Source organism: Myxocyprinus asiaticus, chromosome 38, assembly GCF_019703515.2.
Source record: "Myxocyprinus asiaticus isolate MX2 ecotype Aquarium Trade chromosome 38, UBuf_Myxa_2, whole genome shotgun sequence".
NCBI classification, from domain to species: Eukaryota; Metazoa; Chordata; class Actinopteri; order Cypriniformes; family Catostomidae; genus Myxocyprinus; species Myxocyprinus asiaticus.
This window is the reverse complement of record NC_059381.1, coordinates 32,096,827-32,167,805: the sequence shown is the minus strand read 5'-3', so window position 1 is coordinate 32,167,805 and position 70,979 is coordinate 32,096,827. Positions and strand designations below refer to the sequence as shown.

The 70,979-nt window shown below is 37.7% G+C and overlaps 3 protein-coding genes and 1 pseudogene across 3 annotated transcripts; 2 read left to right on the top strand and 2 right to left on the bottom strand.

Annotated features, from left to right (window-relative positions):
- The first annotated feature begins 1,428 nt into the window (after positions 1-1,428).
- LOC127429360 (POU domain, class 4, transcription factor 3-like) lies at positions 1,429-3,465 on the top strand. Its single transcript, XM_051678345.1, has 2 exons — positions 1,429-1,524; positions 1,791-3,465. Exons 1-2 carry the CDS (start codon positions 1,429-1,431, stop codon positions 2,694-2,696), a joined length of 1,002 nt encoding a protein of 333 aa, XP_051534305.1. The 3' UTR covers positions 2,697-3,465.
- An 8,106-nt stretch (positions 3,466-11,571) lies between these two features.
- il13 (interleukin 13) lies at positions 11,572-13,645 on the bottom strand. The gene is made up of 4 exons (XM_051678371.1): positions 13,393-13,645; positions 13,261-13,308; positions 12,351-12,482; positions 11,572-12,262 (listed from the first exon to the last, which is right to left on the bottom strand). The coding sequence occupies exons 1-4, from the start codon at positions 13,522-13,524 to the stop codon at positions 12,158-12,160; spliced, it is 417 nt and encodes a 138-aa protein (XP_051534331.1). The 5' UTR covers positions 13,525-13,645; the 3' UTR covers positions 11,572-12,157.
- A 948-nt stretch (positions 13,646-14,593) lies between these two features.
- On the bottom strand, positions 14,594-41,658 carry LOC127428784 (DNA repair protein RAD50-like; annotated as a pseudogene).
- A 9,720-nt stretch (positions 41,659-51,378) lies between these two features.
- On the top strand, positions 51,379-64,073 carry LOC127428783 (uncharacterized). The gene is made up of 5 exons (XM_051677377.1): positions 51,379-51,655; positions 61,813-61,904; positions 62,080-62,127; positions 62,224-62,364; positions 63,882-64,073. Exons 1-5 carry the CDS (start codon positions 51,379-51,381, stop codon positions 63,969-63,971), a joined length of 648 nt encoding a protein of 215 aa, XP_051533337.1. The 3' UTR covers positions 63,972-64,073.
- The last annotated feature ends 6,906 nt before the right edge of the window (positions 64,074-70,979 follow it).

The following is a 70,979-nucleotide window of genomic DNA, read 5'->3' as shown; positions in this document are numbered from 1 at the left end:
ATCTTGTTCGAATACATGGCATCACGGACTCTTATGAAATACCAACAGATAAAAAAATCAAAACCTGACTGCCTCTGCCAGAAGGCTTACAATGGGCCCTGGTTGGATCTTCCAGCAGGACAATGATCCAACACAAACATCAAAATCAACACAAAAATGGTTCACTGACCACAAAATCAAGGTTCTGTCATGGCCATCCCAGTCCCCTGACCTGAACCCCATAGAACATTTGTGGGGTGAACTGAAGAGGAGAGTCCACCAACATGGACCTCTAAATTTGAAGGATCTGTTGAGATTTTGTATGGAGGAATGGTCTCAGATCCCTTGCCAGGTGTTCTCCAACCTCATCATGCATTATAGGAGAAGACTCAGAGCTGTTATCTTGGCAAAGGGAGGTTGCACAAAGTATGGTGCTAATAATTATGGCCAATGCATTTTGGAGAAAATATTTATTTAATAATTAGATATTTCCCTTTTTCAGTTGTTTTACTTTAATTGTACTACAATTAAAGGTTAGATTTTTGTGATTTTTTTTAATGAAAGATCAAAAGGATAAACAATGCAGATTTTTTTCACAGCCTTCTTTGCTCATATTTACCAAGGGTGACAGTATGTTTGCCCACCAATGACACATATTTATAATGACATCAAAATACATTCATTATTTTAATAATTAGCGATTATTAATCCTTGGAATTTATGCATTTTAAAAAAAAAATGATATTTTATCTGCTCTTTATATGCAGAATAATACTGGATATAATACTGTTATTGTAAAATGTCCCAGACCTTTTTTGTAGTAATTGTGAGATTATAATAATTAATTATGAATACTGAATATTGTTGTTGTATTGTTTGTTTACTGGAAGCTTCTGTCATCAAGAAACATTTCTTGTATATGGAAGAATACTTGGCAATAAAGCTCATTCTGATTCTAATTCTGATTAAATTCATTTGTCAAATCAGAAGCCCTTTTTTTTCAAAATATGAACACACAAAAAATAAAAATAATAGTAAATAAAATAAAAGAAGAAATGAAGAAATAAACAAAATAAGATCGAATAAATCTATATGATTAATTAATTTTATTAAAACTAATAATAAACTATGAAAAATAAAAGAAGATTTTTATTTTTATTTTATTTATTTATTTATTTTTTTAAATACTCAACTATTTAAATACTTGCTTCCATTTTTCATTTGCAACATGGACACATGTATTTGCTAGGGTATGTGACGCGTGCGCGCAAGCCCTCCTGCGTTCATTGACTCGCTGCTTGAAAGTTGAAGGTGTGTGTGGGGGGGGGGGGGGGGGGGGGGCAGACCCGGCGGTGCTGCCAATGGAAACAGCACACACGAGGAGCGTCGATCCAGAGCACCACGTCGCATCCATGTCAGGTCCACTCTCCCGCAAGGTGCGCAAAGAAGATGATGGCCATGAACGGCAAACAGCACTTCTCCATGCACCACGCGCTGCACGCGAGCTCCGAGGGCATGCGTCGAGTGTGCCTACCTGCCCCGCAGGTATGTCTCACGGTAACTACTCGTACTGTCTCCGTTCTGTCACTTTGAGGTGTTTTGAGTTGCTCCAACATCACTCCCTCCCCCACCTCCTCTCCTCTCCTTTCCTCCTCTGTCTCTCTCTCCCGCACATGCCTATCCAAGCAAAAGCTCCTGCTTTCATATTAATTTTTATGACCTGTACTTTGAGGAGGGTGCTTGGGAATGTTCTGTAATCCGGAGTTAACACAATTCCCCACTGACTTCCATATGCGCGCTCTTGCCTGCAGCTCCAGGGCAATATATTCAGCGGCTTTGATGAGAGTCTGCTGGCCCGCGCTGAAGCTCTGGTGGCGGCTGACATTGTGTCCCACGGCAAGAGTCACCCTTTCAAGACGGACGTCACCTACCATACCATGAGCAGCGTCCCCTGCTCGTCCTCTTCCTCCACAGTGCCCATATCGCACCCTTCGACCAACCTGCCCTCGCACCATCACCATCACCATCACCTCAGCCACCAGACTCTGGAGGGGGACCTGCTCGACCACATCTCCTCGAGTTTATCCGTCAGTGGGATGGGGGCCCCGCCGGACCAGTCAGTGATGACCACGCAAGCCCACCAGCACCACCTGCAAATGGGTCACCTGCACCAAGCCATGGCCATGGGCCACCCGCACGCCCTGTCGGTCCACAACGGGATGGCGTGCGTCAGTGATGTGGAGTCCGATCCCAGAGAGCTGGAAGCGTTCGCGGAGAGATTCAAACAGCGAAGGATAAAGCTCGGAGTGACCCAGGCGGATGTTGGTTCTGCCCTCGCCAACTTGAAGATTCCAGGGGTAGGGTCGCTCAGCCAAAGCACCATATGCAGGTTCGAGTCGTTAACGCTTTCCCACAACAACATGATCGCCCTCAAACCCGTCCTCCAAGCCTGGCTGGAGGAGGCTGAAGCGGCTTACCGGGAGAAAAATGGCAAACCAGACCCCTTTAACGGCAACGAGAGGAAACGAAAGCGCACGTCGATCGCGGCTCCGGAGAAGCGATCGCTGGAGGCGTATTTCGCCATCCAGCCGCGACCATCGTCCGAGAAAATCGCAGCGATCGCGGAGAAGTTGGATCTAAAGAAGAACGTGGTTCGGGTTTGGTTCTGCAATCAACGGCAAAAACAGAAAAGGATGAAATATTCAGCAGTGCACTAAGTTTTTGCAAATTAGACATTTCAGGAACATCACAGGGATCTACATATATTTCTTTTAAGCATTTTAAGCCCATACAGACTCTAAGTACCTACTTTTCATATTGCCTTCACTTGGTGTACCCAACAATTTAACACAACTTAAAAATAACGTTGATTAATCTTTGGTCACACTTTACGTTACAGTGTAGGTTATTGTGTAATTACGACCAATGAACAACAGGCAGACTATTTCACGGAGCCGATTGCGAGTGATTACACAGTGATATGAATGAATTATAGAAACATGTAATGCACGTGATATGGTCATTGTAATGTAAAGTGCTACCTATTCTTTTAGTCAGTAATTAAGTGGATATTAATTTTGCACTTAGTTACAAAGAAATACTGTTCAATCCTTTAAAAGCTCTCTTTTTTAGTTGTTATTTCATTTCATTTTCGTAGAAAAAAAAAATATATATATTTTCCAGGAGATTAACTGAACAGCTAAAACTTTGTTTCAGTATTATCACACGGGAAATTCTATTTTGAAGTGTGTACGTGTGTTTTGGGTATTTAAAGATTACATTTAAAGACTTATTTATATTTATTAACTAGCCTATTCAATTTACGCACAAGGTCTACCTTATGTTAGTATCACTTATTTGTAATATTCGTTTGAATGTCTTGGCATATACGTGACTATGGTGGAAATCACAGATTGTCACAAATCGTCACGATTTATTTATTTATTTATTTATTTATTTTGTGGTAATTATCATCGGTTCATCAAAGTGATCCTAATATGCAAAACTGATGGTGTAATGACGAATGCTGCTATTTGATTTGCATTAATGTAGCCACTGCACTCTCTCACGTTTAAACTTCACTTTACGAAATGTGTGACTTTGAATGTCATTTAATAAACTGTAGATTTTTTTTTGTTTTTGTTTTGTTTTTTCCAAAGCCTTCTTGGGTTCATTTCATCCATATAGTTCACCATGTTTCAAAACATAACTGCGCAAAATATCAGAGAAATCTGATGTCATACTGTAAACTCAAGAGGACGCCCGAAATCTCTCATATTTAGTTTTTAATGAAAAAGTCAAATGTGGGACATTTTTCATGAACCCCAAAGACTGCACTTGGACTGCATAGTTTCTTCATCTTACATAAATTATATCCAACAAATCTAGACGCGTCAAAATCATTCTCATACATCTTTTATTAGAAGAACGTGCTGTTTTATTAATAAGCCTCTTGATCTCAGTTGGGGTTAAAATGTCATGAAATAGGGCCTATGATAATTATATTAAGGCTTAATATAAAAAGAACAGAAATAACGAAAATAACTAAATCGAATTTAAGTCTTTTCCTGTTCTAATTCTCGATGTTAAGTTCTTTACGCAGATAGCACTAAATAATAAATGTCTGTCACGGATTTGAAATTATTAAGTAATGACGATGCAATATTAATTGTATATTGGTATAAAACATCCCGAGAGCTGATGGGAGAGTTGTTAGTCAGGAACTCTACAGGCTCAAGGGATGGAGGAAGACTCCGTGTGTTCAGGTAAGATGATGATCAGAGTCGTTTTCTTGCCTCAGTTCACTCATGTCTGAATACTTTTTGGTAAAGTGCGATGTTGCTAGTAGGTTTAAAAAAAAAAAAAATATATATATATATATTGTTATCTTAAAAACGAAATATTAATTTTATTTTTTTACTTTAGAAAGGTGGATTTTTATTATTACTATTAGTGCTGCACTATAAATACAACAATTAAAAGGAATATATGTAACGATTTCATTGTAAATTTGTTGCGCGTAATGTTTCACGTTAAAACGAAATACGCTCAAATTGTGAATTTTAAAGCCGAACAGCAGAAAGGGCATATCTAGTATAAAAAAAATAAAAATAAAAAAAATAAAATAAAAATAAAAATATATATTATATATATATATAATAATAATAATAATAATAATAATATATATATATATATATATATAAAATAATAATAATAATAATAATATATATATAATAATAATAATAATATATATATATATAATAATAATAATAATAATAATAATAATAATATATATATATATATGACAAGCTTGAACATCTGTTTTATTTTATATCCTTTGAAATACTAATTTCCACATAGTTTGAAAATAAAACGATTTTTGTAAATATAACGATTTTCCTACTAATTTAAGGAATGACTGTTCATGGATATTACATAGCCGATATAAAAGTGAGCTATATGTAGGTTATTCTGACATATTTCTTTCATTTAATGCACTTAATTGAATTGAGTAATTCAATGTATTTACATTTTGTATTTTTTATAATTTCAGTAGGCTAGTATACTATAGTCTACTAATTTGAAGCGGCGTTTTTTACCCCCACTTTTAAAATCGTATTTGTTTCTCAGTCATGGAACTTTTTAGCAGGTGTTAAACGTTTAGTTTAAGTATAACTTAAGCCTCTATTTAGCATTCACATTTTTTTTTTGTTTTTTTTTGTTTAGAATTTAAATCCTTTCCTAATTGCAAAAAAAAAAAAAAAAAAGGATCAGTCCCAACTGAGTTAGACAAGGCGTGAGAGATAGAGGTGGGGGACATTCATTGTCGGAAACGGTTCGTGAATAATTAAGAGCAGTAATTCAACTTTTTATATCATAACCCCCAAACAATGGTGCAAACTAAGTCCAGCACAGAGCAGAGGCATGTGGCCAGTGGTGGCGACTGAATTATTGATGATCGATTGAAAGGTAGAGGCCTATAGGCCAAAACTTATGTGTCATATATGGCCATGTTCAAACACTGTGACTGCCTGTTGTTGGTTCAATTTACATTTTGAATTTTCAAAATGTAATGTAAATGATCAGACTGATAACAACAGGTTTTCAACTGCACTATAAAAATAACTTCCAGTTATTACCAAAGGGGGTTTTACAGGCTGATGCCATATAGGACAAAGTTCCACAAATAACTTTTTGATTAGTTCTTCAGAAAACTATCTTGTGGTAAAACCCAGAAACAAATACGCTAAAAATAAGAAGGTCCTTAATTTAATTTATTTATTCATTTTTCTTTTTTTTGGCATTAATATTTCAATGTAGAACCAAATTGACCAAAAGAATAGCTTTTTGCTGAAACTGTTCTTTTTGTTTGGGTTTAAGGTTCTTTATACTAGTGGCGTTTTGGACTTTTATTGGTACTGGGGCACAGGCCCACCATGAAGTGCGATTCAGAACCAATTTTCCTGTTCTAACATAAAAACTTTTAAAGCACCAAATCCAGCTTAAAGGAATATTCTGGGTTCAGCATGTTAAGCTCAATCGGCAGCATTTGTGGCATTATGTTTACTACCACAAAAAAATTTTTTGTCTGGTGCCTGTTTTTATAAAAAAAAAAAAAAAAAAGAAGAAAAAAGAAAAAAAGAAGAAGCAAAAATCTGGGTTACAGTGAGGCACTTATAATGGAAGTGAATGGGGGCCAATCTGTAAACGTTAAAATACTCACTGTTTCAAAAGTATAGCCACAAGACATAAACAATAGGCGTGTTGTCATGATTTTAGTGTAATAAATCGTTTGGTAACCTGTGGAAAGTTATTTCCAATTATATGTTGCCATGAAAACGTAACACCATAAACCCAAAGGAGTTTTGACATTATAAAGAATTAATGTTACTTAAACACTAATTCCATGCATCCCGCCTTGAGAATCGCTGCAAATTTGTCGTTACGTTCGTCTCTTTATCTGCTGAAATCAGAAATTAGCCACCGATGACAGCATCAGATCTTTCATTTCTGAGTGAAAAAGTCTTTTAAATCATATTTTGGGCAGCCTTTGAACAACAGTTCCCTTTTAGCTCTGAAATTAACGTCACCTTTTTTCCCTCATAACAAAGACGAGCAGTTAAAATTTGCCATCTTATCTAAATATTCTTTCGTCCTTTTTTATGTTCCCCCTTCTGTTAAAATAGACTAAAATAATATTAGATAAACTTAAAATAAAAATCAGGAAAATCAAAGACAAAAGGGGGGCACGGCGCCCCCGGGCCCCATAGCACCGACAGTGGTCCCATTCACTTCCATAGTACTTGCCTTACTGTTACCTAGGTTTTTGCTTTTTTGAATGTAAAGGAGGGACAAATCGAAATTATTTTTGTGGTAATCAGCATTGTGCCACAAATGCTGTCGACTGAGCTTAACTTGTATTGAACCCCGAATATTTCTTTAAGAACCCTATACAAGCAACTTGAAAAGAAGACGTTTTTTTGCTGAACTTGTCTATTTGAAGCTGCTTGAGATATGCGTGTCTGGAAGGAAGGAAGAGAGTGAATTCATGTTTTTATTTCAGAGCAAAGAAGATCTGACAGATTGAGGGTGGAGGCCATACAGCCACCGACTGTCTCTGGGAGGACTCGGCGCACCCCCCTCTCCCTCTGCGGGACAAGCGCTTGTTCTTGCGCCGACACTCCAGCTCGGCGAATGAGACTGGCAGAGTTAAGACACCGGCGCTTCAATTATTCATATAGTGCCAGCAGCAACACATGAGAATGTAGCCAATGTGAAGTCAGAGAGCAAGCCCAGTGTGCTTTATTAGTCCTTTCCTATCATCATCACACGCCAAACTACCTTAGGCACTTAGGCATTTGCCCGCGGTGTCTCAAAGCGATAACTCACGGGGTTATCCGAGGGAATACTGTTACCGGGAAACTTGAGAACGTCCTTCAAAGGTGAAATTTGGGCGTGTATTCACCGGACTCATTTGCATTTGTATCTCTTTGTAGATGTTTGAATGTCACATTCCTACAGTTTATTAAGATAACAATATTAAAATGGTTTAATGAATTTGGAGAATATGCTAGGTTGAATATGAATATGTAGATTGGTTAAAACTGTATGTTGCAGTTGCTGTTATGAATGTTGCCTATGATGCTTAAATAAAATGCAGCATATTTCAACTTGCTTGGAGAAGAAATTATAAAGAGAGTGAGCGATTGCGGATTTGGGTTGTGTTCGGGCTTAAAACTTGACGTACCGGCTATACTTGACACCAGAAAATTGTCATAGAGTTGACCCTGTGGCTGATAGGCACGGGTATCTGATCATTCGCGCCCCTTTAAAAGTGTGCAGAATTGTGGGATGTGTGCACACTTGGCTCTTGAATTGCGTCTGCATAATGCATGCAGTGTGGTTATATCACTCTACATGTTCTCATAAGCTCCCACTATGGGGCAATGGTCTTTATTTCAGTGCTACTGGCACAGGTGAAAAGCAAGAGAGCATACAGTCTATTATAAAGTCTATTTTAAAATACATTTCTGAATGCACAGAATATTTATGTAGTGAGATTAATGCCAGTTTAGAAAACTGTAAGGACTATTATAAGAGAAATGCAGAATTTGGCAGCAGACTACTCTAAAAAGCCTGAAGAATTGAGAGTAATCATTTGAAGAAAATGTGCTCCATCACAAGTTCAAAGCACAAAAAACACATGAAGCACCTGCCTGAGCTCCTGCCCACTCAAACTCATAGCATACTTCATAACCTAATTTTTGATGATAAGTGGAATCTTGCAGCAGAAATCTCTGATCAGAGAAATAAGATTACATATTTTGAGAAATGGCAGAAAATGTTACGCAAGCAGAAAGCATGCACATGGCGCTTCTGAGAAGCCCTGATCCAAAATTCAGCTGTTAATAAAATGACCATAAATACATTGGAGGTGCACGAATAGCCACTGTTACAGCACTAAATGAAAATTCAGTCATAATTTACTTCTTTACAAACCCATATGCGTTTCTTTTATATTCCATGTATTCTGAAGACATACGACAGGTTTTGGTGAGAAACAACGTGCAACTGAAGTAATTTTGCAGTGAAACTTTTTAGAACTAAATGAACAACGCTTCTTGCGTGAACATGAGTGCCACTGTAAAACAAGCTTCTCTTATAGATATTATGAATGTGTAACAGATGTCAAGATTTTCAATGCAAAATGACTTAAATGGGGGTTGTTTCCAACCGAAACCTATGCCTTCAGAAGACTTGGAATATGACACACGATTCGCATGGATACTTTTGGATACTTTTTTAAGCTTTAACCTCCTGAGACTCGAGCGTGATTGCTATGTGCATTTTCCATTTCCCTTTTTGATCTGTAACTAGTAGCGCCTAATAAACATGCAAATAATAATAATAATAATAATAATTTTCTAGTGGTTTTCAAATAATTTTCAGAAAAATTGATGTCCACTAAGGGTGTAAAAAAATATAGTATTGTATCGTACGATACGACGCTCACTATACAATACCATATGTATCGTACGATACATAAACACATAATAGTGTAATTAAAACCAAGCAGCACAATATTGAGAGCTGCGGAACAGTCTCCTCCCCGGAGAGGCGGCGCTGAGCGCTCACATGAAAACAGAGAAACACACTTACAGTACATAGGCGAGAAGATCGATGGCAAACGACAAATAGATTGTACTGTAGCAGTACAGCCTGTCGAATTTGCCAAACAATGGTGTCATGTCCTGATGTTACAGTATATCAAACATGTTGTTTTATTTACGCCGACATCACCGTGCCAATCGGTGGATTTGTGAGGCAGAAACAGCAGCAGTAAGTTTAACAGCCGCCTCTCCCAGTCGACTGAGCTTGACATGCACAGCAATGCGCTCATAAGTTATGAGTGATAACTATCAAATAACAGCTTATTCAAAGAACCAACAATGTAAGAAACCTGCGATTACATGAGACTTATAATGATCTGCTTTTGACTTCAAAATGTAAACAGCTTTGAGAACAACACTTGCGCACATGTTATAAGCCGTTAATAACACAGGTAAAGTTTACAAGCAAAGTGAAACAAACAAAATATTTATGTGTGCCGATCCATTTTTGCTTAAGCTGCTAAATAATATTGGATTATGTACATATATCGTAAAACCAGAGGTCAGGTTCCTCTCAAGGTTTTTTTTTTTTTTTTTTTTTTTTACCACTAAATAACATTGAAAGGAGTTTTTTCCTCGCTACAGTCACTTCAGCTTGTTCACAGGGGGATTTCAGACAAGACATGATTTTCTATAAAGATGCTTTGAAATTATGTGTATTGTGAAACGTGCTAAACGAATATAAATTACTAGTGTACACAAACTTATTTTCTCAAGAAAAACATGAAAATTGTGAGTTCATATTAGTTTTTCTTAACAATCAAGCAAAATAAATGCAGAGCTGTTAAGTTTCTTGGAGCTCTGGATTTTGTTGCCAGTGACAGACACCTTTGTGGCATTTATGATTTAAAAGACATTTCTGTCGAATCCTTGAATAAGTTTGAGCGAAACATTGTGGGTGCTCATATCATAGCGTGAGGCTATGCGTCCTATCGTGAAATTTGTGTATCATTACATGCCTAATGTCAACATATGTGGACAGCGGGACTAAGCTGTGAAATTGTAAATGATACCAACCTATAGAAAATCAAATTGTTTATTATGTTTCCAGGAGTATTGGTTATTGATGTTTCTGAGACGTTACATACATTACATCAGAAATTAGCATAAATAATTCTGATTCAAAGTAATGGCCAACATCATCCAATCACTGCCAACTATGTTAAAATAAAATTATACAAATGATAAATTCTGAATTTATGTACTGATTACCATTGTCCAATGTCTGCTAAACACGTTGAGTGGTCCAAACATCAACTGCAGTCTGAAACTGAACTTTTGATAGGAAGTTTGGATTGAAAGCACTTGAGAGCTGCATAGAGAGTTGTAGGATGCTCCCTTGCTCCCTACTTAGTAAATGACTTAACCTTCAGTGTGCTGTCTGTCTGCACTGGTCTCAGAACAGTTCGAAATGCAGCTTGTTTTCATACTAACTTCATATAAAGCATTTGAAAACAAAAATTTTCAGCTTTTGGATGAACCCATTGATTCTCAATGTGATAATGCACAGTGAATATAGGATTTCTAAGGAAAATATGCGCTAAAGTACACATTAGTGTACATTGTGTTTAGCAGCGTACCGTTTCGCAATAAAGCGCTCAAATGTTTAAAATGGCATGTTGGATGAAACTAGACATTCTAAACTTTTGACTCAAAAAGGTTTCAATGTAAAAACTTAATTACGTTTCTTACCAGATGTAGTTGTGTTGGAGTTTCTCCCAAAGACAAATTCCACTGTGATTGGCACCATGTTGTTTTGTCACATCACTTTGTGCGTCGAAAGTTTAACCCTTTACTGAAAGCACAGAGACTTTTGAACTGAGATCAGTCAGTTTAAATGAATTTAAATTAGGCATTGCGTATAGCGAAGCCAAAATACAACATCACAGCACATCACGTGTATGCGGGGTCGCACGAGGTTAAAGTGAGGCACTATCACCCTGCCATTGTATTGAATAGACGGTCCGCGATATTCATTAAAACATCTCCTTTTTGTGTTCCGCATAGGAAAGTCTTATGGGTTTGGAACGATACGAGGGTGTGTAAATGATGACATCATTTTCATTTTTGGGTGAACTGTCTCTTTAAATACTATACAGATTTGATCAAACAGTATGAAAGCCTCTGTGGTCCAGTTCACTTGATGTATGCCCACTGGATCACAGACAACACCCTCTAGAAAAATTACACTAATTCCTTATTAACAGTGAAAATATTATAAAATATTCACCAAGCATGAATTATATATATGGCATGAATAAATGAATGATCATTAGCTTCATGCATGATTGTTAATCAGTGAGTCAACAACCCAAAATAGGCATCTTTTGTCTTGTATGGGTTGTATGAAGAGCAGAGAGTAAATGGGTTTTGGGGAGGGGGTGAATTAATACATGGAAAGCTACAAAATAATATAATCGCTTTTATTAATACAACTGTAATGATAACAATTATTAATTTTGTACAGTTGTGTACATTTTTATCTACATACATTACGAAAGCACATTCCAACTATATACATTTCATATTTTGTTCAAGCTGATATTGGATGCAATAAACATTTTGAATATAGTATATATTGTGATGTCACCTGATCCATCTCTGTCAGATATACTTATATATGCATATTGATATTCTGTGTATGTCAACATGATGAACTGTAAAGGTCGCTAAAGGTTATTTAACTCGTCCTTTGTTTATCTAAAAAAAAAAAAAAACCCAAAAAAACTGCAATACACTAAAATTGCACAACCTTTTCAAACCACTCTCAGAAACACACAAAATCTGTAGAATAAAGGAAACATCAGACAATATTTGAGAGTGTAAAAATATATTTCAGCTAATTTTTTTCAGTTACAAAATTCTAAAAGACAACCTTTCAGAAACACAGTCAATGTAAATAAAATATGACTTCAATAGAAATATAAAACATAAATATGATCTTTCATAAATTAACTGCTTGGTCTGGCGATAAGGTAACTTCACTGAAAAAACATCAAGCAAATTTTTTACATTTCGCGATATCTTTTTTGAACACAACCTTTAAGAACATTCATGAAATCACGCAAGAGGATTTCCTCATGTTTTTTTATGTGGACAGGTTTGCAGGTTTTCTGAAAGAAAGGAAACATGACATGGTTGGATCAGAAAACAACACCATTAAACACTACATTCCATACCTCATGAGAATACATTACATACCTCATGATAGCGGTTAAATTTATCCAAATTCCTCATTAGTTTTTTGTTTGTACGGAAATGTTCAAAAATGACCCCAGACAGTCCAGACACCTCCTCTTTTAGTACTTGCTCAAACTGGCAGAAAAAGTCATCCTGCAAAGATATCGAAAGAAAAGGTAAGACTAGGCGTCTAATCTTTTGAGTCAGACAGAGAGGTGAATGTACTGAAATCACAGCAGGAACAATATTTCTGTAAACAACAATAGTGCTTCAGCCTCATAAATGTTACTAAATTGGGTAGACCAGGGCTAGCTGTCACATGGGGAAATTGTCACAAGTGCTATATCTCAATATCTAGTTTTTTAGTCAAAAGGCAAATGACACATATTCTTCTATTCTTGTCATGGTATGTTTGTATCAAATACCTAGTTCAAACCCTCTTAAATTAGAATAACTTTTTGTGAATTCTGTCCTCCAAACTAGAAGTATTTTTCATAAATGTTGAGTGGCAGCATGTGTTTTCTATGTTGCAATAATTACAATTTCTGTGAGGCCGTAGCAATGATTTAATTTTCATTATGTTGCGTTTTGGATGTTTGCTCTTTGTTTAATTGTTTAGTGCTTCATATTTAAGGTAGGTTCCCACTGTGACAACATGCCCCACTATTCGGTCAATGTGTGAATAATCAACTGTATCTTTTTTCCTGGCCAATAACAAGGGAATAATCAAACTTTTTTGTAGCAAAGAGTTAAAGATGTGTGTCTTTACAAAAATTGACTTTCTACAATAAACCTGCTCTGAGAAACATTAACAGGAGTTGAAAGTTTGACAACTAGCCCTTAAAATGACCCTATTTGTATGTAAAATCTGGGAAGTAATACAAACTATAGTTGTTACAATGCTATAAAATTAGTCAAAAATTCACCTCACCTTACATTGTTGATTCTTCACTTTCAGATCTGTCACAAAGATGTCGTCCTAAAAAACAGGTACAATTAATTTACTGTATACCCAATCAGTTCCAGTTGTGGTTATGCTGTGAAAAAAAAAGTTGAATCTTACCTTATGATTTAGGTCTTTCAAAGTGCTGTTGATTTCAACAGAAAGTTCTTCCAATAAACGTTTCTCATCTGTTTTTGAAGGAGCAGCAAAGGCGCAAACAGCTGCACAGGCCAACAGTAGAGTCTTCATCATTTTGTCAATCTAATTCAAGCCAAACCAGAAAGGTTTCTAAAGACTTTAGCTATGACTGATTCCACTTCTGCTGTAGGCTGAGTATATATACTCTCAAAGAGGACGTGCTACATCCCGGCCTTTGAAACTTCCTTTTCACAGTGTAAGCACTAAGAGATGATCACTGACTGATTACTGTGCACTCAGTAGATATCTTGATTGAAATGTGGTTGAGCTTGTGGCTATTGTCTGTCATATTTCCCAATTTCTTTGAAGAACGGAACTGAGAACTGACAAACTGCCAAGAAAGATGATTTTACTAATGATTTTGAATAGCTGGGGTACTGCAGGATGCATTTCGGCAATGTTTGCAAATTATTGCAAACTGGAAGGATGAACACTGATAACTTCTGCATCAAATCGGCATCATATTATCAAACCATCTAAAATGCAAAAGCGCCTAGTTGTATTTACACTCAAACAGATGACTGCATCTAATGTCTTATGACTAATATCAGTAGAGACCGATTATATAATTATTATTGATGTGTTTAAAACCATACTTGTTTATGTATAGATCATAAATTGAAAAGAGATGGTTTCAGAAAAGACATGGCATGGAACTTTTTTAATCACATTTCAGAAAACGCAACAGTTTAAAAACAGTTCAGCAGGAACGGCAACATGCACAAATGAGCTAACTTTAGTCAATTTTAATAGCAATTTTAATAACATTCATGGAACACAAGCAGAATGAATTTGTGTAAATTGTTCGTAAAACCATTCTAACGCAAATTTCCGCATTGAAGTCAATACAAGGTTTACATGAGAATGGTTTGAAATCCGTTCCAACTGCATCTCATGAATGAAGTCCACTGTGTGCTGAACACTGCATGCTGTAGCTGCGAAAACTGTTAGGCTTCCTAATTCCCAAATCATTTAGAGTAGTCCCATATTTATTGAAAAAAAAAAAAAAAAAAAATAGTTATAGTGAGGCACTTACAATGGAAGTGAATTGGGCCAGTCCATAAACATTAACATACTCACTTTTTCAACAGTATAGCCACAAGACGTAAACGTAAATGTTGCTTCAGTGCAGGTAGGAGTTGAGAGAGGAGATGGCTATTTTGTGATCTCTGAGCACTGGTCCTGGTTTTTCCTGATCCGGTAGAAATGCTCCACATAGTTGGATCATCCTAGGAGCTCCACAAAGTCCTAGTCATGGGTGATAACAAGCAGCTGGAAGTTGTGCTGGCGAGAGCGACTCTTGATTATCCTGTAAAGAAACCAATGGCAGATCTTTTAGCCAAGCTGTATGGGTCAGGCTGAGGCCAACATTCTGCCTAACATCTCCTTTTGTGTTTGGAACAACAGGAGGGTGAGTAAAAGGCAGAATTTTCATTTTTGGGTGTACTATCACTTTAATAAAGACTCACTCCACCAGGGCTTGTACCAAAGACTCAATGTACTCTCGGTCTAGGTTGGTGGTGGGCTCATCCAGCGCCAGAATCCCACAGTTCAGACAGAACGTTTCAGCCAGAGCCAGTCCTATTATGAGGGAGGCGAGCACCTAAAGACACATGCAGAAAAGCCACATTTAAAAAAAATGATATCATAACAGCTTACCCACATCAGTCAATGAGTACTTAGAACTACTGTAAATATTCATACCAGATGCAGTATATTAAATTCTATAAAGCTAAATAAAGTGGGGTCCAAAACCCCACTTGAGAAAATCATTTAATAAAATGTAAAATATTTGTATAAATACATAAATTAAAATATTCTATAACATTTCTTTATAGATTTTAATAAAAAAATTTTTTTATTCAAAATAATATTTTCAGCATACAAATTAAGAGTGAAAAGCTGAACTGAAAAATTTGCATAAATGAATTATATTCCCTTTTTGCTATAATGACAGCATACATTTGAGCTGGCATGAACTCAAAAACCTCATGATCCATGTTTTCCAGCATGATCTGAAAAAATAATCTTGGAAAATTTACCTTTTGCACAAAAGGAGTTAACCTGATCACTGTCAGTAATTTACTTTAAATATGGACCTAGAAATAGTGCAGAATAGTAAATCTTTTATGCCAGAACTTTTTGCTTGTTTGATTTTCTTTTAATCCAGAAACATTCTGCATACTTTCAGGTTTAAATTGGAATTTAAATGTCCAAATTTTCAATGTCTACTTCTGAATCGCACTGTATCTGGAATACAAAATTGTGCTTGGGGATATACAACAGAGGGAACCATTCGTAATTTAAAAAGTTCTTGTAAAACACCTCACAAACCCTTCAAACTATCTTTGTGTTCCGCAGAACAAAGAAAGACATTTGAGTTAGAGATGGCATGAGGGTGCGAAAATGATGAGAGAATTATAATTTTTGGGTGAACTATCTCTTTAAGGACTTATAAAAATAGTTAAAACGTTAATGAATCATTCAGACAGATTTGAACTAATTCAATGCAAATAACAATATCAAAAAATCGATTCACTCAACAAATGAGACATTAGCAAGTTGTACTCTACATGAGAGCAACATTTTGCTGATGAAATATTTTAGAGCAGATGAATGCAAGAGAAACTACTATTCATTATAGATATTTACATGACTTCCAGGCCTGGAAAATGTTAAAATTCCCTGATATTTACAGGTTTTCCATGACTGTGGGAACCTTGTCTCTAAACAGCATGGCAATAGGTCCATTCGTTAAAGGAAACTGTGTAGAGCCTTAAGCTCCAACAAACAATCAACAAACATTTGCACATCATCATGCATGACTTGAATAGGGACATACAAACAATGTCAAAAATTTTAACTTTTGTTTAAAGAAAGAATCTACTTTGGTTGGGTACATTATAGAAGATATACAGTATGCATGTAATCAATGTGCTGGACAGAAACCTTATCTTCTGTATGTGCTCCACAGAAAATCTCTAATGATTTTATTTATCTCCTCCTTCTTCATGCAGTGAAACTTCATAATTGTTCTGAAATAGAAAAAAGACTTGCATTAGGGGCATTCATATATATTATGATATATATATATATATTTACAGTAATGTAAAGCTGAACATATGAACATGCATGTCTAACAAACATGTTAGCAATAAAATTGTCATGCTATTATAATGCTGAATCCACAAAAATGTTCCAGTACATTCCTGCTCATCTGATACCACTTTTATATATATATATGAGTAATAGATCTTACAGATCTTATGCACTGATGCCATGTATGCATTTGACAAAACTTTCAAGATAATAAGACAATGGGAAAACAAACATTGTTTTATTTTCATAGAACGGTTCTGGAATACCATGCAATCTATTACAAATTTATTTACCTGACAAGCAGAAACTGTAAGTAAAAGACTATCAAGTATTTGACAAAATGCCACAATATATAATGTGAAAAATGTTGTGTAATTTTGATCAAGACTGTAAGCTGTTTTTTTAGAATTTACATAAGAGGAAATCTTTCACCTAAACATGGTGTGTCCTATCAGATTACCAGACTTCCTCCGCTTCTCTGCACAGACAGCAGTGATGGTATCATGATGAGAAGAACTGGCCTGATGAGCTGGATTGGTGTTTGGTTCAATATTTAATTAGCTGAAAACTGCTGTAGCCAAAGGCCTACATGGCATTATGAACAGCTGTCTGTGTATGGTATCCGTTAGAAAGCAATTTGAACAACCAGAACATAAGTCATGGAAAGCACATTCAGCTCAACTAATTGTCTATCCACCTGAAATCAATGGTGATGGAAGACTACTTGGCAGGTAGGCCAGTACTACAGCAAAGAAGTTTGGATATTCATACTGCTACAATATGGGTTTTCAACAGCCATTTTTTTTTTTCAACATCTGCCGATAAATTTTCCCATTTGGTCGATAAGTGTTTGCAAGCCCAGAAAGGTCTCAGACATAAAGGGGCTGTGCGATCGACATGTAAAACCAACAACATCTTGTTTATTACATGTTGTTTTAATAATAAAAAGGAAAATTAATAAATTAACAGTTCTATCTGCAAATATGCCTTGAAATAAGATTTTGTCATTTCTGATTATCGTTACACAATTGGCCCTAAAAATGAGCTATGTTTTTGGTGCAAACTAAATACAGTCATGGTCCAACCAGTCCTATAAATAAAGCAAAAAAATATTTCTTCAATTTATAAAAATTAGGAGGTGTATCAAGAACAAAATATACAAAAAGGAGTGAATACTAAGAAACTATATTGAAACAACCTATTAAAAAAAAATACACTGATGAGCCAAAACATTATGAACACTCACAGGTGAAGCAAATAACGTTGATCATCTCCTAACAAGGCGACATGTTAAGATCTGGGTAGATTAGATGGTAAGCGAACAATCAGTTCTCATAGTCAATGTGTTGAATGCAGGAGAAATGGGCAGGAGTAAAGACCTGAGCGAATTTGACAAGGGACAAATTGTTATGGCCAGATGACTGGGTCAGAGCATCTCTGAAACGGCAATGATTGTGGGGTGCTCCTGGTCAGCAGCACAAACCACAAACCGGCGACAGGGTGTTGGGCGTCCAAGGCACACCCCTTCATGGCTGTGGCCTCTTTCAGCAGGATAATGCGCCCTGCCACACTACACACATTGTTTAGGAATGGTTTGAGGAACATGATGAAGAGTTCAAGGTGTTGCCCTGGCCTCCAAATTCCCAAGATCTCAACCCGATTAAGAATCTGTGGGATGTGCTGGACCAACAAGTCCGATTCACAGCGGCTCTACTTCCCAACTTACAGGACTTGAAGGATCTGCTGATAATGTCTTGGTGCCAGATCCCACAGGACACCTTCAGGGGTCTTTTAGAGTCCATGCCTCGGTGGGTCGGCGCTGTTTTGGTTTGCACACGGAGGACCAATAGCATATAAGGCAGGTGGTCATAATGTTTTGGCTCATCGGTGTATAAACATAATAAATATAAAGCTATATTCTAATGCCAAGAATCTACATTTTCAAGTTACATTTTTCTCCAAACAGTTAGATTGCAAAAGGTTTTCGTGTAATCAAGGTACACTATTCCCTCATGCCATACTGACATGTATTTTTCTACACTTCTGCTATAGCTCTACAATAAAGGAGCAAGTTCTATACTTGTTGCACAAAGCACCAAAGTCCATTGAAGATTAATGTGAAACAAGTAAAAGATTGCAATATATCAACATTTTTAATCGCAATACACTAAATATTAAGAATCAGGATATTACTGCATCGAAACCCAGATAATGACATAATATTGTATCACCAGGTCCCTGCTGATTTTCACCCCTAATATTTTATTGGGTAAAAAAAAAAAAACAACAAACTACTGGCAATTTTTTATTTACCAGTACCTTGACATCTCAAAACTGTCAAAAACATAAAATAAAAGATAACTAATGACATATCCAGTGAAAACTAGGAAAACGCCTCTGCATTTCAGATGTGAAGATGATCGAGGCATGACGGCAGAGATTCAGACACCCACAGGCCTGCTGATGTAACTTCTGTGAAGGCTCTGGACGATACCAATCTACACTAACATGATGACCTGAGATTTGCCCTGCATACCCCTCACAGGAAATGAGCAATTTCACTTCGACTGCCATCATAAATATTAATGCTGACTGCATGATCAATATTAATGTGCATATGTGCAGAATAGAGTGCAAATTAACATTGCTAAAAGCAGATAAAACATATTGAGCCATGGTGCCCATGTGGGTGATGTCATGACTGAGACTGTTCGATGTCATTTCCTGCCCTTCTCCTTATCATTGTCATATCTCTTACTGTCCCTATCAATATATTACAATTTTAAACATTAGGATAATCAATCTGAGTAATACACAATATTAAGGGTTCTAAAATTGGTTGAAATTATAAACCTGTAGAAATATGGAATTATTATATAACATCTGGATTAACCGCCAATTTATGTCTGAGAATTTATGCAGCATATTTGTTGTTTCACTGATACATGATGCATGTCACATCCAACCACATCTTTTGGAGCACGCGCACAATGTCGATTCTAAATATGGCCCAATTAACGTGTTCGCATGCTGGACGAAACCGAGCTACGATTGCATTATCTTTTTTTAAAACATCCTCACCATGCAACATTTTTCAAAACTGCCTTAATCTTTTGCACAGTACTGTAAACACAAAACGTATTTTTTCTGATCTAGGCTGACTGACAGCCCTTGTTGTCTCATTAATTAATTCTTATTTAATTTTTTACTTTTGTCAGCTACCTACAAATGTCAATATAACTAGCAAAGGTTGCAAGCTTTCTAGAGTCTTTTCGGCAAGTCCCTGTGAGGCTTTGAGGATCATTACGCCCACCAGCTAGTGATGATTCATCTACTCCACTGGTGTTAGTGCTGAGTCAGATTTCCTTGAGTCTAGGATAAAAGTGCATGCGTACTGCTGTTTGTTACGTCAGTATGTCTGCTAAACACATAAAAAACAAACCTTTGATAAGCCACTACAAACCCCAAATAACAAAAATTTACGTACTGGTCTAGAGCTTCATAGTAGATATCCAGGTCCTTATTGGCCAGCTCTGTTGTTCTCATAACAATCATCTGGTCTCTGTAGAGATCTTCGGCACGGCAGTACTGGTCCTCACTGAGCTCCTTGCAGAAACGAAGGATCTCGTCTTCGTAGCCTTTCTGCCGACCCAGAGCTATGCTGCGGTTCTTCTTCAGGTCCTCCAGCTTTTGCTCCACTTCTCGCCATTCACTGACATTAGAAGATACACTCTTAAAAGTGATGTCACATTTCACACGTCTTGTAGGTCAATGTGAACTGCTAAGGTTAAAATAGTTAGAAGTAGAGATCGAGATGTATTAATTTAGAAGACGATTAAATGGGTTATGGTAACCTAAGAGCATAATCTACGTAGAAAGACTTCTGAACATCTGAAACTGTGTCAGACATTATCAGGACTTTCTAACTGGGACTTATGCCTTGCCCTCATGAAACAATTTTGCTCAGATTTTGATGTCGCAGATGAATGTTTGAGGTCTGCAAAAAAAAAAAAAAAAAAAAAATCAGGTTGTAGGCAAATACTGTAGGTGCTGGCTTCAGTTAACAACCCATTTTAAAGATCACCTAAAAGCAGTTGGAGTTTTGTGGAGCCAAATGCTGAAAGAAGGGAGCATAAACAATATATTTTTTTGACATATTCCTAATTGTATTTTATGCAATAAAACTGAACCAGGGTCAAAAATGTATTGGTATTCTGGACAGACAAAGAAGAGGTAATTAATTCCTCTTTGTTTTTTTGTAATTTATCTGATGTTTTGTTATTGTATTCTATGCATACTCTATCTATTCAATGGATATCACATAGTGAGGGCACTGCCCGAGTAACTGAATTTAAGTGGATGAAATAAGTGATTTTGTACTTCCGCAAATCTTGGACTTGCATGTTGCCCATCTCCTTTACCAGGACTTCCCGTTTCCTGGACACTTCCTTCAGTTCCTCCACACGCTTCCTTAAGGTCATATTTTCCTGGAGCCAACGCTCTTGAATCTGTCAAACAACATTCTGAAATTATACTTATATCCACAAATATCTCAATGCAAAACTAGACAAACATATTTTTCATTTTGAATTAGCACTACGGAAACATGTGTGTTCAAACTAGTGATGAGACGATTTATTGACCAAGGCAATGATATGTTTTCCAGTAGTCAAGATACATTGTCAAGAAAAAGTATGTGAACCCTTTGGAATTACCTGCATGTATAAATTTGTCTTAAAATCTGGTTTAAGTTACAATAATGAACAAACACAATCTGTTTTAACTACTAACACAAATTATTGTATTGTTCTTGTAAATACTGAATACATCATTGAAACATTTAGAGTGCAGGTTGGAAAAAGTATGTGAACCCCTAGGCTAATGACGTCAGCAAAAGTTAATTAGAGTCAGAAGTTGGTAAACCTGGCATCCAATTATTTAAATGAGATTGGAGGTGTAGGTCAGAGATACTCTGACTTATAAAAAGCACTCAAACATTTAGAGTTTGCCACTTACAAGAAGCATCTGCTAACGTGGACCATGCCTCGCAAAAAAAAAGAGATCTCAGAAGACCTACGATCAAGAACTGTTGCTTTGCATGAAGCTGAAAAAGGTAACAAAGTTATCTCGAAGAACTTAGATATTCATCTGTCCACAGTCAGACAAACTGTCTATAAAGGAAGACGATTTAGTACTGTAACTACTCTCACTAGAAGTGGCCGTCCAGCCAAGATGACTATAGGGCACACCGCAGAATGCTCAATGAGGTAAAAAAGAACAGCTCAAAAGTGACAGCTCAAGACTTTAAGGAATCACTGAAAAAGGTTAACATCTCTGTTCATGAGTCTACTATGCAGAAAAAATTAAACAGGGTGTCCATGGCAGTCCATAAGGACTTAAAAGCGCACTGGGAATTGAGCATTCCAAATTGGGTGAAAAAGGGGAAAAAAAAGAAAGCCGTTCACACCAGACATCCTAAGAATATGAGCTGAAGCAGTTCTGTAAAGAAGAAAGTTCCAAAATTCCTTTTGATCGCTGTGCAGATCGAATCCACAGATACCAGAAACGCTTGGTTGAGGTTATTCCTGCCAAAGGAGAATCAACCAATTGTTAAATACAAGGGTTCACTAACTTTTCCACAGCACTGTGAATGTTTAATATGTGACATGAAAGTTTATAATTGTTTGTGTGTTGCTAGCTTAAGCACATTGTGTGTCTATACTTGTGACTTTGATGAAGATGAGATCACATTTTATGACCAATTAATGCAGAAAACCAGCTATTTCCAAAGAGTTCAGAAACTTTTTCCTGGAGACCCAAGGCTTAAATGGACCGGCCTGACAATGTTGACTTTGTCTAAATTTTTGTATATATACTTTATATATAAATACATTTGGTTTCAAAAGCTGACATACAAGTCTACTGGCCCACCAAGAAGTGTCCTGATGCTCCCTATGGTCAGTCCATCCCTAATTCAGTTGACCACCAGTTAAGACAATATGTGTGGTAAGTGTAAGTGTAAGAACACAGATTAGATTTAGGAAACGTTTTGCTGCTTTTAGTCCACATCTATTTGCTTTAAGGTCATCTGTATGCTAGTATACTTCTAAACATTGAAAAATTCATTTTCAGAAGATATAACCATTTAAAATCTGTAGTCTCACTCTTCCTAAAAAGACTCTGGAACACCCATGATGTCACATAGAGGTTGAGAAACCTTGTCCAATCAAATGCTTTTCTATTCTTCGAAGGGGAATAAAGGCAAATGGATGATCACTTCTGAATGGTACGCACCAACGCGAGAGCTGGATGCGAGGAAAGTTGCTGGAGTTTATTTATATTTTTTGTGCAGCTGGAGGTTTTTTGGGATGTCCAGCTCGAGTAAGTGTTCTTTATTCTTTCTGTTTAGCGTATTGTGATTCAAAACATTAATATATTATCTTTAACTCACTTGTTTCTCATTCATCTGCATTGGACAGCCTTGTCGTAAGCAAAGACCGCAAGATGTGCTGTGTGCGTTTGTGGGCTGGCCGGTATTAAGATTGCTTCACAAGTTTATGTGTGTGTCTGTGTGTGTGGCTGCAAACTAAAGCCTACTGATTATTTTTTTTAAATGGTATGAATCATTCAATGTGTCCCGCCCCCACTTCCTTTTTCAGTAGGAAATATGTCAAATCGATATGCCAAATCGAACTGGCACATCACTGGGACTTAAAGACTAAAATTAAGCGAAATCATTAAATCTGGGTGGTTTCCCAGACTCAGAGTAAGGCTTTTCCCTAACTGAATCCTAAAAACTTAAAAAATCCTTTACAGGTGTAAGCTGCCTTTATAAATGTACAGTCTTTTGTAATGTGAAATAAGTTTAATGGGAATCCAAAAAACATCTCTAAAGTATCGATCTATGTAACAAGAGCCATGACAATTCAGATGACAAGAAAGGGTCTCTCTGCACCATCTGAGTGTCTCGATGTCAGATGTTGCCCATGTCTGTATTGATCTTCTCTCGTTGTTTTTCAGCCTCATGTAGCTGTTTTTCCACCTCCTGTAGCTCAGTTTCTTTTTGCTGAATAACAAAAAGTAGAGAAGATTTCATAAATCAAAATAAATAAAAGAGAAAGCAAATAATTTTCTTGTACCTTTTTGTAGTCTTTGCCCTCTTCAATGTACTATGAGATCTCTCTTTCAAGGAGAGTCAGGTTTTTAACCTTTTCCTTGATCGAACTGATCTAAAAGACAGTACAGAAGACATCTGTCATGTCTGATGTTAAATTAAACACATTCCTCATCTTGGATGAATTCAAAATTTTCTTACAGTACATTGTCATGAATAATACCATTCTGTACTATACCATATTTTAATATGTCAGATGTACTCTAACACTATGTACTTTGCAAATAAGTCAAACGTAAAACCCAAATGCAAAAGCACAGAACCCAACACCTTTTCCTGCCCTTCCCCCTGTTTCTGCCTCCTGCACTCTGCAAGGTCCTGTTTGTCCTGCTGGAGTTTTTCTAGAGTTGCAGCCAGCGGAGAGACCTGCTCTTTTGCTTCCTGAAAAACAAACAAATCATGATGACACAACAGTAAGAATTATGAAAGTTTTCATGACTACAGTGAGCTGTAGTTTTCCTTTGTACAATTTAAGCAATATAGCCTTAAAGCATGTTTGTAAACCTTTCATGGATATTATGAAAGGGCAATTTTAAAAAGCAGTAATATAATCGTTTTTTAGAGTTCACACGTACAAAATAAGGCATACAAATCAATCCACTATCTAATTTATAACTATTTCAGATTGATGAATGTAACAGTAGCTACATTATAGCATTCATATCATAATTCGATGCATAACGCATCCATTGACTTTTTTTTATCAACATCAAGATTTTAGGTTAAAATGTATATGAATGCTTAAGGGAAAGAATGAATGAATATTTTAGCTCCTGTTACTGGTCACCCTTTTGCCTTCACTTATTATTTTGAATGGTCCTGCAGTGTGACATATGCATTTTTAAATGTTTATAATGTCCTAACATCTCCTTTTGTGTTCCATGGAAGAAAGAAAGTCATACAATTTTGGAGTGAGTAAATGATGATTGAATGAAATGATTTTCATTTTTGGGTGAACCATCCCTTTGAGAAACGACTGGGCATCATTTGAACTGTTCAACGGGAAGAATGCTCTTTTCTAAATGAATCAAAAACACATGGTAACCAGAAGGTTCCTCACCCGGATGTCTCTGTGGAGGGTCTGGATCTCAGTGGAGAACTCCACACACTGCTCATCTAGCTGCTGACGTTTCTGCATGTTGCTGGAGATTTGGAGCTTCTCTCCACGGATCTCATTCATGCTGCTCCTCAAGGCCTGGATCTGGTCCTGCTGTTCCTGGATTAGTTTCCTCTTCAGCTTGATCTTACTGCAGGCTATATATGAGCAGCATCAAATGGACACACAATTATTAACTTATGATCTTTTGGGTGTTATAAGTGTTAACACTTCTAAAAACACTTACAGAAGACTTACAGGTACAGCAGAAAAAATGGCCCAAATTGTACTTATAGTGCCATAAACTATTTATTTGACTAAGGCTGTTCAACGTACTGGTGTCCAGGCGGTGCTGGGTCTCTTGTTTCTCTTGGCTGACCTGCTGCATGGTGCGGCTGAGATCAGCTCCCTGCAGTCTGGCTGCATGCTGAGCGATCTTTCTCTCTTCATCCTTCAGATCAAGCTGAGATACAAGGATGCATTTTGATTACACACAAGTGGACAAAAAACACAGAAAGTTTGAAAGCTTTCAAATTGTAGATACTGTATACACATATATCTGTCTGATCCATAAACAAAATGTTTCCAGTGAATATCTAGTCATGCTTTCATGTCTTAAAGCCCCGGTCAGCAAGACAATTTTTTTTAAAGATGTTTAAAAACTAGAAGATATTAAGTACTGGTGGGAGAAAAACCTTGGGGGGAACCAGACGAAGATGAAGCATCTTTAATAATGTCCTGTATTGCATCACTCATTAAATGGTATATGTAATACATGTTGTATTGATGTGCTGATTTGACTGTATTCTATTGTTTATTCTATTATGTTCTTTTTTTTATTATAGTGTTTTTTTAATGAGTGGAGGTCAGCTCATACTGTCCTGCAGACAGACCTTGGCTGTGTCCTCCTCAGACATCAGTGTGGACAGCAATGTCTCCTGCTCCTTAATGTCTCCCTTCAGTGTCCCAATGTCTCGATTCACACACTGAAGTTTATTCCTCAGCTCTGGTAGCTCTTTCTCCTGGAGCTCCATGATGGACTGTCTGCCAATGCAGGAGACGGGTGGATACATATGTTCGAAAATGTAATTCAACAACATGCTAATCAGATGTGATAGATGCACAGATTCATGGACAAATGGATGGAGAGATAGATGGAGTGATGGACAGATGATAGATGGATAGAGGCATGGATGGAGGACAGCTGAGTGATGGATAGGCAGATGAATGGATAAATGGATGTACAGATAGATGGATGGTAGATGGATGGAAAGATGGATGGGTGGAAAGATGGACGGATGGATAGGTGGATGGATGGAAAGACGGATAAGTGTAATGGACAGATGGAGTGACTGACAGATGATAGATGGATAGAAGCAAGGATGGAGGACAGTTGAGTTATGGATGTGTAGTTGGATGGATTGACAGATGGACAAATGGATGGGTAGATGGATAGAAAGATGAATGAGTGGATTGATGGGGAGGATTGATGGGTGGATGGATGAATGGACAGATAAGTGGAGAGATTGACAGATGAAAGATGGATAGAGTCATGGATGGTTGACAGTTGCATGTATGGATGGATGTTAAAACTGACATACATTTTCCAACAGCAAAAAAAGATTGATAGAGTGAGGACAGAGTGATGGATGGGTGGATGAATGGATTGATGGATAGACCAATGGATGAGTGGATGGATGGATGGATGGACTGACAGATAGATGGAGTGATTGACAGATGATGGATGTACAGAGGCATGGCTGAATGACAGTTGGATGGTTGGACGGAGGATAAAGTGATAGATGGGTAGATGAAGGGATTGATGGATCGAATGATCGATGGATGTACAGATAGATGGTTGGAGAGATGGATATGTGGATAGATGGAGAAATGGATGGGTGGATGGATGGAAAAATGGATGGGTGCATAGATGGATGGACAGATGGATGGGTGGCTAGATGGATGGACAGATGGGTAGGTGGATGGATGGAAAGATGGATGAAGTGACATATGATAGATGAATAGAGGCATGGATGGAGGACAGTTGCATGGATGGACAGTGGACAGAGTGATGGATGGGTGGATGAATGATGGATGGATTGACAAATACATGGAGTGTTGGACAGATGATGGATGAGAACAGTTGGATGGATGGACGGGGGATAGAGTGATAAATGGGTGGATGAATGATGGATGGATGGACAGATTGATGGATAGGTGGATGGACACATGGATTGAGTGATGGACAGATGATGGGTGGATGAATGATGGATGGACAAGTGGATGGATGGATGGATGGATGTTAAAACTGACAGATACATTTTCCAACAGCAAAAAAAGATTGCAGTCACAATAAAGGGCATTATTGGGTTTCAACAGGTTGAATGGTTTATAACTAATAACTCATGGCATCCCATATCAAAAGTATGTTAAGTCAGAGACTCTTGCCTGACAGGTTTTAGTGCCATCATTTCATCACACCTGCGCTCCTTCCTCTTCAGGTCCTGCTTGGTGTTCTTCAGTTTGTCTGGGACAAGCCTCAGTTTGGATTGCATTTTATTAATGACGTCCTGGAACTCAGCTTCTGACGGGAACACAAGCTGACATATGGGACAACAGGGCTCGCCCTCCTCCGTCAGCTGACTAATGAACTGTCTGTACATGGCAGTGGCCTCCGCCAAAATGGCTGTCAATGAAGGAAAAGACAGAAAGTGAGAATTACAGTAAAAACATGGAAATACAGCCATATTGGCCAAGCCAATTATTTGCCTGATATTTAACATTTTTAAGATTATTGGTATCAACCCATGTCAATGCCTGCTTGGTCAATTGACCCTTGTCTAAGCCACACCCTAAAAGTTTTACTGACCAATCACATCTTAGCATCTGTTGCCTTTCACCATTTCTTCGACAAGTATATGCCTTCCTTTTTCTAATAAGAGTCATGTGTGTTTCAGTTGTTTTAAGTGGAATTTTATAGAAATTATACAAATAAAATAAAAATCAGTACTCAGAAATAAAAATACTCAGAAAGGATATGTGATATTATTTCCCTTTTTTAATCTTTAAATAAAATGGTAACACTTTACAAGAAGGTTCCATTTGGTAACATTACTTAAAAACATCAGTTAACATGAAATATCAACGAACAATACTTGTACAGCATTTATTTATGGGTACATTTATGGGAATATTTATAACATCAGCAAGGACACCTACATTTCTGTATGGTAAATTAAACCTAATAACTTAACATTAATTCATTTATATAGTGATTTTTCAGGTCATAGTAAATAAAAAGTTACCAGCACCACTGTGAGTGTTAGACATTATGAGCAGTGCTTTTCACTTACACTATTGTTTTCAGGTGTAATCACTATCAATTAGCGCTTTTCTCTTTTTAGGGAAAAAATGAAAATGGCTCAAAAAAGTTAGTTCAGAGAAAAGTTCTAGTATCGAACTTACTGAACTATCCTTCCCTTTGTTATGGTTGATAGAGAAATATGCATTGGCCCTGAACAGCATGTAATGGGTTTAAATAAATTAAATTATGCGTTGCATATAGCGAATTCAAAATAGCGAGTCCTCGCATGAGGCCGCGGGGTCGCACAAGGTTAAACATGCATGCACTGAGTCTCTCTTCCACACCTGCTCGTCACTGCCATAGCGCGAATCAACCAAGTGTTGGGTGATGAACGAACTCAACAGAGATAGATGCTAGTTGCGAACAGTAATAACAGAAAAAAAAGGTAATCCTGCAATAATGTTGAGACATCTTCTTCCAAATGCTTAATTTTTAGTGATTTGCATTACTTACTTAAAATAACTTATAGGGTAATAGATAATGATGTCCCATTGAAGTGCTTTTGGAGCTAGTATTGGATATAAATGTCTTGCATTAAGGGCACTGCATCTGTGTGTGTGTGTGTGTTTACTAAGTGGCCAGTGTGTCATGACAATCTTTGACAGTGACAAAAGAACAGATCATCGTCTTTCTATACATATATATATATATATATATATATATATATAGAGAGAGAGAGAGAGAGAGAGAGAGAGAGAGAGAGAGAGAGTGAGTGCTAATGGGATCCTGATTTCCAGCCCCCCGCTTTACAAAGTTGAGTATCCCTGTTCTAGAGCAAACTGACAGGCGATGTCTCTATGAAAAGGTGATTGGCTCTTTTACTGTAAGGTAGGGACCATTTCTACAGCCTGAACATAACTGTATCACTGTACCACTCTTAAGTCACAGTCACCCTAGGCTTTGAGCATGCAAACTAACTTCAGACAGCACAACGGACAAGATATGATGTCACGCTCGAGGGCTTATAGTTTTAAAAAATTACTATATCACGAATAACAAATAACACTATATTCAAAATGCTAAAATATACCATCTAAAGGAGAAAATGTAATTGCACAACTCAAAATTAAAGCTTATTTACTGACTAATGTTTCAGCCTACCAGCCTTTTTCAAGGTACATGGTAGGCCAAAACGTTGGTCAATAAATAAGCTTGCATTTTGCGTTGTGCAGTTAGATTTTCTCTTTTATATATTTATGCCATAACCTGCACCTCTTAATTTAAGGTGTGCGTTTATTCAAGTGTCTCTTCAAAAGACAATATATCATCTACTAACTTTCCAGCAACAATAAAAAATGCAGATTGGAAATACGTACTTTTAGTATTGAGACAAGAGGTCAGTGTGTGACATTTTGAACTTCTCATCAGAAAATGTTGATGTGACAAAAGAAGACCTAAATAGAATTCACTTTTCACAACTAGTTAAATGCAGAGGAGGAAAGTAACGAATTACAACTATTCTCGTTACAGTTCTTGAGTACATTTTTCACATTTTTCTACTTTTTTAAGTATAAATAAATAATAGTACTTTTACTGTTACTTGAGTTGATTAAAAATGAGTATTGAACTTCGCAACAGTTTTCACCACAATTACAAAGTCCAAAAAACAACAAAAAACATAATATTTCTGAATTTTTGAAAGAAGAAATCGGCAAGTTATAAGCACTAAATCTGTTTATAAACCAAAACCCGCTGTGTGCGGCACAACGGAAGACCGCAGGGCACAGCATCATGAGCACAGCAGCTTGCATAAACTGCCGCCGGTGTCCTCTCTTCTCTAGTTTCTCCAAGATGTTCTGCCCTAGCACTATACAAGAACTGTAATACTGTAATTTTCTGCATATTTCATTTTATTCTGGAAAGGAGCCGTTCATTCAGATACAAGGGAACCGTCTGAACACGTTTAACCACAGATCAAATTTCACTTGTTTTTAAGGTAGGCGATATTTTAACTGTGTCAAACATTAACACAATGTAGTTTGACATACACTATATTGCCAAAAGTATTCGCTCACCCATCCAAATAAATGAATTCAGGTTTTCCAATCACTTCCATGGCCACAGGTGTATAAAATGAAGCACCTAGGCATGCAGACTGCTTCTACAAACATTTGTGAAAGAATGGGCCGCTCTCAGGAGCTCAGTGAATTCCAGCGTGGTACTGTGATAGGATGCCACCTGTGCAACAAGTCCAGTCGTGAAATTTCCTCACTACTAAATATTCCACAGTCAACTGTCAGTGGTATTATAACAAAGTGGAAGCGATTGGGAGTGACAGCAACTCAGCCACGAAGTGGTAGGCCACGTAAAATGACAGAGCGGGGTCAGCGGATGCTGAGGCGCATAGTGCGCAGAGGTCGCCAACTTTCTGCAGAGTCAATCGCTACAGACCTCCAAAGTTCATGTGGCCTTCAGATTAGCTCAAGAACAGTGCGTAGAGAGCTTCATGGAATGGGTTTCCATGGCCGAGCAGCTGCATCCAAGCCATACATCACCAAGTGCAATGCAAAGCGTCAGATGCAGTGGTGTAAAGCACGACGCCACTGGACTCTAGAGCAGTGGAGACGCGTTCTCTGGAGTGACGAATCACGCTTCTCCATCTGACAATCTGATGGACGAGTCTGGGTTTGGCGGTTGCCAGGAGAACGGTACTTGTCTGACTGCATTGTGCCAACTGTGAAGTTTGGTGGAGGGGGGATTATGGTGTGGGGTTGTTTTTCAGGAGCTGGGCTTGGCCCCTTAGTTCCAGTGAAAGGAACTCTGAATGCTTCAGCATACCAAGAGATTTTGGACAATTCCATGCTCCCAACTTTGTGGGAACAGTTTGGGGATGGCCCCTTCCTGTTCCAACATGACTGCGCACCAGTGCACAAAGCAAGGTCCATAAAGACATGGATGAGCGAGTCTGGTGTGGAAGAACTTGACTGGCCTGCACAGAGTCCTGACCTCAACCCGATAGAGCACCTTTGGGATGAATTAGAGCGAAGACTGCGAGCCAGGCCTTCTCGTCCAACATCAGTGTCTGACCTCACAAATGCTTCTGGAAGAATGGTCAAACATTCCCATAAACACACTCCTAAACCTTGTGGATAGCCTTCCCAGAAGAGTTGAAGCTGTTATAGCTGCAAAGGGTGGGCTGACGTCATATTAAACCCTATGGATTAAGAATGGGATGTCACTTAAGTTCATATGCGTCTAAAGGCAGATGAGCGAATACTTTTGGCAATATAGTGTATATGTGGAGATATCTTGATTACTTGCTACTATATGTCTAAAACAAACTTTTAATATACCTCAGAAAGATACAATGCCAATAGTGTCGGAAATGAATGGGGACTCGGGGCAAAAATGCCACCGAAATTCAAAATATGGGGGCAAAAAATGCCCACGAAACGAGTTCCCATGTTTTATTAATAATATCTGATACAGTTACAATTACATACATTGCGATCTTGCTTTGACTTTTGATGTCCGGTTCTTCACACCATCGTGTGCACAGATGTGCTCTCTGCTTCTATCAAACCGCATCAGTTCGGTATTATACTCCCGCGTTAAATTCCGTAACCGTTTGTCCCTCTTGTTCAAAATAAACTGACCTAGCGGGTAAAACTCTCGCTCATGGTGCTGTACTGTACTTCCCTGCCCTGTCTCACCCGATAGAGGCCAAAAGTGCACAAGGGATGGATGTTATATAAAGAAGGTATGAGAAATCACAAAACATAATGTAACCAAATGCTACAATTTATGTAATAATAATATCTCAGTATGTTAAATAACCATAATGTTAATTAAGACTTTATTATTACAGCTGTAACACAATAATACATATATAGAACAACCACTTTTAGTGTTTGAATCAATCATATCTCTCACTTAACACTGTGTGAATGTTTATTATTGCCTTATTTTATTCAGTTGGCGTGCAGGAGTTGATAACAGTTTGCTTAATAATCTCATTCCATATCTAGATAATTGCTGCAATATCATAGAGGATAAATTTCCTCCTCTATGATATTGCATTATATTAGTTTTGTACAGTATGTTAACTAAATAGCCAAAATACTTGGACATAAGTGAATGAGAATAAACCTGAAATAGGAATGTGTTTCAGTCACAATGCACATTATGTGGTTTAGAGATGATTTAGAGACATTTAGAAATGTTAAAAATGGCTATTTCTATTTAAATAAATGTTGTATTCTTAAAATTTTCTGTTTGTCCAAGAATACTCTTGCAGCAATGCAGGTCTTTGGCATTTAGAAGCTGCTAGTTTAGGACCTGTGAGGAGTCTGTTTCTCAAACTAGAGACTGTGATTTACTTGTCTTTTTGTTGTGCATCTGGGCCGTCCACTTCCCTCTCTATCCTGTTTAAAGATTCTTTTTTTCAAAACAGTAGTGCATGGAAATAGCCTTCATCTCTCTAAAACAACAGACTTTAGGAGAAAATAGAATTTCAGGAGAAATGTGTTTCTTTTTACCTATTTTTAAAATCTAAATTTGACTTGCAAGTGTAAAGCAACTTGTAAGAACTCAATACCTCAGCAAATGGGAAAAAACCCACTGTATTGTGATTTCCACATGGCAGCGCAACCATTTTCAATTGTTTTAATAATAAGAAAATTTTCTTGAGTACCAAATTAGCACTTTAGAATGCTTTTGTAAGGAATTGGTGACAAAGTATATGTTTGCCATCACGGGCAAAAAAAAAAAAAAAAAAAAGAAATGGAATAAATACCAATTAAAACAGTTATTTCAAACTGCAATAATAATTTGCAATTTATGATTTTGATAGTATTTTTTATCAATTTAATGCATCCTTGGTGAAAGGAAGCATCAGTTTCTTTCAAGAACAAAAATGTCTTTGTGTTCTAAAAATGGAAGCGTACATACTATATATAATATAATTTTCATAAAGTAACTTGTAACGTAATTACTTAAGTGGTTTTTTGGCAAACTACTTACTTACTCTTACTTGAGTCATAATATTTCTCAGTACTTCTACTTGTACCCAGGTGAATTATTTCTTCAGTAGCAGTACTTTTACTTAATTAAAAAAAAAAAAAAACATCAGTACTCTTTCCACCACTGGTTAAATGCTGCAGGCGTTATTGTAATCTCTGTTGTTATTTGTTTTTTTATTATTAATTGTGCAGCCCAAGTTTCTGGTCTCACGTGTTTGAATGGAGTTTGAAGTGTAGTGTGAATGCGGCTTAAAAGAGGACTTATAACCATATTCTGCTTCTGTGTGAATGCATGAGCACAGTGAACATGTCTGTACTACTCTGTTTGGAGCACTTCTCCAGCTCATCCTGCAGTTTGCTTAGGTCTGACTGAAAGTCCTGACTGCCGCACACGTTAAAGTGTCTTCCCTCATAGCTGGCCAGCTGCTCTTCCTTACGTTTGATCTCTGCTGTGAAGTGGCTCTTCTTCTGTTCACCAGACGCAAGCTCCTTACTATGAACAAAGCAATTAAAGAGTTTCAACCAAGCAGGCTCAAAGGCATTTTATTTTTAACAATGTATTTTTAAACATGCAAGAAAAAATATATTTTTAATTAAACACATTTTAAAAACTTACTAGGTTTCTAATTAGCAAACATATCTGGAAATTATACAGCTATAACGAAACTCTAAGACAGCCATATTTATAAACACACATAAACATTACCATTACATACTGTATGGATGTGTGTGTATGAAATTAAATTAATGATTTTATGAACAGGTTATGTACATGATTGCAGAATTGTGGGGTGCAATTCTTTAATATGAACTTTCATTGTAATTTGTCTAGACACTCCCACCAGACCTTGCCAAGGAGTCTGTCTAGACTAAACATCACAAGCTCAGTATTAAACTGCACTGTTCCACTGACCTGAAGATAACCCAGATCTGAAAGTGAATATGTATCAAGTATGTAGGTAGTTGTACAAAGGCCAGTGTTCCTGTGTGCATGTTACTTATCACGTAGTTGTTTAGACCAGTGTTTCACAACCATTTTTGTCTTATGTAGTCTCATCAGTCATTTAGTTTGATGTTAGTTTCTGTGATTTGAATGGCCAACACATTTTATGGGATTAAAATAGGTTTTTAACCAAACTGTATTGTTGCAGAAATCTACCTTTTTCTACTGTCTTTGTATGCAAATATACAACATGTCTTATTCACACAAATTGCCAGAAATTATACAGAGTTTGCTTTCTTTGCGTAAGACGTATCTGAGCTGTGTTAAGGTGTGTACTATATATATATATATATATATATATATATATATATATATATATATATATATATATATATATATATATATTAAAAAATAACAAATAAAAGATTTTAACATTTTGACAGCCCTTGTAATTAACCCATAATTTCTGTTATATAGGTTTGAAAAGCAAATGCATAATCTTTCCAAGTACCATTCAGGGTACACATATCCCTGGCTGGGAATCACTGGTTTAGACTATCAAAAGCTGGTAAAAATCTGTAAAGTTTGTAACTCACTTGAGTTTGCTGAGCTGCTCTCTGTTGGAATTGATCTCTCTGGATTTGGTGTAGATCCAGTCTTCAAGCTCTCTCTTGTTTGGAAAGTGTCCTAACAGTGCTATCAGCTCTTCATTATGTCTCGACTTGATCTTCCTCACTTGTTCCTCTTTATCTATCTGGAATGCAGAGCAGAGTTTAACTATTTCCAGTCTTGATTAACTAAACTGTCATATCGCACACCCTGATTTGGCATGAGCACTGATATCAAAACTGCAGCATTTGCGCAGACAGGTTTGTTTATCCAGTGTCTTTGCTTTTCTACTGTATTCAGAATTTGCAACAGTGAATAATGACAAGAAAGAATGAATAAAGACTGTAATTTGCAAAAAAAAAAAACAAAATTGCTTTCTATGTACGATCTGCAACTTTCTTAACAGTGTGTTTAAAAAGATATTTTATACATCGGAACATATTCTAAATTTGAATAGATTAAAGGTAGCAGTATGCCAAGACAACTATTAGTAAGCCATTTGTAGGTTGATTCCCCACAAATGGTAAATACTGTGACTCTTAAAAAACAGTTTTTATTTCTGCCTTTCTTTTTGGCTCAGAAATAACACATTTCACCTTTAAATTCAATACAAAGATGTGCTGATATATAGGTGCTAAAGTTACATAATGCAAGCCTTGTTATGTGGTTACAGGCTTCTGCTAGCATTCTATTCATCTTCTTTTCAGGTCTCATTGCTTAAATGTGCTGTATGTGCAAAGGTAGTGCAGGTAGGCAAACAATACATTTTCTGTCAATGTAAAAACATTTCCAAGCTTCTGAATGAACCCACTTCACAGACTTTCATGACATTTTCCCCCCTTTATGTTGAATAAATCTAGCAAACTTTTAAATATCTTTTAATATTGTATGTACATTTAATGTACTGTGGCAAGAAAAGTAGAGTGACAACTAAAGACTTGAAGAGATCATTGGAACTGGTTAACATCTCTGTTCATACTGTATGTCTACTATATGGAAAACATTAAACAGGCATGGCGACCATGGCAGGACACCACGAAGGAAGACGCTGCTTTCCAACAAAAACATTGTTGCACGCCTGAAGTTTGCCAAAGACCACCTTGTTACTCCACAACGCTACTGGGAAAATATTTTGTGGACAGATGAAACTAAGGTTAAATTTTTTGGGAAGAACACACAGCACTAGGTATGGAGTAAAAAGGGCACCGCATACCAACATGAAAACATCATCTCAACGGTGAAAAACGGTGGAGGGAGCATCAAGATTTGGGGCTGCTTTTCTGCTTTGGTTTCTGGACCACTTGCCATCATCTAGGGAAAAATTAATTCCCTAGTTTATCAAGATATCCTGCAGGATAATGTCAGAGTGGCTATGCACCAGCTAAAGCTCAGTAGAAGCTGAGTGATGCAGCAGGACTATGACCCTAAACATTAAAGTAAATCCACTACAGAATGGCTTAAAAAAAAGAAAGTTGAGGTTATTGCTGCCAAAAGTTGAATCGAACAGTTATCAGGGTTCCCACTCTTTTCAAAGCACATTTCCCCAAGGCATTTCCAGGACATTTTATGTGCCCAAGAAGTGTAATATTTAAACAAAAATACATGCATCCATTTAAATCGAGCTTTTATTTTGGCATTTTGATGTGTTTTGGACATTAGATAAGCAGTTCACTACATGGCCTATAGTGGTTATTAATCCCCGTAAAGCTGTGAATTAAATAAATACATAGTCTGTATGAGCTGCACACCTCAGAGTGCCCTGCTCTCTGTCAGAACACAGAGCACAGAGTGTTCATGCGCAATGATCATAAGGTGTTTTCAGTGTATGAACGGCCGGCTTCACGCAGTAATTTTGAAGCGTGCATCACTTTGATTAGATTATATATTTATTAAATTAAATCACAGACGTTTGCAGTTTAATTATCAGACTAGGACATATCGCAATTTTAATTTGTGCACACATTCACTTTAATTTAAATATGTCATATTCCATGACATTCTGAGTTTTATAGCTAATGACATTTTTATGACTAGATTCCTTGATTCTGTCCGTGTTTTCCACATACTACATGTGGTAACCGCGTTATAAGCAGACTCCGATCATTGAATTATTGAAAATTAATTCACAGCCTGAGGTGTGATGGCAGTATCATCATGCAACCAAATCAGGGTATGAAATCAGCCATCATTGTCATCGATGTCTAAAGTTTATTAAAAAAAAATTGTTGTTAACAATTTTTTCGTTCCAATATTGCTGATGTATTTTGTATTATATCAATACTTAAACTATTTCATTATAGCAAATAAGAGATGACAGCAGATGAGCAGAAAAAGTCTGTGAAAGGGCTTCGTTCATGACAGTTAACCACTAACACTGTTTCACAATGCGCAGCCACCAGCAGTGATAATATGATACGAATGTATATTTGACTCCTATTCCGAGTCCTGATTGTTAACATGTTTTTGTGTATGTAACATAAACCTTGTTAGCAACAACAGTTCTATTATACTTTTCCATGACTGGAAAACTGCATTGCAAAATTCCAGGTTTTCCAGGATGCGTGGGAACCCTGGTTATTAAATCCAAGGGTTCACTTACTTTTTCCACAGTCATGTGAAAGTTTAATGGGATGTGTTCAATAAAGACATGAAAGATTATAATTGTTTGTGTGTTGTTACCTTAAGCACATTGTGTTTGTGAATCCTTGTGACTTTGATGAAGATGAGAATACAATTTTATGACTAATTAATGCAGAAAACCAGCTATTTCTAAAGGGTTCACATACTTTTTCTTGCCACTGTATATCACCATCCTTTGTGCTATATTACTCTAGATTTAAGAAAACAAAACAATCCAGCAAACTTGTCACCACTGCTGCAATGGAGTTTCAAGTACTGTACAACTGCTGAGGAAGTGATTTTGCATCTTTCTCTCTTCTGACTGACGTAATCCAGCTCTCTCTTTGTGGAAACCGAATAGTAGATTTTCTTTTGCTACTGGAGCAAACAGAAATGCAAAAATCCCATTTCCCTCTATACCCCTTCAGCACTGTTTACCCTGCTATAGTTCTATAGTTTCCAAACCCAGAAATGTTTATTTTGTCAGTGTTTGCAGCATTTGTTTCTGAATAAAGCATAAGGCTATTAGTATCACAATGGATGGTCTGCTCACGATTATGTGAGTGGTGGTGTCATGTAATCTCACCTTGTCCTTGTTGAGCATGTCCATCTGTGTGCGTGCCATGGTGTGTGTGTGTGTGTGTGTGTGTGTGTGTGTGTGTTCAGCACTGCCATCTCCTGGTCCAGTTTATGCTGGGCTTGATCCAGTTCAGTTTTCTCCATCTTTAGTTCAATCTCCTCTGCCTTCAGACTGTCTACTGTACACGCCTGCATGACGTTATCAAGCTCACGCTCCTATCAACACACACACGGGATTCACTATATTATACATTTATTTGCTATAACCTAAATCTAACCCTTGCCCTAAACCTAACCCTCATAGAAACCTGTTAATATCAGTAGATTTCAAGCAAAACATGATTTGGCTGATTAATAAGTCTTTCCAATAAAGAGGACCACAAAAACAATGTTCACACAAGTTAGTTTAAAAAATGTTTCACCATAGTTGTGAGGATATTATACAAGATGTTAATTTGAACGTGAAAAACACTTATTCTTAGTGATTCCGATACTTTTATTTTTTTTTAAGTTTTAATTTATTGTTCAAATTGTGCTATTTCAATTGGTCAATTCTTTAAATCAATAGTCTAAGTAGCTTTAGTTTAATAGATTTGGTTTTAGAAAGCAATAATAACTTCTGATATTTCTGTGATTAAACATTTAAACTGTAGCATTCATATAAATACAAGCGTGGAGGTATTTGCTCATTTGACTGACTTTTACACTTTAAGCTCAGATGGGCCCGTGAGAAAAAATAATTATCAAAATAATAACTACAGTCTTGACCAACACAAAATATGTATTGTTTGCAATCTTAGAAACTCTACTTTACAATGCATGTAGGCAATATGACCAAAACTGAACAAGTACTTCTGAAATTTGCAGACAAATCGGAAGTGTCCCGTTAAATACAGCCAATTGTATTTGTTTTATAAATATAGCGAGTAAAAAAAGTATATGTCTTTGACATTTATGTTTCTTGTGAACAGGTGTTGCTCATATGCCTATTTTCACTTATAACTTCATGAAAAATAAACAGAACATTAAATATCACATACCATTACTTAGAGGAAGTGATTATCTTTCAAACAAGCCCACACACAAGGTAATCGGATGCATAGATCATTAGATAATTGCATGAAGTACAATGTGCACAGTGCACACAGCATCTGGCTATCTGGCATCCTGCAATCTGGCTGAAAACACGTTAGCTTTCCTGGATCAGATCATGGTCATTGGATCTAAACCAGTCGGATTGCGTTCAGATCGGTGCAAAAGTCATCCATATTTGGGCAGAGAGACATGCATATGGCCACAAGGAGATGGTGCCAAGTACATGACACAATGATGGCTCAAATGGCACAGAATGAAACTCATTCTGTGAAATCTCATTACTAAAATCATGTCTGCATGCTATGCAAGCCTTTAGTCATTGTTGTGTTTGCATGTGTAATTAGTTCTTATGTACAATTATTATGTTTTATTTGTTTGGAGACGTTTTAGGACACTAGGATAAATTATTTTTGTGATGCTATAACTTTTGATTGCTTTGTAGTATCAACACAATTCGGAGCCACCTTATTTACACCCTGAGGTATATAATGTCAAATCAGAAAAATAAGAAAAAAGTTAATTTATGGCTCAAGTTTTTTGTGTGACTTTTCAGCAGTTTCTTAATCTGAGAGTCTCAATTTTCTTTACAATTATACCAAACACTTGACCCCTCCTTGTTTTTTTTTTTCTTGTTTTTTGTTTTTGTTTTTGTTTTTTATAAGTTATAAGTCTTTAATTTTGGGTATGTAACTGAAACAGGAAATCTTTAAAAACACTCTCAGAGCTTAAAGGGTTAAGTAGTTTTTAAACAGCCTCTGTTACATTGGTATTAGTATGTGTTGTATATACATTCATACAGTGAATGTACAGAGAATGTGAATGGGTGTGCAATCCAACGCATATTTCTTCTGCTCAAAATGTCAGCCTGTTTGTGTTGTATATGTCTGGAGTAATTCAGTGAATCTGCTATTAGCAATAGCATTTAACACTTTATCGGCCATCCTGATATTTCACAGCAAAGTAGAGACATCTGGCTCATATCCCTGACATTGATCACAAATTGAAGTCTACATCTGAAGCTAACAGCATGGTTTTATGCAAGAGTGTGATATATGTGACATGGGTCTGTGGGTCTAACCGCTTTCTGATGCTAGACTGACTCAAGTGTTGCATGTGTATGAGAAGCAACTGTTTTATGTATTGATGCCAGACTTATCATTCATTGATTTGAATAGTAGTATCCTTTGGTTAGTGCACATCAAGTTCCACTAACTAACTAACTAACTAACTAAAGAAAATGAGATGCCCTTCCTTTCACATTTAAAGTCACTAGATTATCAAACAATAAACATTACTACAAGGGTTTGTAAAAATCACTACATATCAGCAGCTGATCCATCAATGTCATTTACTTCCTGTTTGAGGGTCTATAGGAAACACATGTGCATCAGCACTGAATGATAAATGGACAGAGAGGGAGGTTTATCTACCTTGCTCAACGAGCAGTTCGGATTTGATTCGGTTCATACTCGGACACTCTCGTCCAACCCGGTCCAGCTTGCGCTGACACTCTGTGAGCCTCCGCTCCTTCTCCTTCACGGTCCGCTGGTGGTTCTGATACATTTCCTGCAGCTGATCATCTGAGCCCTGAAACACCTGAAGAACACCACAAACAAAAGGAGGGTTTAGGCCACATGTTAGGCTCAGTCACCATTCACTTTTAATGCATCTTTTTCCATACAATGAAAGTGAATCATAAGGCTAACATTCTGCCTAACATCTCCTTTTGTATTCCATCGGAAAAAAGAATGTGATATTAAACAACATGAGGGTGACTGAACTGTGATTGAAGGGTGGAACTCAAATTGTGATTCTGGGTCAATGTGACTCAAAATGATGGAGCGGGTCACAAATTAATGCAAGCGGGAATTAATAATCTTCTGATTTGCAAAGATTTACACTACTGTATTTATGCATTTGAGTTAACAGCTCTCCAACCTAACTACGGCAAAATATGGTGTGTCGCAAGGCTCAGTCTGAGGCCCATTGTTATTCTCCTTGTTCCATTTAGGCGATATTACAAAAACAATAGCTTCTGTTGTTATGCTGATGACACCCAGCGGTACATTCCTTCAGACTGGATTACACTATACAGTAAAAATTTGGTCTGCCTTTTTTATTAGACAGGAAAGTATCGAGAAAGGAAATCTGCAGGCCCTGCATCTCAAATGTGTCAGGAGCATGTGCTCTTCCACTGCATCATGGCTGTCACACTCATGTTAAGTTAATATGCATTTTCCATGTAAATTCTTTGTTGAAAATTAACACATCAGCTGTTTTTTGGATGTCAATTGGGCTTCAAGAACTTTTTGTAAAATAAAGTGAATTAAATGAGTTTCAGTGGTAAGAAAAATGTGGATGAAAACCCAAACTTTCAATGACAAGCAAATACCAAAACCATCCCTTACTGAACATCCTGTATTGTACATGTTTTCAGAGCAAAACACTTCCTCTGCTTTCAGATGATAGTTATCTGACATTTATGACTAATAATTTATGACTTCTTTGTCATACTTTTGTCAACCCTTTTTATAAGTTTTGGCTACCTGCTCCATCTTTTCTTCTAGCTCCCGGTTATCATCTTCCATCTGTTTTTTTCCTGCTGTCCAGAGCTCTGATGTCATTATCCAGCTTCATCACTTTCCTCATGCTGTCATCTATGTAATTTAGATGGTTCTGAAAATATGGAGGCAAGTAAATGTATAAAATCACTTTTGTTTTTTTTGTTTTTTTTGTTTTTTTTTCCTGTATGAATACCATCTGTATTGAATACATTTCATATTCATCATAAAACAATCAACTGGGTGGAATTGGGGTGGAATAATAGGGTTCTAAACAGTGTTACTATGAATGCAAACTTCAATACAGTGAAAAAGACACTCTATTAGCATAACATAAATATATATAAATAAATACAAATTTCAAACATTCTTTTGAATGTCCATGTACTAAAATAAAATATTTGATGCCATGAGTGTACCTTCATTTACTATTACTATTATTTTGAATGGCCATGGAAAATGAAGCAATGTGATAACAATTTTATCTGGTCGCAAAAAGTAGTCCGTTAATTTACCTGATGAACTTTCACCTTTTGCTGACCCTTTATGTTTCTCAGAGCTAATGTGTGCTTCTAAATCACTTGCACCTTTATTAGCAACTGACACATAAGTGCCAGCTTTACATGTCATACATTCTGCTTCCCACGGATCTCAACCTGGACGAAAGCATGGGAATTTTTTGTGCAAATCTTCTGTAAATTTGCACTTTCGTTTGGGCATTGTTTTCACTCAGCTGTCACTTGCTGCTACTGTCAAGCAACTGTTTGATGCCGAACACAAAAGCGCTTCACGGAGAGATTGACAGGCAGGAATTTGGCCAATAGTTGCTGCAAGTCTCTTTTAATCGACCAATTGGTGTGCGAGAAGGCGGGACTTACAAAGACGGGTTAAAGCAATGCAAATATGCGCGCACACACAATGAAGTATTAGACCAGATGCACATCATAATGCAACTAAAGTCGAATCCCGGACATTTTCGCAAATTTAGAAATCCCGGCCGGAAGCTTTTTTAAGGTCCGAAAAAGAGGACATGACCAGGAAAAAAGAGGACGTATGGTCACCCTACATTACCCCAACACTGTATATATATATATATATATATATATATATATATATATATATATATATATATATATATATTAGATGCAAGACTGAATGTTAGCTCCAGTCACCATTCACTTTCATTGTATGGGGAAAAAAACTGAAAGGTGACTGAGGCTATCATTCTGTCTATCATCTTCTTTTGTGTTCCACTAAAGAAAGAACGTCATACTGGTTTGTATCATCAAGAGACAGAATTTTCATTTTTGTGTGAACGATCCCTTTTACTTTTGACATTGCTTTCAAACTATGGGTGAACAAAAGACCTTCTTAAAAGCGCTGTAACTACTGCCTCTGAATCTGTCCAAAGCTTAAGTACTGCATTATTTTTTGCAGTCAAACTGGACCCACACAAGGACAGACAGAAATTAAGAACCGTCTTTCAGGTGCTGTGCTGAAATCGGTGATTTATCAAAATCTGTGACTACAGGCCGCTGTTCAGTAGGTTTTCTTGTGAGAATGCGTCCGGTGCTCGTGACAAGTGAGGCGAGAAACACTCGCGGCGAGGGGGCGGGGCTGTTTAATGAGAACAGATTTCTTAAAGACGCAGGCTACGGCAAGCAATCCATAGATAGACCATTGTGTGCTTTACTTTTAATATTGTTGTTCTTAATTACTTGTATTATTCCGTTTTTATCGTTTATTTGTGCACGAAATACATTTATTTGTAATATTTGTATTATTGTCTTTGTTCTTCGTCTTAAATCTATTCACCTTTATTCTCAACTAAGCGTGTCTAATGGTCACCAAACTCATTCTAATCTCTTCTGTGTTGTCCTCTAAAAGCAATATATAATAGTAAATAACAGCGCCCACAACTTCACATTTCAAATAAACAGAACATAAAAAGATCACATTCACTTAAATGCTAATAAAACACCTGTCTATAGAGACAGTTATCAGGAAAGTGAAATTATGAACGCTCTGACACTATAATTCAATATTCTATTTCAGTCACTTAACTGGAACTTACAAAACAAAGGTAACATTTCTGCTTCATATATTAGAAGACTTCAAACTATTATGCCTTATTTGTATTGCTGAAATGCAACTGAGAGTGCAACAGAAAGTACACTGACACAAATATGAAGTAGCATTAAAATTAGGATACAACTCACAAAGGATAAATAATGCCGTTCATTTCGCGTGGAAACTGCAGTTCAGGTTTGTTTTGACTGCTCGTGCACTTCAGACGTATTTCTGGAAACTACACATTCCACAATGCAACGTAATAAAATGCTCGATTCTCGTCTAAACGAACCCCTTGGTTCTAAATCGCAGGAAGATGATTATGGCTGAAATACATAGATAAATAAATACAGAAATGAAAGTGAACATTATTAAAAAGCAATGAAAAGGTAAACGCAAGTGGAAGCGACGACTTTACTGCCTTGAAACATCATTTTGAAAGGGTGGTACAGTCAGAGACTATTTAGTGGTGACGGACCACTTCTATTAAACGGATAGTTCACCCCAAAATGAACATTTTCTCATAATTTGCACACCCTCATGCCAACCTAGATGTGTATGACTTTCTTCTTTTTTATAATTATTATTTTGTTTTAATTATTATTATTTTTATTAAACAATTACAACTTACAAACTCAATTAGGGAACAAGAACTTACATATCAAATCCTACTTTTGTAATTTAACACAAATACATCTCCATTCATATCATGATAGTTATTGTACACATACTCAAAAGGTTTAAATAAAAAATCAAAAACAACTAAACAAAACAAGAGAAAAAATAAAATACAATTAAAATTAAACGTTTTTGAAATTGATGACTTGGACCGAATAATTAAGAAAAGCAGCCAATAAGTACCCAGCATATAGACACTACTGTTTAAAAAGCATCCCAGGGTGATACCTCAAGAAGTTGGTTGGGAAAATGCCAAGAGAACATTTCTGCAAAATCTAGGCAAAGTGTGGCCACTTTGGGGCATTAAGTACTGCAGTTCATCTCCTCCTCATGGACTGCACCAGATTTGCCAGTTCTTGCTGTGAGATGTTACCCCACTCTTCCACCAAGGCACTTGCAAGTTCCCGGACATTTCTGGGGGTAATGGTCCTAGCCCTCACCCTCTGATCCAACAGGTCCCAGATGTGCTCAATGGGACTGAGATCCAGGCTCTTTGCTGGCCATGGCAGAACACTGACATTCCTGTCTTGCAGGAAATCACGCACAGAACGAGCAGTATGGCTGGTGGCATTGTCATGCTGGAGGGTCATGTCAGGATGAGCCTGCAGGAAGGGTACCACATGAGGGAGGAGGATGTCTTCCCTGTAACGCATAGCATTGAGATTGCCTGCAATGACAACAAGCTCAGTCCGATGATGCTGTGACACAGTTTCATTCATCAAATCAACAACATATAAAACTTTTTTCCTCATACCACTCTTGTTTATATAATGTCTTCCTGCTTATTGTAATGGTTCTGTTATTCCACAAAGTGGAGCCGTGCGGTGAGTAGTTGTGGGTAAATATCATTTTCCAGTAATGTAAAACATTTTTATAGAAATTTGACAGCTTAAAAAGGTAATTTAAAGACCTCAAAATTGCATAAACATTAGGTATATGGGACCATACTGAATTAGGTTGTGCCAAAGTTTTTACTTAATTTAATTTGAGTATTCCAATCATGGATTCAAATTCAATGGCTTTCAACCCACCATTATTATAATAATTTAATGATCTGGGACTTTTTTATATAGTGGGTTTTGTTTTCCCAAATAAAGTTAAAAATTACCGAATTAACTTTTTTTTTATTAGTTGAGGGGGTACGTAAAGAGAGTAACATGGATAAATTAGTTTAGATATGCCTTCTGCTTTAGTCAAAAGAATTCTACCCAAAATCGACAGATCTCTTATAAGGAATTTTTCAAAGTTTCACATTTCTCCTCTATGTTTATTTGTTCCCTTGTATTTATATCTTTTGACATTGTTATACCTAGGTATTTTACTTCAGTTTTAACAGGAATGGACTCAATAATTTTCTCATTACAGGAGTACAGAGGTAACAGTTCACATTTTTTAAAATTGAAGCTCAGACCTGATGCTCTCGAAAATAATGAAATGATGTTCAGGGCTTTACTAATTATGGATTTATCTTTTAAGAAAATTACTGTGTCCTCTGCAAATTGACTAATGCAGTATTCATAAAAAAAAAATGGCAATTCCTTTTAAATGAGGATGGTTCACTGTTAAGTAAGCTAGCATTTGAGTACATAATATAAACAATTTGGTTGAAATTGGACATCCCTGTCTATTCCTATGTAAAAGGTTAATTTTTGGTGACATTCCAGGGTTGAGAGATATATAACTATAAATATTGTTATAAAACATTTTAATAACCTTGCAAAACTTTTTTCCAAACCCAAGCATTCTAAGTGTTGTAAACATAAACTCATGTTCCACAGTATCGAATGCCTTAAAAAAGTCAATAAATAAAATGAGGCTATCTGACTGAATCATTGATTGATAATCAGTCATATCCAAAATTAGTCTAACATGATTTTGGATATATCTTCCTTTGATGAATGCTGATTGATGTTCTTCTACAAGTTTCTCAAGAACAAGTTTAAGATGATTAGCATACACTAAGGCAAGTAATTTATAATCATTACATAACAGAGTTATTGGTCTCCAATTATCTAGTGTTAACAACTGTTTCTTGGGCTAACTCGTTCAGTTTTTGGATGTTGTCCTTGATATTTACAAATAGAGAGTCACAATCTGATTCATTGTATTTACATTTATAAAGGTTTTCATAGAAAAGCCAAATTTCATCCTGAACCATTTTTTGATATTCTATTAATAATATCAATAATCATAAGTTTATTTTTTTTTCTTTGACTGTCTTTGTTTTTCGAGGCCAAAAGAGTAAGATGAACTTTTTTCACCTTTTTCAATCCACCTTGCTCTTGATCAAACATAAGCTCCATTTGATTTATTTAAGTGCATCTTGTCCAATTGCAATTGTAAGGATTGTAATTTTGTATTGTTTTCTGGTGATAGTTGTGTGCTACTTGCCAATGAATATATTTTTTCAATTAGTTCCTTTTGGGGTTTTTTCTAGCCGCAGATGTACCTTTACCTGTTTCTATGGCTATTTGTTTAACCTTAAATTTACACCATTCCCATTTACTCATATTAGACATGTCAAGCTTTCAACGTCTTCAACGAGAGACATCTCCTGTTCGCAAAAACTGTCACTCTGTAACAAGTCATTGTTGAACTTCCAAATATTGTGAGAGATTTGAGGTTCCTTAGATATTGATAAAGTCAGACTTATCATACAATGGTCTGTTAGTGGAGAAGCTGAAATTTTACAACCTGAGATGTCATTACCTAGCTGACTAGAGACAAGCCAATAATCTAGTCTTGAACTTTGTCCGTTTCTTGAGGGATTCACCCATGTATGTTGCATACTGTTTGGATTGGAAATTCTCCAGTAGTCAATCATATTTGTTGTTGTACACAAATTCAATAAGATAACATTATATACAGTATGTGGGCTTCTATGGGGCATTCGATCCAACCATGAATCAGGGGCTATATTAAAGTCTAACCCCATTATCACTTTATCTGTTTTATATACTATTTTCCATTCATTAACTAATTTACTTAGATTCACAAACATTTCTCTATTAGCAACTTTGTTATTATGGCTACATATACATAATAAGATATAGAGTGTATCATTTACCTCCAATACAACCATTAACCAATGACCCTTAGTATCCACTACATGGACAATTACTGAGCATATAAAACTGTTAAATAATACCATTACTCCAGCCGATTGTGAAGAACCATGTGCAAATAAGGCCAAATCTCCCCACTGAATTTTCCAGAATTTTTCATCTACTTCAGTCCAATGAGTCTCTTGTAAGAAAACCCAGTTTGATTTTTGTTCCTTAAAAAATAGCTTCACGCTTAACACTGTTTTTCAACCCCCCAACATTTAAAGATAACAAAGAAATAAACATAACTTAATGTAACTGTTTAAAATATGCACTAAACTTCATTCTATTATGCAGCAGTGAACATGCTGTCCTTAACAACTCAATAACAAAACCATACCACTTATTGGAAATTAAAAGTGGTTTTCAACTTTTACAGCTTTCTTCTTTTTTCTTATCTCTTTTTTTCTTTTGTGTTGATTGATTAGTCAGAATATATTGAAAAGTCTTCCTTGAACTGAATGTTCATTTCCTTGCAGACTCTCACGTCCCTTGATCTTTTCCAAACTTCGTCTCGGACAGTCCACATTGCAAACTGGATGATAATTGGTCTGGGAATGTTGTTGGTGGCGGCATCGTTCCTTGTCCCTATGCGATGGACTGTGTCCACTGTTGTGCATATCTTGTCCACCAACCACGGAATCACCCGGGTGATAATACCAGTAACCGTCTCTCTTGCGTATTCTTTTTCTTTTTCTGGTAGGCCGATTAATCTGAGATCCCATCTTCTCTTGTATCTGGCTTGTTCCAAGCACATCTGCCTCAGTGAGTCGTTCTCTTTTCTCAGGCACACAGTTTCCTCTTTCATTTTTTTTCTTTTACTGCCTGTGTATTAGCTTCCATGTGACTTTCTATTATTTTTAGACGTTGATCTTGCTCATCAAATCTCCTAATCAGAGTTTGGATTGCATCAAAAATCACTTCATTGGTAATCCCAACTGGCTGTTTCTTCCCTTTTTTTTCTCTCTTGGGGTTGGGGCTGGGCAGTGGAGTGTGTTCATGTCTTATTCTATCATCGTCTTCCATCATCGCTTCAATATCTTCTTCGTCACACGCCTCCTTAAGAGCCATCAAATTTTAGTCATGGTCTGCGATCCTGGTATGTGCTTGATCAGTATTAGCCATAACAAACACGTTTAAAAGTTACGGATATTAACTTAAGATATAGCACTTCCAATATGAATTTCGATTATGCCTATTGTTGGTAAGTTTCTTTGTCAAAGTATCAGTTCTAGGATGTTATAAAACTTTTTATATCAGAGCCTGCATAAATTAGTCTGCACACTCCACCATCCTGGTTCCTCCATGTGTATGACTTTCTGTCTTCTGCTGAAAACAACTGAAGATTTTTAGAAGGATATCTCAGATCTGTAGTCTATACAATGCAAGTGAATAGTGGTCAGAACTTTGAAGGTCCAAAACACATATAAAGTCATCATAAAACAATCCATATGACTCCAGTGGTTAAATCTATGTGTTCAGAAGAATATGATTAATGTGGGAGAGAAACAGATCAATATTAAATCAGTTTTTACTATAAATTCTCCTCCCTGCCCAGTAGGTTGCGACATGCACAAAGAAAGGGAATAGGCAAAAAAAAAAAAAAAAAAAGAATGTGAAAGTGAAAGTGGAGATTTGATAAATAAGTTGTAAAATATTGCAGAAAATCAAAATTGTAAAATCATCTCATTTATGCCCTCAGTATCAGAACCCCTCTACCAAATGGAACCTCCAAGATTATCAAAACAATGCGTAACGTGGCGGTTCACTGGTGAGGAGACCAGAGGCTGTTTTTTTTATGGAATTCAATTGAGGAGATGCTTCAGTACGCTGAATAAATGTTTTTGTGAGGAAATAGCTCATCGCTTAGTGAATTGAATGCCTGTCTGCTAATCATCAACATGTTTTACACTAAATATCCTTTTGGAATGAACTATGCTTAGAGTTTACTTCGATAAAACTGCTCTTTTATAAAAGAGGTCAAGGACAATTTTGCGACAGGTAGGTGCCAGTTTACGGCTCTCCCCATTCATTTGAATGGTATCCGTAAATGCTGTATTACTGTCGTAACACGCTAGTTGACTGATATTATCTACTATGGTAAGAGTGTGGAGGTTGATCAGTTTCAACCTCTCTTTGACTGTCACTACGGTCTAAATAGGATAATAACCTTCGTTCTGCCTTTCCTTGAAACCTTATGTAAACAAAGTCATGCCCATGGCGGAACTTCCCACACTATAAAAGCGGGTTGAACGTCCGGTTCGTCCTCTTCACCTTTCTCGCCTCAGAGACCAGGTACAGGTAGGAAACCAATTTAATATTGTTTGTTCACCACCAAAATCATCACCCAGGTGGTGCAGGTGCCTTGTGTCCCTGTGAATTGTGGTGGTTTTATTGTATATATTGCTACATTGTAGTTGAAGCTACCATGGTGTTGTTTCCTTAAGTTACCTAATTAATGTTATGTATCCATTAATCAATTCATCACCCAGGTGGTGCAGGTGCCTTGTGTCCCTGTGAATTGGAGTGGTTTATTGTATATTATATATATTACTGTGTGTGTATATCTATACATATAATATATGTATGTATATATATATATATATATATATATATATATATATATATATATATATATATATATATATATTAAGCAACCATTGCAATGTTTGCTGTATTACCATAAGCTAGTTATAGTATACTGGCTATTCACTGTTGGTGGTAATTTCTTTTTTCTTTCAGAGTATCCATCAGCAAAAATACAGTGATTTACTTCATTACAAAGTTTGGTAAGTATTATAGCCTTATTGTGCCCTATATCACTGTTCGCAGTTGGTTGGGTTTGGTACAGGACTGCTAAGTACGTTCGCATACTGGTGCGGTCCATTGTCCCGGGGTGGGCTTAATTTGACCCTTTACTACTGTTCGCAGTTAGTGGGGTTTGATGTAGGCCTGCTAGGTATGCTCACTTACTGATGCAGGCCAATTAGTTTGTTTGTTTGATTTAATTGACCCTTTATGGCTGTTCTCAGTTGGTGGGCTTGTTTGCGGGGGACATCATGGCTTCTCCATGTTGCCAGTTTTGCCAATCAGCGATAGATCCCTGTGATGGACATCGAGAATGCCCCTTATGCCTGGAGATTGCTCACTTAAAGGAGGACGTGGATAATCCCTGCAGTGCAGCTTGTGACCTGCCTAGGGAGGAGCGACTATGCTACGCTACCAGGGTTCACAGCTCTGTTCCTGAGTGTGGTAGGATGAGAAAAAGATCTCTAGACAGGACTGGTGATAAGCGATCTCGCAAGCACTTGCATGATAATCATCATGAATTCACTCAGAGGTCAAACCGTGAGAGTGTGCGTGAAGTGACTAAGCATCCGACTCCTGCTCCACCAGCAGAAGGGGGCAGTGCTGATGTGCAAATTCAGATTCTGACTGCTCTGCAGAACTTATCACAGAGGATGGACTGATTTGAGGCTCACCATTCTTCCTCCTCCTCATCCCTGCCCCCCAGCCAGGAATGTGCTCCTCCACTGGTGCCTCAGCACCATCTTGTAGAAGATGACACAGATGAGGTTGATGTGTTGTCTATTTTTGCTCCCCACTCTCTGCAATCAGAAAGAGAGAGCCATCAGGGAGATTCCCATTCAGATAATGCGGAGGTGGATGAGGAATCGACAAAGGTGGAAGAATTTTATGCAAATACACTTGTTAATAGTGTATTTAGCGCAGCCAAGATTGTCAGTTTACAACAATTCGTGTCTGAACCATTTCCTATGGGAGGTGTCTGGGAGGGCATATCTCAGACTAATTCCCCACCTTCCATTCTGGTGGCAGATGATTACATTTCCATGTGGAGAACAGCATGGAAAAAACCATCTCAAAAGCCCCAATTTAATGCAGGCTGTAGACAATTAGCTAATGCCTGTTACCCAGTAGAAACCGGTCTTGGGGATATGCCACCGGTAGAGCAGTCAACAGCATCACGGACAGCCCTAGGGCCAGCCTGTGTATCTGGTAATCCTCGCTGTCCTGGTAAGGAGTGTGCTAAGTCCGACCGCATGATCTCATGCTCTTTTAATGCTGCTGCACATGCGGCTCGTATGGGAAATACTTTGGCTATCCTCCTGGCAGCCTTGCGGAAAACAATGGGTGCAGAGGATCAGGATTCTAAAACTCTTATTGATTCAGCTTTAGCAGCTCACTCACAACTGACACGTGATGTAGGGGAGAGTATGTCATCAGCTGTCTATTGTCACAGGCAAATATGGCTGGTACAGACTTCTTTGCCAGATGCCATAAGGAATGAACTGATGAATTTGCCAGTAATGCCTGGTCAAGTCTTTCATCCAGATTCTCAGGATATGCTGGATAGGGCTGAGCACTCTACACAAATTACATTTATTGGGCCTCATGTATTCAGATAGAAGACAAAGGCAGGCCTAACAGTTGTAAAAGCCTGACTGAGGCCTCTGTCATAAATCTTACTGATAAAAACGTGCTAAAATCAAACAAAGGGAGTCCAAAAAAGACTACAAATCCCATGAAGCCTTGCTCACTAAAGGATCGAACTCTCAGCTCCTATTGGATGAGGCACACGACAGAACGCCCCTCATGATCAGGAGTAGAAATATCTCTGAGATGCTTCCAGGATTCGCTTCCAGCAACTTTGCTCGCCATGCGTAGACGCAGCTCATCGCTGCACTCAGGTGTAGCCTCGTGGCACAAGGAAGTAACGTCTGACTTGAGACTGTGGCCATACAATCTTCATCTCGCTGGACGAGTTGATATTACTCTGTGTTCCACCGAACACTAACGGATCCGAAGGAGACCACCGAGCAATCCACATCTTCATCCGTTTGCCGGCAGAAGTGAAAAGATTTCTCTTCCATCTTCAATCAAGTCGACGTCGCTGATTTCTCTGCCAGCCCGCCGAGAATCAGCAGCCATACCGCCCACCGACAGAGCGAGGAAACGGCCTCCCGTCATCACTCGAGCCTCAAGGAACTGAGTTGGAGTTAAAGGACGGATGAACACACATTCTAGCTGAATCCTCATGCTATTCAAGTAAGAGGTTTACGTCTGGGCAGAGATAGAATATTATGTGTGTTATTCTTGTGTATCAAGGTTATTGCTTGTACAGTTTACAGACTACCGAGTCCACTCATTGCTGCTAATAATACTCAAGGTATTACTTTAACATACTGTTATCACAAATGAGATCTGCTGTGTTGTAGTCCAACCACATTGGACTGTTGTGTATTTCCACCATCGCGGTTGAGACCAGCACACTGAGTTTATCCATTAAAGAATCAAAGACCGTGGGACGGTTTACGAGCCGTCCACCGTGTCTCTGAGCGATGAACTAACAGCTGCTTTCTCTCCCACGATCGCGAAACCGGCTTTGGTGCCATCACTTATTCTCTCTCTCTCTCATACTAACCACACACACACACGCGACCCCTCACAAACATTCTCGCACACATTTTTGGCTAGTAGATAGCTTTGTGATAAAGCTCAGCTTTGTCCCTAAGATATCGTACAAGCGGATACACGTGGTAAACTGGCAGACGCCATTGACCGGTTTCCCTCCGCCCACATTCGCGGCCATATTCTCTGGCCTGAAATCTCGCGTGACATACTCTCCATGAGAGTCACGTCCGCCATTTTGTGTGCATCCCTCCTTACACACACACACACACACATACACACCTTCCTCGTGTTATAGGATTATTTTGGTTACCATATCTAATCATGTCACTGTTTAGTTTGTAGTTGTAAGTCGGAAGTTTATTGACTGCATTGTATTAATTATTAATTGATATTATTTCATAAATAAACTTTGTTATATTTCAAAGAGAAGTGTTTTGGTTTGTTTTGCATACACCTGTGTCAAATGCTGATGGGATGTCAGTGTTCGGATTCAAGCCTTCATTGTTTTTTTTTTCAAAAATCTATGTCGATTTTCCTAAGAGAACAATCTAATATTGAGACTGTTATACTATCTGGTTTTTAGTCCCTGATTCCGATATTAATCCTTATTAATATTCTATTGATTTTTGATGATTGATAATTATCTTTGATGATTGTTGAATTTGAAGGATCAATAAGCTAGTGTTAATTTTAATCAATGTTTCATTGATGTTAACAATTAACGATTATCTTTGATAATTGTTGATTTAAAGGATTAAAAAAAGCTAACATTGATTCAAATCAATGTTCTATTGATTTTAATAATTGATAATTATCTTTGATAATTATTAATCATTGCTAATAACCAAACCCGCTCCTAAACGTAGCACACTACATTTACTGGAGCCCCATATGAGGTTTTAATAAGTTAGATTCTATTATTTAATTTAGATATTAATTAATAACTAAAGAAATAATTATTAATTATTTCTGATAGTAACAACCAGTAAAGCCCTACTCATTGAGAGAAACTGTCCAATGGGCTTGTCGTAAACCAACCCAGGCCTTCAGACAAAGGTCTAGAGTACATCAAAAGCTGCAGCATTCTGCTTGGTCTAGGCATGTGAGTGGTGGTCCTGCTGGTGTTCAGGAGCAGAGTTTTCATACCCACAGTCAGAATCCCACCACACATTCACAGAGGAGACCTCAGTCCTGAGGGGGAGGTCAACAGAGGGACTCAGGCAGGGGTGCAGGCCGTAGTGGCGGTCCTGCATAGGGGTCAGGGGCAGGCCATCGATTGTTCCTCCCAACTTTCTCGGGCCAGTTGGAAGGAAGTTGTGTCAGACCCATGGGTTTTATGCACAGTAAATCACGGGTATCGGCTCCAGTATCGGCTGCAGTTTCGGCGGCGACCCCCCCCCCCCACCCAGCACACAGCAAACTGGGTTTTACTCAACCTATTTCATAGTTCCAAAAAAAGATGGAGGTTATCAGCCTATTCTCGACCTCAGGTGTCTCAACAAATACATAAAAGTACTCCCATTCAAAATGATTAACACAAAGACAGTAATGCAGTCCATAAGTGCAGGAGAGTGGTTTACATCCCTCGACTTAAAAGACACATATTTCCACATCCCGATTTGTCCAGAACACAGGCCTTTTCTTCATTTTGCTTTTCAAGGCCAAGTTTTCCAATTTCAGGTTCTACCATTCGGCCTGTCCCTGGTACCGAGGGTCTTTAATTGGGTGGTCTTGGCGGCCTTAGCCCCCCTTCAGTTACTAGGTATCAAAATCCTCCCATATCTGGACGATTGGTTAATCTGCGCCCCTTCTCGAGATCAAGTGGTACTGAACACAGAGATGGTACTGGCCCATGTTCAATCTCTGGGGTTTACAGTGAACTGGAAGAAGAGCAGTCTCCAGCCTTGTCAACAAATAATCTTTCTTGGACTCCACTTAGATTCTGTGACAATGAATGCACGTCTCACTCCTCAGAGGGTAGACAAGTTGGAGAAGGCATTAAGGCACTTTTGCCAGGGAAATTGGTGACAGCTCACAAGGTTCAGAAACTGCTGGGATTTATAACAACAGCATCAGTTGTGATTCCCTTGGGACTGCTAAAGGCACATCCCGTACAGCGTTGGTTCAATTTATTTCATCTCCACCCAAAAAAGGACAAAGGGGTGAGGTTGCAGGTGGCACAATCCTGCATACGAGCCCTGCTGCTCTGGAGAGACAGGGACTTCCTTTTGAGAGGCACCCCACTGGGAAATATTCCTCACAGAAGATCAGTGATCACAACGGATGCATCACTGACAGGTTGGGGAGCAGTCTGGGAAGGCAGGTCAGTAAGGGGCATGTGGAAGCCCCCTTGGTTATCAGAACATATAAATGTACTAGAACTGAGGGCTGTGCATCTTGCTCTCAAGGGGCTGTTACCATTCATACACCACAAGCATGTACTGGTGAGAACGGACAGCACCTCGGCAGTATACCATATAAATCACCGGGGGAACAAGGTCATTATGCTGTCTCCAGGTGGCTAAAGAACTACTAACATGGGCATGGCCCCGACTGACCTCTCTGAGAGCCATTCACATCCCAGGTGTGGCAAACAGAGTGGCCGATGTTTTTTCCAGGACAGGGCCTCTACCAGGAGAGTGGTGGTTACACGCGGATGTAGTGGCCCAAATTTGGGCCTGATATGGGGTAGCCCAGGTCAATCTCTTTGCATCCAGGGACACAACTCATTACCAGGAGTGGTACTCCCTCATGGTACAGAGGGGCAGCTGAGGCCTAGATGCTCTGTCACAAGAATGGCTAACAGGGTTGTTGTATGCTTTTCCCCCTTTTCCTCTAATTCCTCAAGTACTCAGGAGGGTCAGGGAAGTTTATTACACAGTTCTGCTGATAGCTCCACGCTGGCCAGGAAGACCATGTTTCCAGACCTGATTCAGCTAATACAGGTTTACCCGTAGCAACTACCATCATGAGCCGATCTTCTGTCACAAGCAGAGGAACAGGTTTGGCATCCAAACCCAACTGCCCTGTGATTATGGGTTTGGCCTCTGCAGAGTGTGTCTCTCAGCAGTTAGACGAGACTGTCCGTGAGACACTGAGCAATGCTAGAGCTCCATCTACTCGAGCTAATTACTCACTAAGGTGGAAAATCTTTTCAGACTGGTGTTTGGGCATAAAAGTTGACCCAGTAGTCTGTCCTGTGCCGCTTCACTGCCTGCAGTCTCAATTGGATCACGGCAAAGCAGCTAGTACAATTAAAGTTTATGCCTCGGCTATCTCAGCATTTCATGAGGGGGTGAATGGCCTGCCATTGGGTCAACATCCCTTAGTGTGTCAGTTCCTGAAGGGAACTCGTCGCTTGTGTCCAAGCCGCGCTTTGCGGGCACCAAGCTGGGACTTACCTCTCGTTTTGAACTCTCTCACTAAATCTCCCTATGAGCTGATTTCTGAAGCAGATTTGAAAGCTTTATCACTCAAGATGGCTTTTCTATTGGCTTTCTGTTCTGCCAGATGAGTAGGAGAACTGTGTGCTCTCTCTGTTAGTGAGGATTGTTTAAGATCGAAAGCAGACGGCTCGGGGGTGTCACTTCGGCCAATCCTGCTTTTTTGCAGAAAGTGCTTAATCCCCAGTTTATAAATCAAGTACTGGAGGTGGTTCGATTTCAACCCTCTTCCTCCTCACAGGCAGAGCAGGAAGGGTTACTCATTCTATGTCCAGTTAGGGCATTACGTACCTATGTAACTCATACTCAGCCTTTAAGGAAGTCTCATTCTCAGCTTTTTGTCTGCTACGGAAAAGCCAGATTAGGGTTACCGCTCTCCAAGCAGCGTTTGTCACATTGGTTGATTGATGTCATCTCCCATGCGTATGAAGGAAAAGGGTTTCCAATTCTTACAGGAATACAAGCCCACTCAACCAGAAGTGTAACCACTTCATGGGATGTACTGAAAGGAGTTCTGTGGGAGATATTTGTGCTGCAGCATCATGGTCCACACCATGTACATTTACAAAATTTTACAGAGTTGATGTGACCTGTGCAACACCTGTGAGCAATGCAGTTCTGATGTCTGTTGCCCAGCGAGGTTCTGATCATGTAGATATTTCGGTTCCTTGCGACCCTTTTGATATGAGTCATCCTATTTAGACCGTAGTGATGGTCAGAGTGAGGTCGAAACAGATCATATGTTATGAATGTAACTATGGATCTGTGAGACCGAAGGATGACCGTCACTATCCTTGTCGCTTGGAACACTGGGGCGTTCAAGATAAGAGGACGAGCTGGAAGTTCAACCTGCTTTTATAGTGCGGGAAGTTCCGCCTCCAGGGTCATGGGCATGACTTTGTTTACATAAGGTCTCGAGGAAAGGCGGAACGAAGGTTATCATCCTATTTAGACCATAGTGACGGTCATCCTTCAGTCTCACAGATCCATAGTTACATTCATAACTTACGTTATCCATTTTTAAAAGAATCTCTCCTCAGTACTTCACTTATGAAATTAATCAGTTCTAGTACAAAGGTCAATTCATGTAGTATGAAGCGAGATGGGTTGATGTCAATGAACTGTGATTATTGTCAGTATTTTCAGAACTTTCAAATCATCAAACCATATGCTACAGTATCAAATGCTCATCATGATACGAGCTGTACGTTTTATTTGGGAAACAGTGCATCATGTTGACCTACAGGCTTTTGCAAGCCGTCGCATCTCAGTCATGCCAGTTTAATGCATTCCCCTCTAGCAACATCAAATCTTTCGTTATTAAAACTGGCCCCTGAGACATCAGTCATATATATTGAGAGGAATCTGACTGCAAACATCAACCCACAGTCGTTCAGATCCGCTCAACTTTCCCTCTCATGCTGTTTCTGGCCTGTAAGTAGTCAAAACTCGAATAAATATCAGTTGATATAAATTGTGACGTGTGGAGGATGATTGGTTTATGCGTAGGCTGTTCTTTGTTTTGTGTAGAAAAGAGTCACATTTGATGCGAAAAGATAGGAAACACAAGTGTTAACACGTGTTTAAAATGTTGCAAAAATAGGTAATAATGAAAACACACCAAAGTTCCTTTCAAGGCAAGTCAGTCCACTCGGCGGCCATCTTTGGAATGCTTCGGGTAGCTATTTATTATGTAAACAAGCGGTCTATCGACTTGAATGGGTAAAGACCGAAATCTCCAAGCGGCTGGCCAAGATTACAATCAAAGAACATATTTAAAGTCAGCAGTATAATCTGACAACGATTGTATTATAAATTGTGTTTCTTTAGCTCAGGTCACGAAAAAAAAAAAAAAAAAAAAAAAAAAAAAAAAAAAAAATATATATATATATATATATATATATTTTTTTTTTTCTTCAGGCTGGTTCAGCTAATGCGCATGTGCGTTCTCGAGTTGACTGACAGGCGATGTCTGAATCTAAAAGCTGATTGGATCTTTTACCTGTAGGCGGGACTTCCTTTCTACAGCCATTGGGAAGTGGTCCATCTCTGCAGTACGCTTAGTTAACCGTTTTGATGTAATTAGCTAATTATTTGTAATGTCTACAAATATAGGATATAGGCCTTTATCAATTCATCTCAAATACTTAATCTAAACAGACCTACCTCACCTTACAATCATTACTCGGGGATAGTGAAATAAAGAAAAAAAAATATCTCATGTTGTTTTATTATTTTAAACAGGATGTATGTGAGCATGGAACACTTCACAGAGTATAAATACGTTTTTATTAGAGGAATGCAAGAATATATACAAAAGTACCTTTACACATTAAAGAGCAAGGGTATACAGTATGTCTCAAAACAAAATGTATATTCAGAATAAAGATTCTACATAGTATTTGCGATATTGCAATGCACTTCCTTTATATAATCTCCGTGTATTATATAAGATCCATTTTTAAATGTTCAAATGGGGGGACAGTATCTGACAATAACATTCTCAGCTGTCAGGATGCGTTCCCTCTGCTATAATGGACAAATTTAGGGATAGCAGGCTACAAATCACAGGACTTATCTGTTTTGAGGAAACATGTCAGCAGTATGAATTTGACACATGTATGAGCTTTCTTTCTTATTGAACACAGGGGAAACAGTATCTGACAGTAACATTCTCAGCTGTCAGGATACGTTCCCCGTGCTATAAAGGGGGTGGTTTTAAGGCAAAGTTAAAACCTAAAAACTTGTGTGATGTTATTTATTTATTTATATATTTATTTTTTATCTACAATTTCTTTTGACCTTTTCTCAGTACATTGCCGTGAAAGTGTACTTGTTGGGACAGAAATCCATCAGATTTAATTTAATGTAAACAGCTGAACTAAAGTGGACAACGGAGCTCTCTTGTGGCCAAATCACGCAATTGCATTTCTAAAAAAAAAAAAAAAAAAAAAAAAAAAAAAGCCTGGCTAAGGGGAAAAAAAGAGAAATATGTGAGAACAGTTGCATATTTAGCATATAAATTCACAGTTATGTGAGTGAGCACACATTTATTCCAAAAGTCTACAATATTCAAAATGAAAACTCTCACAAATATAATATTATTTATTGATAGAAATAACAGTAGGTGGTTGTGTTCATAAAGACATAAAAATGCAACAAACATAGGTTCTGTTACCCCATTTCCAAAATATAACTAGACAGTCATGAAATTTGCCTTTCACTTCTAGAATACAACATTCTACAGAGTTTTTAAGCTCGTTAAAAACTCTAAATTTGAGCCTTAATGCTCTCCGTAGACCACAGTGGTCCGAGCACAGCATCTTGGGGGCGAGCTTCCCCTTAAGTTTAGTGTCGAAGTCTGTTCCCCCTATATGTTTCCCCTTATGTTAGTGTCGAAATCTGTTCCCCCTATGTTTCCCCTTAGGTTAGTGTCAAAGTCTGTTCCCCCTCTGTGAACAGACTGTTCCTCCTGTGTTTAATGTTTAACGGCACTAAGGGGAACTCTAACCGGGGAAACAGACTTTGACACAACACTGGATGTGACAACACGCAGTCTGTGATAAAGGCCTATTATTAAATGTTATGGTGACTTTTGCGAAAACAACATTCTATTGTTGTTTAAATTCACAGGACATATTTACAAATTTTCCTCATTGTCATTGTTATATCACGTGTCCACTGGGTGATGTTTTATAAATACATTTATAGAAAACTGAGATCAACAAACTGTATTAACACTACAGTGCATCCGGAAAGTATTCACAGCGCTTCACTTTTTCCACATTTTGTTATGTTACAGCCTTATTCCAAAATTGATTAAATTCATTATTTTCCTCAAAATTCTACAAACAATACCCTATAATGACAACGTGAAAGAAGTTTGTTTGAAATATTTGCAAATTTATTAAAAATAAAAAACAAAACAAATCACATGTACATAAGTATTCACAGCCTTTGCCATGACACTCAAAATTGAGCTCAGGTGCATCCTGTTTCCACTGATCATCCTTGAGATGTTTCTACAACTTGATTGGAGTCCACCTGTGGTAAATTCAGTTGATTGGACATGATTTGGAAAGGCACACACCTGTCTATATAAGGTCCCACAGTTAACAGTGCATGTCAGAGCACAAACCAAGCCATGAAGTCCAAAAAATTGTCTGCAGACCTCCGAGACAGGATTGTATCGAGGCACAGATCTGGGGAAGGGTACAGAAAAATTTCCGCAGCATTGAAGGTCCCAATGAGCACAGTGGCCTCCATCATCCGTAAATGGAAGATGTTTGGAACCACCAGGACTCTTCCTAGAGCTGGCCACCCGGCCAAATTGAGCGATCGGGGGAGACGGGCCTTAGTCAGGGAGGTGACCAAGAACCCAATTGTCACTCTGACAGAGCTCCAGCGTTTCTCTGTGGAGAGAGGAGAAACTTCCAGGAGAACAACCATCTCTGCAGCATTCCACCAATCAGGCCTGTATGGTAGAGTCACCAGACGGAAGCCACTCCTCAGTAAAAGGCACATGACAGCCTGCCTGGAGTTTGCCAAAAGGCACCTGAAGGACCCTCAGACCATGAGAAACAAAGATTGAACTCTTTGGCCTGAATGGCAAGCGTCATGTCTGGAGGAAACCAGGCACCGCTTATCACCTGGCCAATACCATCCCTACAGTGAAGCATGGTGGTGGCAGCATCATGCTGTGGGGATGTTTTACAGCGGCAGGAACTGGGAGACTAGTCAGGATCGAGGGAAAGATGAATGCAGCAATGTACAGAGACATCCTTGATGAAAACCTGCTCCAGAGCGCTCTGGACCTCAGACTGGGGCGAAGGTTCATCTTCCAACAGGACAATGACCCTAAGCACACAGCCAAGATAACAAAGGAGTGGCTCCGGGACAACTCTGTGAATGTCCTTGAGTGGCCCAGCCAGAGCCCAGACTTGAACCCAATTAAACATCTCTGGAGAGATCTGAAAATTGCTGTGCACCAACGCTCCCCATCCAACCTGATGGAGCTTGAGAGGTCCTGCAAAGAAGAATGGGAGAAACTGCCCAAAAATAGGTGTGCCAAGCTTGTAGCATCATACTCAGAAAGACTTGAGGCTGTAATTGGTGCCAAAGGTGCTTCAACAAAGTATTGAGCAAAGGCTGTGAATACTTATGTACATGTGATTTTTTTTATTTTTTTTATTTTTATAAATTTGCAAAGATTTCAAACAAACTTCTTTCATGTTGTCATTATGGGGTATTGTTTGTAGAATTGAGGAAAATAATGAATTTAATCCATTTTGGAATAAGGCTGTAACATAACAAAATGTGGAAAAAGTGAAGTGCTGTGAATACTTTCTGGATGCACTGTACATTAGATCCCAGGTGAAGACAGCTGGTAGATAACAATGTTATGCTTATTTTTCAAGCTCTTCTAGACTTCTTCTCTAATGTGAATGGTGTAACTTGTATGAATGTATAAGAAAATGTTCAGATTATATAAATATATTGTGTTCCTCTTTATAGGATTGCAGCACACAGGTAGAGGCGACGACACCATACGTGAGGCACTTTACCATTTTAGAGATCTTCTGGGTTACACTCATCTCTTCAGATTTGTAAGTAACACGCTCTCTTTGTTGGAAATGCACAGGGTGGCACTGTGAACATAAGCATAGCTTTCTTATTAAGAAAGGAAAAAAAAGTATATGAAGTGGTCTGTCAATGAATATCAGTAAATTTTCTTACCTGTTTAAGTTTATTTGTAACTGGTGTTTTGTATCTCGTATTTAGGTCATGAACACAATATACACACCGAATGTACATAATGAAGGCAGAGAGGTGTGTTTTGAATATCCTAATAGACCTTGAGATTCTAATAATCTGAGATGATTGATATGATCATCTGTAAGCAGGACTGGGCCTGTTCTCTTTCAGATGTGCAGCTGTAAGGAGTTCATTGCTCAAGAGCTTCTGAAGATGTTTCTTTCAATAGAAATCACTTATCAAGATGCTGCTGAACCTCGTACTGCGCTAAGACAGTTGCAACACAATTTCAGATTTCTCTTTCAGAATCCGGTGAGAAGCAAGAACATAAACAATTTATTTTATGTGTCTGGCCCAATTTTACTCAAGTGACATATCATGATTTTTTTTCAAGAGGTTATTTTGCAAGATCAAAGAACACTGTCTAAAAGTCAAAGTTACGGTTCGCATGAGAAATAATCATCAGAGGAATGATCATCAGTTGACATTAATTCGTCAGTGTATCACATTTTTTCAGGACTGGATGTCCAAATGCATAACCAACAGTGACTTGTGATTCATCATGCAAGAATGAACTCGGTTCGATATAATTTTATTTTTGTCTGTTTTGCTGCTTTTCATTTTAACAGGTTTACTCCTTTTCCATTCTCGCTCAACTGTCACCATAAATTACAATATTTTGCTTGTCAAACACTGTTTATGCTATAAAAATGGTTTAATCATTCAACCTTAATTTCCAACTTTATTATTTTTATGACAATATTTCATCTATTAATATCACCCAGAACACATCTTGAAAATACAAATCTTACTTATTATATCTCAAAACCAATTCAACAGACAACCTGCTTAAAGGGATAAAATGAAAAATTCTCTCATCATTTACTCACCCTCATGCCATTCCAGATGTGTATGACTTTATTTCTTCATTAGAACACAAAGATTTTTAGGAGAATATTTCAGCTCTGTAGGTCCTCACAATGCAAATTAATGGTGACCAGAACTTTGAAGGTCTAAAAATCACATAAAGGCAGCATAGAATATTCCATAAGACTCCAGTGGTTAAATCCATGTCTTCAGAAGCGATATGATAGGTGTGGGTGAAAAACAGATCAATATTAAGTCCTTTTTCACCATAAATCTCCACTTTCACTTTTTCTTATGTTTTTGGGGTGATTCGCATTCTTTGTGCATATTGCCACCTACTGGACAGGGAGGTGAATTTATAGTATAATAGGACTTATCTTTTTCTCAACCACACCTATCATATCTCTTCTGAAGACATGGATTAAACCACTGGAGTCTGAATGATTACTTTTATGCTGCCTTTATGTGCTTTTTGGAGCTTCAAAGTTCTGGTCACCATTCACTTGCATTGTATGGACCTACAGAGCTGAAATATTCTTCTAAATATCTTAATTTGTGTTCTGCTGAAGAAAGAAAGTCATACACATCTGGGGTGGCATGAGGGTGAGTAAATGATGAGAAAATTTTCAATTTTGGGTGAACTTTCCGTTTAAAGTGCTGATTTCATTTGTTCTATTGTGTTGCAATAAATAATAATGCATGAGCAAGGTTAAAACTAACTTTTAAATTCTTTCTTAAGAGAAGAATACAAAATAATGTGTGCAAGTATTATAAATCTGTGTAACAGGAACAGGATATAATATGTATTATTTGGTGCTTCTTGGCAAGTTGTTTTTCACCCAGGCACAGTATCTGAAGGGGTACTTGAGTCTTCTTCATGGGACTGTGGGGGTATTTTAAATAAAAAGGTTGGAAAATGTACTACATTTATGCACCTCACTTGTTTGATTTGCCTTTTGCAGATATTAAAGTTGGCAGTAGAGGGCAGTGTCGTCAAAACCTCCATGGGCCGCCACTTCATATTACAGTGTGGGACAATAGATAGTAATTGATGAAATAATGTTTGACCAGATTAGATTATGAAGTAAATTACAAGATTAAAGCATTGATTGAGCATACATGAACAGTTATTAGTTTATATTCTCTGTCTGGCTGTGTTTGCTGTATAAAACAAGCTGGTTGAAATAGAAAGTAATGGGCCGAGTTTATGGACAGACATGGCAGAAGCAATAAGAGTAGTATGAGTTGTATGCCATTTTGAACTCCGCCATAGTCTTCTTATCACTCTGCTTTTCTAGAATAAATTGATGCTGAATAAAAGAAGATGTATTCTACAATACCAAATCTTACACTGATTACTTTTTTAAGCAATTGAATTAATTTGTAATTTTTGGTGCAATATATGTTAATGTTACATGATATACAAACCTATAACACTTACTCCACCATTTTCATAACGTCTCTGTGTGTGTTTTGCATCATGTCATTATGCTGCATTATGTTATGCTTTATTCATATCAGATCTATGACTATAATGCATGTAACTTTTGCATTATTTTTCTGTTTATATACAGTATGCAGTCTCACATAAGCCAAATCTTTTTGGTCCTAAATGCATCTGTGATGCTAGTGCTCAAGTCTGTGCTGTCTAAATTAAGAACATTCAATAAAAACGTTAAGCATATTTTTGAAAATATTTAGGAATCGTTACTGAACTGGATCAAATCGTGATCAAATTTCAGATTTTGTGATGCATCGTAATCATTTGGTAAAGAATCTACATCTAATCTAATGGTCGTCAGTGCAGATATTTACACCCCTATTTAAAAGCTTAACTTGAAACCTCATTCACATTTTGCATGCATGATTTTATTTCTGCATTAGTCTTCATTCTTCAAAGCTGAATGTTGCTTTAGCTTCAGAGCATGTATTGGTTTTAAAAAATAACATCCAGTCTCACACTTTCCTGAAGCCTTCGATAAACCTTGATGAACATTTCTAAAATTTCGGGACATACGATTAATCATGATAATATCTATTTGCTGTTTGTTTTAGGTTTTTTTTTTTTTTTTGCTTTTGAATTTGTGTTGTGTGTTTTTTTTTTTATTTTATTTTTGTTATGAGTTTTGTTTTGTTTTGGATCTTGTTTTTTTTTAAATATTATTGTTATTATTTATTTTTTATGCTTATTAATTAATTGAATGAATCACAGATCTGAAAAAAGCACAAAATTAAATAGACGTGCTTTATCATTGCCTATGACTGGTCTATACTTCACAACAATTCGTTTTGCATTTAAGTTTGTCAATAGGTCTGAGGCTGTAAATATGTCTGAGCACTGAGGCATGATTAATTGCTGTACCTTTTATATGTAAAACATGTTAAAACAACCCTACTATTTACTTCACTTTTGCATGTGGTTATATTTTGATCATATTAAATCAGGTTTCAAAGTCACATCATGAAAGTAAGGTAACATAATTACATTCACTGTGCTTTGAGTGCCATACGCCCCATGGGCTTGGTATTCATGATGAACCACAGGACACCATTACAGTAGTATATGCAATGTACAAAACACCTATACAGTGCTTGCAGCTCACACACAGTAACAAGCACATGTTTCTTTTCAGGATCCCAGATCATAAGCTCAGGCAGGTGAAGTGTGGTATGTGGGCTGGTAGGTATTCTAAGGTGGATTATAAAGCCGATCAGGTGCATCTGTGGGAACTGGGGGGGGGGGGTTTAGAAGAACCTACACTGCTCTGTTACACAAAAGAGAGACAGCTCACTGACACTGCTTTAACAAGCTTCAGCTAAGGCAGTGGTTCTCAAAGTGTGGGGCGCACCCAGGGGTTCAGGAATCGGCTGGTTAGCAGGTCCCTGTTAGCACCTGCTGGTAGGTGCTGGAACTACACCAACCAATGGCAAAAAGCATGTTTCTCCATAGACCGCCATTAAAAAGTAGCCGAGTTTTATGATGAACAAAATTTGTTTCCAAGAACCATTTCAGTTTAAATTATTTCATTACATTATAGCACATCATCATCCGGTGATGGATTGTTTTTAAGGGCTCTTAAAAGCGTGAAATTGATTTATATATTTCCCTATCTATTCCCATTGATGAGTGATCAGTCACTGACACCCGATCCCGGAACTGAGCACCCATGAGCAAAGATGGCAGCCTCCATTTCGCTAGCTTTCTGGGAACCCTGCATTAGCTGAGCACAGTCATAGAGATGAATAGCTCTCTCCAGGTACTTTATAGGTCCACTTTACTTTTTTGTGGTAACTGACAGCATGCCATGATGCTGTCGATAGAGTTTACCTTGGAATATTCCTTCAATACTTCTGATTGACATTCAGCAGTAAAGTTGAGACATTTGGCTCGCAAAGAAAACATGTTAACACAAGGTTACATTTTTTTTTATCAAATGAAAAAAGCCTATGGAAAAGTCATAAGCAAAGGACCTTTCGGATGCTGAAAATTAACAATTGTTCTATGTTGACTGGTTGTATTAATACACCAGAATTAATCACTGTTAATCACTATGAATAATATTCATAGTCAAAGGAACAGATGTCAGCCAAACCCTTTATTTCCTCACAATAATTTAGGTCTATAGGATCACTCAGTCCATGTCCACACTAAGCCATTTAAATGTAAAACCTCCGTTTTCAGTTTTCTAGCATCATGGTTTTCCAAAGATTATGGCAATGGAGAGCGTATTGAAAAGTCTCCGTGTTGGTGGAGGAAAAAGTCATTCTAATGTGGATGATAGGCGTAAATGTAGCAAATTCAATGTGTTTTCAAACAAAAATGTATTAGTGTGGTCATGACTTTATACTATTATTGCAGCATGCAGTTATAAACTGTGGACATTATGCAAATTGTGTATGAAATACCCAGGAAAATCGACTATGATTTCGTAAAGTTTTCCAAAAGTGATATTACGATCAAGAATTGTTGCTTTGCATAAAGCAGCATAAAGGGTTACAAAGTTATCTCGAAGAGCTTAGATATTCATCTATCCACAGTTAGACACATCGTCTATAAATGGAGATGATTTAGTACTGTGGCTACTCTCCCTAGAAGTGGCCATCCTGCCAAGATGACTCAAAGGGCACACCACAGAATGCTCAGTGAGGTCAAAAAGAAACCTAGAGTGACAGCTGAAGACTTGAAGGAATCATTGGAACTAGTTAACATCTCTGTTCATGGGTTTACTATATGGAGAACATTAAAAAGGAAGCCGCTGCTTTCCAACAAAAACATTGCTGCGTGCCTGAAGTTTGCCAAAAACCACCTTTACACTCCACAACGCTACTGGGAAAATGTTTTGTGGACTGATGAAACTAAGGTTGAATTGTTTGGGAAGAACACACAGCAATATGTATGGCGTAAAAAGGGCACTGCATACCAATATGAAAACATCATCCCAACGCTGAAGTACGGTGGAGGGAGAATCATGATTTAGGGGGCTTTGCAGCTTTGGGGCCTGGACCGCTTTCCATCATTGAGGGAAAAATTAATTCCCAAGTTTATAAAGATATCCTACAGGATAATGTCAGGGTGGCTGTGCGCACAGCTGAAGCTCAGTAGAAGTTGGGTGATGCAGCAGGACAATGACCCTAAACACTGAAATAAATCCACTACAGAATTGCTTAAAAAAAAAAAAAAAATCCAGTGGCTCAGTCAGAGCTCAGACCTTAACCCAATAGAGATGCTGTGGAATGACCTTAAGAGAGCCTTTCACACATCCTAAGAATATGGCTGAGCTGATGCAGTTCTGTAAGGAAGAATGGTCCAAAATTCCTTCTGAACGCAGATCAATCCACAGATACCAGAAATGCTTGGTTGAGGATATTGCTGCCACAGGTGGATCGACCAGTTTTTAAATTCAAGGGTTCACTTACTTTTTCCACAGCACTTTTTATGTTTAATGGGATGTGTTCAATAAAGACATGAAATATTATAATTGTTTGTCTGTGAGATAAAATGTTATGACCAATTCATGTAGAAAACCAACTAATTCCAAAGGGTTCACATACTTTTCTTGCCACTGTATTTAAAAAAATAATAGGCAGTTTTTTCTTTTGTTTTTTTTCGTTTTTTTTTTTTTTTTTTTCATTTAGTGTTGTTGTCGTTTTGTTTTTTATTAGGGCTGTCAATCTGTAAAAAATGGTAATTGAATAAATAACTTGATATGCTTATTAACTGAATTAATCACATATATCAATCTTTACTTAAAAAGAAGATAATGCCAAGACATTACATTATGGTAGATGAGTAAAGCATTGAATAGACATTTCTCAGACATTTCTGCCTACTATTTTCAAAAATTATTATGTGAAACTGTATGCAAGACTTGATAAACATTTTACACAGTGGTAGACTGCACTGTTGTTACATGACCTCATTATGTTGCATTTTTATTTAGTGAATGGCAGCCAGCTATCATATCAGAAATAAATATGGCTGCTTTGCATTTTAATCCAATGTTGTGTAAAAAAGTCTATACGGTGTATACTGTGTAGTAAGCAGTACGCTGGTATTCCATTCTGAACACAACCTCAGACACTCAGTTTTGCATAAAGCATAAAGTCATGTTCACATCTCAGATCAGTGGCCATGAGCGTTCTGAATGAGGTGCTACATACCAAAGGGAGGGATCAAAGGCTTTATCATTCGGCAGTCCAGAGCAGCAGCGAGTGAAGAGAGGAGATGTCAATAATGACCCAGTGAGATGTCTGCCTGCACTTTAAATCCACCCAAGCTTTTAAGTTAATATTTTTTTATCTTCCTAGAATCAGCAGTTACCTCTAGATAGTTTGTTGATGGTACTTGAAAGAATAACGCATTCCAGGCATTAGACTGAATGACCATGGACAAAAAGTGATAAAAGATGAGGATTTTTAAAGAAAAAGCCTTTTTAAACTCTGCGGGCTCTAATTTTGTGAGTGCGCAAACCACAACATTAAGTGTTACGACCGTGCGCTACATCTTATCAAATTTTCATGAGAGCGCTAATGTTATGAGGCCCACCACAATTAGAGTTTAATATCAAGCAGCCAACTATGCCACCTGGATTTTTTTGTGTGAGTGAGAAACCCCAGGAAAACTCTAATCCACAATAATTCCCTTTTTTTCTTTTCTTATCTTTCTTTTGATTCGTTTGTTGGGGAAGGAATCGTCAATCACTCAAACGGTACAAAAACATACACAATTTATTCCAAAAGTTAAAAAGGTGAAAACACAACATTAAATTAAAAAACAAACAACAATCATTAAATAAATCTGGTTCAGTCCGAGTCTTTAGTCCCCTTGCAACTTTCACTCCGAGTCCATAGTGTCCAGAAGGGAACTGGCAGCTCGTACTAAAAAAAAGAAGGAAAAACTGCCAGTATCTCAAGTCCAGTACATACTAATATTCAATTCCCTCGTTCCTCTTTCCTCTCCACGTTCATAGCACACTAGTTAATAATAATCATTAATAGTTAATAATCATCCCAATTTTTATCACTACACAGATGGTGTGGATTGTTCAAATTGTTCTAAAATGGACATATAATCTGAGCTCACTGTAAAAAAAGAACTCTAGTGCATGTTGCTCAAACACACAAACTAGTGTGGAACAAATGGTTTCCAGCGCTGATTAATTTAGCGTACTCATAGGATGACCTGGTAGCACCCCTTGCCACCCAGTCTATGCGATATCCAGCGTTGAAAGGAAAGTTGTCAGTCTCCGTCAAACTGTTATAACGACCCACCATCTCAGACATCAACACTCAGATTGTCTCATAAGCCATAGCCAAATACGCGCCCACTATCCTCGTCGTGGTGTCTCCTCGTGCTGGCCTTTCACACAGCTCACTCACGCTTTTAGAGACGCCGACGCCTGCGCAATGCAGCTCCTCCAAAAAAAAAAAATGTCTTCCTCTATGACACAGCGTGCATTCTTAGCGTGCAAAGGGGTAGACTTCCACCCTGCTCCACCACTGGACCTTTCACGCTTGAGAATCGTTTAGTGCTTACATGCTCCAATCATGATGAGAAAAAAACACAAGGACAATCTCAACATAAGAAAATGCCGAAATCACACCACACCAAACACAGCACAACAAACATAATGAGTGCAAAATAACCCGTAAGCACAGCAAATAATACACAACACCCACACAAATCAGCCCCATTACACTAATGTGAAATAAGTGACATTTTTGTGCCAGCGCAAAGCACAAGTTGGCGTGGGTGAGTGTTTGCACTATCTGTGGGTGTATGCACAGAAACTGTGAGTGTATTGTATATAAATGAAGTGGCGCAAAGTGCAATGTGCTATTTTCTTGAGAAATAGGTCACAGTGCTAAGACGTTTCAAAAGCACATTGTATCTCAACACAAAGTCCAAACTCAGTTCCTACATTTGCAGTTTGGAGATTCCACCAACAGGTAGTAATAAAGTTAATTTCCAAACTCTGAAAATATAGTGGAACATCAAATTATATCTGTGATGATCACTGTTGTAGCCGTTTTATGAAACAAATATTTATGCGATTTGTGTTACACTATCTATAGGTCATTGTTGGTTGAAGTGTGTGCCGATACAATCACTGTTAATAGTAGCCATGAATTGTGTGTCAGTAGATGAAAATTGTTTAATAATACTTACATTCTCTATAATTTAACGGAGCGTAAATCAAAATCCTGATGAAAACCACATTTTATATACATATAAAAGGAGTGTTACTGTCATAGAACTATGCCTGAATGCAAGTCCATATTTCTATTCTTCTAATTAATTGCATACAGTCCATTTACACTACCAACTTCTTATGAATGTGCTTTTGCTGGTGCTTGACAAGGAATGGACTATATAATAGGATGCAGATGGTGCCAGAGTAGAACCTCCAAATAAATTACAGTTGACTCAGCCCATTAGCGATTTTGCGTACAATTTTGCCAAACCCACTTGTGCCTAGACTTGAGGCATGCTTGCACGAAAATACCAAAACTTCATGGCCATACCCATTGATTTTGCATGTATGATTTATGGTGTAGCT

Excerpts from the sequence above, each read along its gene's own strand:
- LOC127429360 (XM_051678345.1), top strand. The coding sequence starts at position 1,429 with ATGATGGCCATGAACGGCAAACAGCACTTCTCCATGCACCACGCGCTG. Across the intron at positions 1,525-1,790 it reads TGTGCCTACCTGCCCCGCAG|CTCCAGGGCAATATATTCAG; the intron begins GTATGTCTCACG and ends TCTTGCCTGCAG.
- il13 (XM_051678371.1), bottom strand. The coding sequence starts at position 13,524 with ATGATGAAGACTCTACTGTTGGCCTGTGCAGCTGTTTGCGCCTTTGCT. Across the intron at positions 12,483-13,260 it reads TGAAGAATCAACAATGTAAG|GATGACTTTTTCTGCCAGTT; the intron begins GTGAGGTGAATT and ends ATATCTTTGCAG. Across the intron at positions 12,263-12,350 it reads AATTTAACCGCTATCATGAG|AAAACCTGCAAACCTGTCCA; the intron begins GTATGTAATGTA and ends CCTTTCTTTCAG.
- LOC127428783 (XM_051677377.1), top strand. The coding sequence starts at position 51,379 with ATGCCACCGGTAGAGCAGTCAACAGCATCACGGACAGCCCTAGGGCCA. Across the intron at positions 61,905-62,079 it reads ACACTCATCTCTTCAGATTT|GTCATGAACACAATATACAC; the intron begins GTAAGTAACACG and ends TCTCGTATTTAG. Across the intron at positions 62,128-62,223 it reads TACATAATGAAGGCAGAGAG|ATGTGCAGCTGTAAGGAGTT; the intron begins GTGTGTTTTGAA and ends GTTCTCTTTCAG.